The sequence below is a fragment of the Furipterus horrens genome, unplaced genomic scaffold, assembly GCF_987537825.1.
Source record: "Furipterus horrens unplaced genomic scaffold, mFurHor1.1.pri manual_scaffold_10, whole genome shotgun sequence".
NCBI lineage: Eukaryota > Metazoa > Chordata > Mammalia > Chiroptera > Furipteridae > Furipterus > Furipterus horrens.
Genome location: NW_028327180.1, coordinates 5,936,895 through 5,997,842, shown reverse-complemented (window position 1 = coordinate 5,997,842; position 60,948 = coordinate 5,936,895). Strand labels below are relative to the sequence as shown.

General features: G+C 54.1%; 1 protein-coding gene across 5 annotated transcripts; it reads right to left on the bottom strand.

The window, feature by feature from the left end:
• Positions 1 to 215: 215 nt before the first annotated feature.
• JADE1 (jade family PHD finger 1) lies at positions 216 to 51,316 on the bottom strand. 5 transcript variants are annotated; one of them, XM_090288262.1, is made up of 11 exons: positions 51,194 to 51,316; positions 34,682 to 34,759; positions 26,588 to 26,673; positions 23,903 to 24,060; positions 21,947 to 22,134; positions 19,626 to 19,837; positions 16,784 to 16,951; positions 15,696 to 15,812; positions 11,990 to 12,511; positions 6,595 to 6,712; positions 216 to 3,240 (listed from the first exon to the last, which is right to left on the bottom strand). In XM_090288262.1, the coding sequence occupies exons 2-11, from the start codon at positions 34,731 to 34,733 to the stop codon at positions 2,366 to 2,368; spliced, it is 2,496 nt and encodes an 831-aa protein (XP_090144388.1). In that variant the 5' UTR covers positions 34,734 to 34,759; positions 51,194 to 51,316; the 3' UTR covers positions 216 to 2,365. The 5 variants fall into 5 exon arrangements, with proteins under 5 accessions (XP_090144388.1, XP_090144389.1, XP_090144390.1 ...); XM_090288263.1 differs by lacking the exon at positions 51,194 to 51,316 and adding an exon at positions 50,786 to 50,907; XM_090288264.1 differs by lacking the exon at positions 51,194 to 51,316 and adding an exon at positions 49,734 to 49,814.
• Positions 51,317 to 60,948: the final 9,632 nt, after the last annotated feature.

Genomic DNA, 60,948 nt, shown 5'->3' with positions numbered 1-60,948 from the left:
GAAAAGAGCAAATGGTACCCCACTAGGACAGCGGTGGGCTGCTCCGTGATGGCTGCAGACAGCGCCCCCAGCAGGACAGGAAACTAATTTACAAAGCTGTCCTCACCACTGAGAAACCCCATTCTACCATTTGCATTTCAAAGCAGAATCAAAGGGTGTGGGCTTTTTATTTTTGTGTGTTTTGTTTTTGTGTGGGATATTTTTTTTAATTTTTTTTTTTTTGTTTTGTTTTATGTTGTTTTTGTTCTTTTTTGGTTCAGCATAACTTGGAACGTTTGAAAGCTTTTCAACCTAAATGTGGGGGGAAAACAGGTAAGGCATTATTTTTGCACAAAACTAGCATTCCTAATAGTGCAAATGAATCTGGTACCTCCTAAAATGATGAGAGGTCATACGCTTCCTTAGAATTTTGATTTCCTTTCTATGGCTTGACACATTACCACTCCACATACTCCCCTCTTGCCCAGAGCTGTCGCTGTGGTCAGAAGATAACTGTAGATAAGCCCGTCCTTCTGTACTCGGCAAAAGGGTTTTGCTCATATGCAGAGAATCTGACTTTCAAACTAGGCTGTGAGTGAAAGGACAATTGGGATTCATAAGAAACTTCTAACATCTGGAGCAACAGCTTCTCTGGACAAGCAGTCTTTCCAAGTGAGCCCCATAGCTCAAAAATAGTCCATCTAAAAACCTGGGTCATCCTCTCCCCTCCCCTGAATTAGCAACTACAATGTATTCAAAAAAGTTAAGACTTGATTTGAAAATGTCATACACACAATGGGGATGCATCCGATCTACTATTTGATCATCTGATAAAACTTGCATAGCAAGATGGAATTCAGTAAGCCTTTCTTGTTGTGGACAATCCTCTGGAAGACTTGAAAGCTAACTATGGAACTCAAAGCGTTATTCCTTAAGTATCAGAACGTCCCTGCCACATGGAAACACATGTATAAATGAATCAGGAGTCTGAATACTGATATTAACAAACTACAGGGTAATTTAGGGGAAGCTGGGCTTGTTTCCATTGCCCATGATTCTCAATCTCATTGCTATTTCAACTTTCCTTAAGTTTGATGCACAACTACATTGAAATCCAAAGAAAATTAACAGGACCTTAACACTATCTACTGTCTTAATACATAAGCACTGCTGCGAGTGCAGAAACAAACATTGTACTCAAATTCAATGCTAAATTTTTATTGCTGATAACTTACGAGTTATTGCCATTTGCAATTAGAAAGTCCACGTTACGAACTAGAGCCGAGGACGGGCTCCAGAAAACCTATTACACGTAAATCTCTTTCCTGTATAAACTTGGTCAATGGTAAGCGGTTATCGCAGCTTATTGCCTTTCTATTGTTTTTAAAATATAACCTTTTTTTTTTTTCCTTTTTTCCTCATTCTTAAGGAATCCATTCACGTTGGAAGCTGGATGCCCTGACACATGAACTAGTTAGGGGATGGCTCTGGGAAGTATGAGTCGCCAGAGTCTGGAAGTTCATCGCTTGAACTTGAATGACCATTGTTTTGTTGGAAGCCAGATGGCCAAGTATTGCCAATGGCCAGGGAAGTCCCGAGCTGGCCCACAGGCAGGGGTTAGGGGAGAGGAAAGCCAAGAGGACTGGTAAAACCGGGACGCCGCCTGCCCCTCCTCACCCACGGAACTTCCTAATGGCCTCTCTCTCCACCAGCCCTCTAGCCACACCCACGCTGCAGGCAGCGGGACCGTGAGACTTGCACCCTAAACTCAAGTTGCAGCAGCTCTGCCCTGTCCCTTCAGACCTTCCAGGGACAACCTTTTGAAAAATATCTTCTCCTCCCCATCAGGTATATTTACACATAAATTCCCTGGAGTTCCTGAAGTTTCGCAGGGGCTGCCTATATACTCTATGCAACAAAAAGAGCCCGCGGGCCAAAGTATACACATGACTTCAAGATGTACCACAGCCCTAGGAAACTAGTGTCACGGGCTAGTCAGCGGTACGTGAGGGTTTCTCAAGAACCATGTCTGATTCCGTACTTTCAGGTAACCAAGAGTTTGTGCTTTGGGAAGAATACAGAGAGCAATAAAAACTCACAAAGCTTATGCAATCCTTGCCCTCTTTAAACACTGAACTTCATTCATTCCTGTTTTAGTGTTTCATTCGGCTTCCAGTTCAGCGGTGTCTTACGGTGACAGCCCAGCCTTGTATTTCCTCAGCAAGTTGCAAATAACACACACTTCTCACAGCAGTTTATAAAGGACTCTGAGAACAGGAGAATTCAATCTGAACTGCAAGGTAATGCGCCTGTGTGGCTCAGGAGAGCTGGGTTCCCGCCTGGGCCCCGTGCGGGCTGGCAGCCCGGGGACAAGGCCACCGTTTCATCAGGAGGCCAGAATGCTCCTCCGGATGATGTCCGTGCGCCTGCTGATGGTGCTGCCCGCGTGGACGCACTTCTGCTCCGACGCCTCGCTCTCCGAGTCACTCACCTCCACGTCGGGGGCATAGCCGTCACTCTCGTGGTCAGGTCTCAGCTTGCTTTTCGCCCTCTCCTGGGTTGGGCCCCGGCCCAGGCCCAAGTAGGGGTAGTCCGCGTGCTGGTGGCAGGCGGCCTCCGGCGCCTCGGCCTGTGGCTGCCGCTCCCCCTTCTTTGGAATCCGGAACCCCCCCCAGTTTTTCACTGGGCTGGCCGGTGTCGTAGGCACTTTGACTGCAGTCTGGTTATAGCTCACTCTGATCAGCGAACCGTTGCACGTGGGCACCTCCTTCCTCGGGCCGGGGGAGGCGGCGGCCCGCGCACTGTCCAGGTGCCGCTGGGACACGTCTGTGGCCCTGAGGGGCTTGTGGCTCTGTTTCAAAGTTCTTTCCTTGCCGTCTCCCTTACTGAGGTCACAATGGAAACGATGGTCTCGCCTGTTCCCCGGCTCTGGCAGCATTACACCGTTTTTTTGCTGTGCTGATAGGAGACGGGCTTCTGCAAAGGTCTTTTCCAAACTCAGAAAGCCCCCGGGGACGCCCGCGCCCTGCCTTCGCCCGCACAGGGCCGGCTGCTTGAGCAGGGTCTTGCCTTCGCCCCCCGCGCGCCTCTGCAGCGCGTCCCGCTTGTGGGGCTTCTTCAGTGAACGAACCATCTGCTTCCTGAAGAACGCGGAATGCCACTTCAGGTCCTCTATCTGGGGGGCGTCAGGGCCCACAGAGGGGCTGTTGAACAGAAGCATACGTTCCAGCGAGGAGGAGGAGCAGGAAGAAGAAGGCACACCTGTGAACACAGAAGCAGGAGAAGGGAAGGTTACGGCAGAGGCAAACCCAGGAGACAACTGCAGACTCTGCGCCCAGTAACGCAAACCCCCGCCCCACAGCGCAACACGCGGCCGCCCCGCGTGCGAACATCTGAGTTTTATAGGAAAGCGATCACCGGCCTGGAGACTCTGCACTCGATCTGCACACAACTTAATGCGCTGCGTTTTCTAAAACGGCCGAAGTTCACAGGACTTTTCATGAAATAACATCTTTTCAAGGAATGTACTTCCCTTCAACAAAAGAGCTGACCTGCTTTCCAAAAGGGACCCCACGCAGGCGCGGTCAGTGGTCAGGCCCTGCCCCACCACCCACCTGACGCCAGAGCAGCACCTGCCAGCCGCGGCCATCACCCGCCTCTCAGTGAGACCAGGGCAGGGACTGCAGCTTCTCTGTTTTTTCCATCTGTGCCCTCACAGGGCTACAAGGAGGATAAATACATGTAAATATGTGAAATGAGTAAGGGAAGGTGTTTAAAATCATCCCGGACACGTAGTAAATGTTTTAAGAAAATGTTTTCTATTACATGTAAACCGATTTGTGGAATTCAACTCAAGTGTCAACCAACAGGAGGATGAGTTAAATTGGTGTTTTTCAAACATTTTTCATGCGGCCCTGACTAGTGTAGCTCAGTTGGTTGGGCAGCATCCTGAAGAGCGAAAGGTCGCCGGTTCGATCCCCAGTCAGGGCATGTGCTTAAACTGTGGGTTCGGTCCCTGGTCAGGGCATGTACGAGAGGCAACAATTGATGTTTCGCTCCAACTCTTTCCCCTACCCTTCCCCTCTCTCTGAAAATAAATAATTTTTTTTATTTTCATGCAAATCACAGTAAGAGCTAAATTTCACATTACTCAGTGAACGCTCACTTCTCATGAACTCGTATTAGCCTTCATCATCTGACGTGCACTCTGCCGTTTTCTATCTCACTTAATTTTAATGCTGCTGACAAGCTACTAAAATTGTCCCACGACCCGACTAGGAAGTTGCAACCCTCAGCCGGGAAAAAACTGGGTGAATTCCTAACACCTGGAGCTCGACAGACGGACCACGTTTCTGCCCGAGCTTCAGCACCGACGAAGCGCGTGCTCACGCTCCTGTCTGCTGTGGGGTGTGAACCACCAGGAAAAGCAGGTTCCGCCCACGTCCCTGGCCGGAGCCTGGGTGGGAACCTACTGCTGAGCAGACAGGGTCCACGCATGAAAAGGGAACAGAGCTAGTGACTCTGAACATAGAACGGTCACCAAAGGGGAGGGTGCTCTATCACCTGCTGGTTTAGAGATGCCCGTTTCCTCTAGAATCCAACACTAGGTTGGGCTTCACGCCGCTCTTATTCTTTTTCCCCAACAAAGCTAAGAGGGACACGCCTTTTCTGCCTCTTGAGTTCTATCTAGACTTGACTTGGGGTCTGTGTCGCTGAAGAGTCTCCAACTCACGACCCCCTACAGACAGCGTGTCCACAGAGGACACTCACCATTCCGCAGCGGCCCTGCCCGTCCTCAGGGACACAGCAGAGCGTACACCATGGCCGCGGCCCCACTGTGGCTCCCACGGGAACAGGGCGCTGCTCTCAGCCGGCCACCGCTGGCGCGTCCGCATCTCGGAGGGCAGGGCTGCTGAGCGGAGGGCCACCGTCCAGCCGGGACACGGGCCGGCCTCACCGGGTTCGCTCCCAGCCACACACCCAAGGGAAAACCTCCGCAGGGAACGCAGGCAGCTGCCTGCCACGTCCATGAGACACGGCCGGAGAGAAATCACGGCCGCGCTCTCTGCAGAGCACTTTTATAGGTGACCGCTCAGCACCCAACGACTGGGCCAGTCGCAGCAAGCCCCGCCCCTGCTGCCGCCCTCTCGGAGGCGACCGCAAGGGCTCAAATCTGTCCGAGTGATCGCTGAAGAGACGGAAGTTCCCTTCAAAGAATCTAAACCAAAGTGCTTTTACTTATAACACCCTTGGACCAACGTATTTTTTAGTTTTACAGCTAAATTCTAGCTAATGATATAAGCTTGAGACATACAGAAATGATTTCCTCTTGGAGAAAACTCTCTAAAATAATAGTATTAATAAGTTAATGCCATCAAAACTAGGTATTACTTCAAGAATATCATTTAATACTCCTGAGGCTTTTATCCTCTTTGTTCCATTAATGAAGTGCCAGCAAGTCCTCACTTCACGCAGCAGGCTCAGCGCCTTGAAGGGAAACCGATGGACCACAGGCTGATCGGCCTCCACCAGAGTGAGGCTCCAGCAGCATCTCGCCGGTGTTCCGCTGAACGACGCTGAGCGCCGAGACATGCTAGGGGGACCTGCCGTACCCCTGGTCCATAACCCCTCTGCGGTGCCACGTGTCATAGTCATCTACAGCTACAAAAAGCCACGGAAGCAGGAAAGCGAGGCAGCCGAGACCCTGTACAACGCGGGACCTTCAGATGCTGCTGGTGTAACTAAAGGGCGGACGGGCGCAGAGCCGAGCTCACCTGGGACCTCCCTGGCCCAAGAGCCCCTGCGTCTGCCTGACACTCCCCAGACCTCCCTCTCCGAAACCCTGCTGCTCCCTGCTCTCTGGGACTGACGATCACCGATCACCATGTCAGTGCTGCAAGGCAGCTTGGACTCTGGACCAAAAACTCTTCCACGGATCCCAGAGCCCAGGGAGGCTGCATTCGGGTCCAACTCTGTATTTGATCTCCAAGTCATCGCGGTGTTTTTTTTCTTTTTTCTCTTTGCTTAGCCCAGAGCAATGTAAAACAGACGGCACTAAATACATAAATACTCCGTGCTGAATCTCCAAAAAAGATTCAAAATTCTACCTACACCAAAAAAATCCCACTGACAATGTTATCCCCGGGCAGACGCCGCCTCAAGGACACAGTCTTAAGACCCATTAACATATAAGGTGGCTGCAAGGCTAGATAATCCACAAATCTCTTCCGGTACCCCACAGCACCTCCCGCTTGTCCAGTGCTTTGCAAAGCAGAAGTCCCTCTTCCCTTTGAGCCTCACAGCAGTTCCCAGGCCTTAGCTGAGTCACTCAAGTTACATATGAGGAAATGGGGCCACTTGGAAAACTTGAGATGTGCTGTGTTTGGCCTGGAAGCAGAGGACAAAGGATTCGACCCATATTCGAGGCCAAATTCTTAGCCCTTCCCGCTGTATCACAATGTTTACAGGTTTTCTTTAGATAGGAAAGCCTGTGCTTCTTAAGGTTCTTCTGCAGAATAAGTAAAAGGAAATGAAAGAAACTATTCTCCTTCCTCAGCAAAGCGTCAGCTTCCAGACCTGTGCCCTACGGTGGACCTACAAGGGCTGAATGCATACCTGAAACTCTTTCTTGCTCCAAGAGCTTAGTGTAAAGATTGAATATCTGTTCCTGGACTTTGCACACAGATCGCTTAATCTTTTCCCTGCGGGTCACCATGTAAGTGAGGTTCCGAACCTAGAATGTAGAGAATAAAGATTCTAAGTGAGCAATACATTGTTAACAGTACTTTGGTGCTTTTTCTTTTCTTTACCTGAGATAAAATTGTCCTAGGAAAGCCTTGCGTGACATCTAAAATCCAAATGCACTTAACATGTTATCTGATCTCTGATCTCCTTGTGGGCTGCCAACAAGGATTCGGCATAGACCCCTCCCTGTGGTTGTTCGGGGAACGCCTCCAGAACCCCACAAAGGCCCGCCGCCTCCACCACACCCAGCCTTCGCCTCATCCCAGCAAAGGGAAGACCAGTGCTGCCGAGTCCGGACCGGCCGCTGCACCCCTCCAAAGGACGCGGCTCACCACCCCTCAGGATCTTCCTCCCAGGAACGGGAGGGTCAAAGGCTTTAGAGGGGCAAAGCCACCTCTGCTGCACTTTTTCAAGTGTCTTCTGCAGATGGAGCTAGGGGCACACAGGGTCGAGTGCCATCAGAACAGGAGCCCCACCCCCCAAAAAAAACTCGTCCCTGCATAGGGCCCCCAGACCAAAGGGTCACCAAGAATCCAAGTAAACATCCTGGTCAGCTGGACACGAACGGCCTGGAGCTAACGGGCGGCTGGTGATCATACAGAACGTGCCAACCGGGAACGTCCTCACTCTGCTGCGGGTTCGCCGCGTGAACGTCAAGTCCAGCTGCGTCACCGCTGGAAAAGCGGGCGCTGCCCTCACGCTGTGTGAGGAACGGAACGGACCCAGGGCTAACGCAGCAGCTCCACCTCGTACCTGACGTGCGACCCGCGGGCTTCACAGGCAGACGCTGGCTGACCAGGGCTGACTAATCAACACGAATCCCTGCCCCGTCTTTAAAGCCGCCTGGGATGAGTCAGCACAGATGCAAAATGTAAAGGATTCGTCAGCAAACCTCCTTCCAGCCTTCAGTCCTGAACCTACTGGTAAACCCGACTAGAGTCCACGGGCCCCAGAACACACACATCGCAACGCAACACGGCAGGTGCACAACGCCACCTCCCGGCCGGAAAATACGGACAAGCCCCAAATCAGCTCAACTCCCACGTCAACGGCAGGCCCACTCTCCTAAAAATCACACTTCCCTGACGCTTGTCAATCCCCTCCCTGCTGTCTTCCTTGAAATACAAGCCAGGGCAGCTCAGTTGGTTAGAGCGTCATCCCCATACACCAAGGCTGTGGGTTCGGTCCCCGTTCGGGGCACATGCAAGACTCAACCAATGAGTGCATCAATAATTGGAACAACAAATCAATGTTTCTCTCACTCTCTAAAGATCAATAAAAAGTTTTTTTAAAAACAGGTCTGAAGGTCACTGACCCTTTCCTTTGCAGGGACGATGAGAAGCCAGACACACAAGGCCGCACCTTGGCCTCTGCTCAGACACACCCCTCAGGTCTCAGTCCCATCTGAGCCCCAAGGAGTCCAGTGGCTCAGGCAGCCTCATTTGCAAAAGGACAGGAGGCACTGGGAGCTCACTGGCTCCCACACCTACGGCCACGTGGGATTTCCAGCCTGAAGCAGGAGCACCCCACTCACTACTTAGCATCTTCCTAGTACTTCTCTTAATTGAAACAGGATATATATATATATATGTGTCATCTTAAAGACCAGAGGAGTCAATCACTCTCCCTGTCTCTGACTGTGCTTCATCTCACAGCCACAGACACCCAGGCCAGGAAGCAGGTGTCCTTTATAAAAATCCTCACCTGCTGGGGGTGGGGTGGCTAACGGACTATTCCCTTTGGTGAGTACTGTTCCTCTCGGGGCGGGGGTGGGGGGGTTAGGTATGACAGATTCAGAACTTTTGAAAAACAATTTTTACAGTAAGACGAGGAATCAGACCTCTGGAACTAGGGGATGGGAACAAACCCTGGCCTCTAGGATAGACAGGTTCCTCTCCTGCTGGATGGACAACAGAGATACTTACATCTGTTACTTGAAGTTATCCATAGAAATAGAAACTAGGGAAGCCAGAGACCCGAGCCCTGTTGACTATTCAAATTTAATTTTGGTGGCTTCAACCACCTGCCCCAGGAAAGGCTTCCACCCTGGCTGCTCACTGGGAAACCCCCACTTCTATTCCCCATGGTCTCTAATGAGGAACCTCCAACTAGAACCCAAAAGAAGCAAAGGCCAGGGTTCACTTTCAGTTGGACCAAACCAGCGCCTGAATGACCCAGGCCAGGCTGGCCACATTTAAAACAGTGAGCACCCTATTCTCCTCGCAGGACCATGCACTCCAGCAGCCGTGCGTGGAGCTCTGAACGGAGGCTCCACCCGGAAAGCAGGCGATGCCTGGCCCTTCCTGCTCACCACCCACCTAAGTCCTTTCCTGCTCCACCTTCTCCCAGCGGCCAGTGGGGAGGTGCCCCCCGCCAAAACCAGCTCATGCTCTGGCCAGGGGGCTCAGTTGGTTGGAGCATCGTCCGTACAACAAAAGGGTGAGAGTTCAATCCCTGGTCGGAGCGTATATAGGAGGCAGCCATTCAATATTTTTCTCACATTGACGTTTCTCTCTAAAAATCAGTAAACATTTCCTTGGGTGAGAATTAAAAAAAAAAAAAAAAAAACAACTAAGCCCCGACTCCTGGGTGCACCTTCAGACCATGTTCAACCTGAGCCAGACCTTTATCAGGTTTCCCTCCCACACAGAACGCTGGCCTCCAACCCCAAGACTTCTGGAATCAGAAGGGAGGCCCCAAAACTTGGATTTCTATTCAGTTTCCTTAAGGTAACGCTCCTGCTGGTGGGGGACCCCTCTGGGAGAGCCATGGCCCTCCCTCAGGAATCTGAGAATGGTGTCAGGGGTTTTCTGGAATCCCAAACACAGCTTGCCGCACTACAGCTTAGCGTGCCTTTGGCTCAGGGATCCCTGCGGCTCCACCAGATTTTCAGACGGAACCGTTCCCTGGGGCACTGAGCAGGACAGGCCCCAGGACCGGGCCCCTCCGAGCCTGACGTGCAGAGATGGTGTGTCCGTGTGAATATACTACGTCTCAGAGACAGCACTCAGGGGGAAGAGCCCCCCACCCCCACCCCAAGAGATGAGGGCCTGGGAAACGACATCACCGCCCACCAACCAGCAATCATGTCTTCTTAAAGGTGCAGGGTCCCACACCCTCCTGAAATCCATTCCTATCACCTAGCGTTGAGTCAGAATTGGTAGCAGGTGTGCAACGCACCCAGGTGTGTATTGGCAGGAAGAGCCATCGCCGTTAACGCTCACCAGCTATTCACATGAATGCAGGGTGCTCCTCTGCCTCAATGCTGCCCCAGAGAGTGACTGATCCTGTGTCCCTGCTAGGAAGTCCTACCGTGTGAATTAGGCAGGGCTCTAAGCGAAAGACAGAGCATCCGTTTACGATTTGTTCAGTCACCCCTGCCTTGGTGAGCCTTTGGCCTGATGCCGTTTATAACCACCAACAGCTGCGCCGCTCTCTGGGGCACGGCAAGGATTTCACCTTTTAAAGCCTCCACCATCACAGGCCTCATGGCAAATTTTGGAAAACGCATCTTTTCTTATAATAAGCCCACTTTAAACTGACACTAAATACCCTGCAATCTCGTGGGCTCTGGACTGAAGTAAATGTAAGGAATGCCACACACACACACACACACAAATCCTGATTTATTCCCTGTTTCTCATTACAGAATTGATATCATTCTACTTAAAAAGCAACAGTGATGATTCCAAAAAAACGTTTGGAGTTTAATTATATGTGCGTGTTAATCTGGGTAACTTAAGTACAGAGGAGTTAGTATGCCACAAGCATTTTCTACACTTTTATTTCGTGGTGATCGCGAGACAAACGCAGTCCGAACATCGAGACTTCTCGTCCTCCCGCCCGAGGAGTGTCTGACTCCACAGCTCAGGCACCGAGTACAGCAGGTGGCAGGACTCCGGTTTATCCTTCCGAACCTCTCTCTGCCCTCTGAACAAAAGCGCCCCCCACACGTGGTCGGGAGGCGAGGTCTTCTTCCCACTCACCACCGGGGGGCGCGTGGGAGCAGGAGCCTCCCGGCCCTCGGGCCGCGCGCCCGCCTCGCCCGGGGCCCAGCTCGCGCCCTGGCCGTGGAAGGGGCGTCACCAGCGGCGCTCGGCCGGGGGCGCGCAGGTCTGTGAGGTCTGGGTCTCTGGGTTCACTATGCCCCCAAGTCACCCTGCCCTTCGCCTACCCTCTCATTTCCAATCCCCCCCGAGTCGGCTGTCCCAGGGAGTGAGCCGCTCCCCGCTAGCAGGTTAGGCGCTTCGGGGAGATGCGCTCACTCCCCCGCCGTCCGGCGCCCGCTGCCCCGGGCCGGAAGCGGGTCCACTTCCCGTGCGCTAACGAATCTAATCTGGCGGGGAGCTCGAAGACGCACCCCCAAGTAGGGAGCAAGTGAGACACCGCCTCCGGGGAGAGGAGGCCCTGCGGGGGCAGACGGCCCGCCCCTCACACCCCCCGTGGCAGAAAAAGAAGCCCGGGCGGGGACGCCCGGAGGTGGCGGAGCAGGGGAGCAGGGAGCAGCAGCCGCTGGAGGGCGGGCGGGCAGCAGCCCCACGCGGCCCACCGCCGCCCCCTCCAGCGGCGCTGCAGTGTGATCACGTGGTGTGTGCGGAGCAGGCCTAGGACCCCCACACCCACACGGGGACACGCCACAGACACACAAGGACACGGACACACACACACACAGCCAGGGGGCTGGCTCAGCACCTCAACTGCCAGAACCGCTGGACAGACACGCTCCCACACGCCAGCACCCACAGCCGGCCCTGCTCCGTGACAGCACGGGGCGCGCCCCTGGGCCGCCGCCAGGAAACGAGGGGCACAGAGGCAGTGTGCCCACAGCACCTGGGGAGCATCCCCAGGCTGAGCGGACATCCTCCCATCTCTGCCGGCCCTGCCACTCGTCAAATCCATTTTTTCTAATTCTGCTTGTAAGCAATTCGGGGCCCACCCTTCGGTCAGTTTCCTGGGGCTCAGTTCCCTCTAGCTCTAGAATGGGGTGCGGAGACATACCCCCACTGGATCTTGCAGAAGAACAATAAGGATTCACAGGGAAGTATTTAAAAGTAAGTCACAGAGAAGCTCCCCACCCGGTGGCAGTCTTGCCCGTCTGTACAGTGAGTTCCCCAGCCCATAAAGATACTGAACGGACACCACCTCGTGCCGTGGGGCGTACAGGGGTGGCCGTGAGCGCGGGCCAGCGCACCCGGCCGGGGCACGCGCCGGCCTCCATGCCATCCTCTTCGCTAGGTCACTACCAGGTGTCAGTGTCGATCATTACCCTCTCCAGGTCCTGCCGCAGGTGCGTGAACAGCTGCAGCCTCCTAAACAAGACGTCCTGCTCCCGCTTGGCGAGATTGTCCTCCTCGTCCCTCTTTGGAGTGATCAGGGGCTTGTTGCAGTTGACCTTCCTCTTCAGCTTCCAGTACTGGTACAGGAAGTCCACCACCTCCTCGGGCAGCCGCAGCGCACGCGCCACGTCCAGCAGGTTGACGAAGGTGTAGAACTCGTCCTCCAGCTGCTGCAGCTTCTGCTTCCGGACACTCACCCGGTGCGCCTGCTCCCGCTCGGGCTCCAGGCTGGCGAAGGGCTCCAGCGGGTTCCGAGGGGGGCCCTCGGGGGCCCCATTCTCTGGAGCAGCCCCCTCCCCGAGGCTCTCCTCGGCTTTCCTGTGGGAGCTGTGCTTCGGGCAGTAGGACTTGAACTTGACTTCGTCGTTTTCCGCCAAGATGGTCTTCATCTCCAGGCCCCGGTCGAAAGCACAGGTCACGTGGAAGGCCGTGCGGCAGTTCTTCACAGAGCACTGGGGGACAGGCGGGGACAGGAGAGATCGGTTACACAGGACAGTGCAGGGCCCCTCAGCGCCTCGCACCCCGCGTACATGCAGAGCCGCGCGCCAGCATGCGCTGCAACACAGCACCCCGAAGTGAGCCCTGGGGACGGCCCATCCTGCTCTGAGTCAGGGAAGGGAGCTCTTCCGGGGAAAGGCTCATAAACACTTAGCCCAGGACCTGCAGCCCCGTGGCCTTCCAGAGACAGGACTGCCCATGAAGCCCAAGGGGGCCTGGCACTCAAATGGCTCAAAGGGGCGCGTGCTCATGGGCAGTCTACTCGGAAGCACGGGTTTGCTTTCTCTTTACATGCAGGCTCTTTCCTCGTTTATAGGAAAAGGCCGGGCTGATAGAAATCTCCCCAGGGAGAGTGAGGACCGGGTCAGTTCTTCCGGGAACTGGAACCCCCAGGCCCAGCCAGGCAGAGTCCCAGCACTAGCAAGAGGATGAATAAAAACGCCCGAAAAGTACAAAGAACAGGAGATGAGGAGGGCTGAGCCCAGGAAGGACGGTACAGATCTGCACACCCTTAGGAAGCCTTGCCAAACGCTTCCTGGGCAGTGGGGGTGCGCTGAGACCCGCGTGTGCCCCTCTTGGCAGTGCTGGCCGCGCTGGGACTCACTGCCGTGACAGAGCACTGGGAGGGACCGATGCTGCGTGAGGAGGTCGCCCAGAGGCCGGGCGTCATCACTCTGCCCCTTCCCTGAGGAAGCACCTCCTGCTCACAGCCTCAGGCTTGCGATTTAGTGCCTTGAACCCAGGCAGCGGGCCAGCGGCCTGGCAGAGGCACATGATGGACTTCTCCTCTCTGATCTCACCGGGTGAAGCCCTGGAAGAGGTTCCCCACTGTGACAGAAGCCAGTCTCTTTAAAGGCAGCACTCTGTCGGGTGAGTCCACGTGACGGGAGCTGGCCTGGGCCTCGGAGACACGGGACCCGGAGCGCGGGCAGCTGCAAAGCTTCACCACGCCCGCTCAGCAGGGCCTGAGCTCAGCACCCTGAGCAGCGGACGCTGGAGCTGGGGCTTCCCTTCCCATCTCAGCATCGAGAGATGCCTCACTGCCAGTCAGGATTTCTTCATCGCTATCAAGTCTCTTCGCCCCCAAGGACAGAAAGCCCAGCTCCCGTTCCCACGCCCTCAGTACCAACACTTACAAGCACACGGAGGGGAAGCTGCAGTTTTACCGTAACTAACCCCAATTCCAAGAAATGTGGAGTCGGCTGTAGGGGCAGAACACACTCGCACACCTGGCCCCCACCAGGCCAGGGGCTGCCCCTCCCTGAGCACCCAGCCAGGTGGGAAGGAGGGATGGGAGCGGATGCCGAGACACAGCGTGGTCTGTGTTTGGCTTAACCTGCACTTAACCCAGGCGCTCCGGCCTCCAGGAGGAACGGGCTGCGGCGGAATATTTATACAGGGCTTTGTAAAAACGCCAAGTGGCCTTCCTTTGGGGTTTCCGATTCAGGTTGACTCAGCAAACAGATGTTACAGAAACGTAAACCAGAGCCCTTCACAGCTGCAGACATTTCCGAGAGGAATTCTTTAATAAAAATCAGTCCATTCTGGGCAGATATGAAAAATCATCAACCTCCTTTGGCCTCTTCTCCTTCAGATTAATGTTCTGGGAAAAAGGTCAATGGCCAAAAAAAAAAAAAAAAAAAAAAAGGTCACCTTATCCCTCTTCAAAAGAAAAACAAACATCCTGTCCACCCATCTGTAAACAGCAGTTGGGGACCGGGGGCCGTGCGGGGGAGGCGCATGAACGCTACCCTCACAAGAGCTTCAGGTAACCGGGAAGGAAATGACGTCCCTTGTCCTGGGTTTGCCACAGCCCGTTCCTGCAAGCATTGGAACAGGTACGCACACACGCACACACACATGCTAATGCCTTTTTATTTATTCTGAGGCTTTAAGTTTTTTTCTCCTCCATTTTCTCCTAATGCAACTCTCAGGCCAGAGGCTTCTGTCGTGGTTTCGTTTTAAGCAGATGCTGTTTGCATACGAAAATCTGCACTATTTCCAGGGTCCACAGCCAAACCCCACCAGCTGTCTCATGCCTCAGCCCCTGAATATTTGTTACGTTCGGGGTTCCTGAACACCAGTGGAAGTGATAATGAAGGAAAGCAGAACTGCTAGGCGTCTAAAATGAAAAAGTTTAAAGACCACCAGTCAATGGGTTACCTTAGCAAAAGAAATATTTATCAGCCAAATACAAACCGGTTCTGCCAAATGAGGTCACTTCTTTAAAACACGCCACTGGCAGTCTGACCTAGGTCCTGGCGTGCATGTGACGGGGAGACGGAGGCGGGGCCTGGGCCTGAGCCGCTACCCGACCTTTAGGGCCAGGCTAGCCATACGCAGCGTCTGCAGGCCTGGAGGGACCAGCGATCCAGGCCTCTTAAGCCAGGACCTTCTAGAGATGCCAGTAACGTGGGGACCAGAAAGTAACTTCTCAGTTTTAGACGACAGGAAAAAGGACAGCCTGCCATCTATCTTCTCCCCTTACTTCTCTCCCCGAAGTTTCTACACTTGTCTGTGTGCGGACAAAGGAAAAGCAGGCAACATTCACACACACGCACAGTGCCGTGAAGGACTGGGTATCCGGACTGGTCAGCGCAGCGGCTCGCACTGCGGTGTCCCCCTAGCCAGCCGGTGCCCCCTGGAGCCTGCGTACCCGATGCAGAAACATCAGTCTGCCAGGCTCAGGTCACACACCGAAGGCATGACACCCACGCGCCCACCCGGGACACCAGCAGTGCTGGCAGCCTGCGGTGGGCCTGCTGCTCAGCAGGTAAACAGGTACGAGGGCGCTGACCCTCCAGTGTCAGCACTGGTTCTTTCCCGGAGGTGCTGGCCGAGCTGGGAGCAGAGAGGGAAGCAGGCAGACATGCCGGACCGTCCTCACGGCTCAGGCGGAGGAGTCCGAGGTGCCCTGCGGAGGCTGAGCTGGGGTCCTGCTCACACAGGACACAATCCACGCATGACACAGGCCCAGACCACACCGGAGCCATGCCTGGCCACCTCCAAAGGGCAGTGAGACTATCACCCCGCCGCCTGGATTCCTGTCCCACCCCCTAACCCCCGGAGCTCCTACAGCCCCCCACCCTGCTCCCTGCAAGACAGGGAGGGCCGCGAAGCCCTGGGAGCAGGCCGTACCTGGATGGAGGCCCCGAACTTCTCGCTGCAGAGGCTGCACACCAGGGCCCACCGGCTGCTGGGGATGTGAGACACCTTCGTGATGGGCTCCATCTTCTCGGGGCTGCCGATGCTCACCTGGAGGCCCAAGAAACAGCGAGAGAGCGTCCCCTACTTTAAGCGTCAGGACAGCTCGGGGGACAGCTGGGGGCAGCGGCAGGAGAGCCCAGAGCCCAGCATCCCCTCCGTGCATGCAGGGAGTCATGTGACTCAGACAGGGGAGCGTCTGCTTCCCACCTGGTGTCTGGCCAGCCACGTGCTGCACCTCTGGCCCCCAGTGGTGTGACCAGGACGGATGGAGGAGGTCAACAGAGAGTGATTTTACTGTCCCTGAGTAAAGCTATTCTTCTCAAATTCAAAAGATCACTACAGAGCAGAAAACCACCACGGGGTCCAGTGTGCCAAGACCCGAGGCGTGAAGCCGAAGCCACAACCAAACCGTCCCCAGGTCATTCTCCTCAGGAGGAAAATGCCCCAAAAATCACACACCAAAAAAAAAAAAAAAAAAAAAAAAACCACCGAAATTTGAATCGCAAATGATCTTCTCACAGTGAGCCATGCAAATTAAATTAGTCAAGGTCTGGGACTTGAAATAAATTACACCAGACCTGAAATTAAGAAGGTTGCGGCTAAGGGAGAATTTTAATAAAAGTCGCAGAAGTGTGACCTAAAGCAGGGGCTCCTGAACCACGGTGACGGCGCACGCACGGCTCACTGGGCACAGCCCATCCCGGGGAAGGAGGTGTCATGGCCGCGAGGCTGCAGGTCTGCCCCCAGGGACGCGGCCCCAGCAGGAGGGTCGCCTGTGGGGACATCTGGATCGAAGTCTGAACACCGTCCAGCTCACACTGCCCCCAACTATCATCCCCCAAAGGTACGCCGGTGACAAGGTGGCGGCGTGCTGGACGCTCAGGCTAAGGGAGACGCGGGTATCGCTCACCAGGTGTCTTCTTCCGCGTCAGCTACAGCCGGGCCCGTGTGTGAATGCCCCTCCCCGAACCCAGCCGAAAGCCAGGACCCCGACTCCGACGAAGGCCAGGAGCACCTACCTCGGGGATCCACAGAGCACAGCTGACGTGGACCCACTTGGTCCCACTGCGGGTGGGCTTCATGGCTCCTCCTTTCTTGGGACACAGCAAACACTTCGGCTGCACCCCCAGGGCGCACGTGCGGCACAGCCAGCTGCCCTCGGGGACCTTGAGGATCCCGTAGCAGGCCTGAGGGGCCACAACACAGCCCCAGGGAAAAGAGAGAAAGGAAAAAAAAGGCTCATTTTCTCATTATAGTTAGGAATTTTAAGCCACCTGCAAGGACTTTAACAAAACAAGCAGCAAGACAGGCACCGCCACGCCCACACCCCCCCCTTCAGGAAAGAGCGAGGGCCCCACGGCGCAGCCCGTGGGCATGCGGGCGGCTGTGACAACGCCTTGAGGACAGAAAACCCGTCCACACCAGCTCCCTGAACACCAGGCAGCAGACCCTCAGAGCACCCTCAGGGCTGAGGAGGGGAAGCGGGTTCTCCCCGCTCTCACGTGGGTGGGGTTCCAAGCGAGGAAAAACACAAAGCGACCCAGCGTCTCCCCACGCTCCTGGGAACAGCCGCAGCCAAGGAGCACCTTGCTCCCCGGGACGAGCCAACACTCCTGACGGGATCCCTGCGTGACAGGCCCAGACAAAAACGTGGCTTCTGGACAAAGAGAGTGTGGTCTTCTTCACTGACGCTTTAAAGCCTGCTCTGCACAAGATGGCAAAGTGACACAGGGCAGGAAACTGCAGAAATCAAGGCTTCTACAACTGTCGCCACGACGGTTCAAAGAAAGGAAAGGCCAATCTTAAATAGGCCAAGAAACAAAACCACGACGGTACCAGGAGCCCACTCAGAGCCTCCCAAACACGCCAAGTGCAGAGCCCTGTCCTCAGATGACCTGCACGTCAGGAAGCCGGGAGACGGCAGCCCGAGCTCCGGCTCCCCAGACAGGAAAGCGGGCCCTGTGCAATCTGAACCCGGGGCGCCGAGAGGAAACCACAGGCCGGAGCCGAGCGCAGCGCAGGCACAGCGAGCCCGGAGCTCGGGGCGCGGCGGCGGGGCCGTGAATGAGCCGCTGTCAGCCCGGGCTCCCTGGGGGAAGACGTGTTTCATAGAGCCAAGTGGCTCCGTGAAAGCTTCATATCCTAAAAGGTTCCCATCAGTCATTCCAGAGAAAGTCACATCTGAAAAGGCAATTTTATGTTTTACGGGAACAGCAAGTCTAAATAAAATTAAAAGGTTAAATAAAATATGCCTCAAGGTCGAGCCACGAAGAACATCTCAAAAGAAACATGACCCACAAGGAATTTCCAGGGAAGAGACAAGGTGGCTACGGCAGAAGGCACAAGACCGGGCAGCAGGGCGGGGGCCCCGGGACCCCGAGTTCCAGGTCCAGCTGCCACTGACCCACAGCGGGGCACCCTGACCGACAGCAGTTACCTCACTGATCAAACAGGGGGTCTGAGCAGTTTCCAGGCACAGCCCTTTGTTCCAAATACAGTTTTTCTCAGGGGGATAAAGAAAAGTAAAACAGTCACACCATAAAACTGAAATGCCACCCAGGTTCACAGCGCCGGCCACAAAAAGCGGCAAGGGCCGTCACACTGCGCCCAATCTCAACACCGCAAACCACTACAAGGAGTCTCGGTGGTCCCCGAGACCCTTCCTGGACAAGCTGAAAACCCAGGGCTGTGAGACGGGCTCCCTCGTGACTCAAGGGGGAGGCCCTGCCCCTCGCGCCTCTGGCCCGAATGAGCAGGGCAGGGCCACAGCCGGTGAGGTCTGCAGGCCGCAGGGCGGCCGAGGGGCAGACCATGACTGCGCAGAGAAGGGCAATCCACGAACTTGCCAGAGCACACGTGACCCTCCTGCCCGAGGTCGCCCGAGCAACCTCCACACGGTCTAGGGCAGCTTTTACATCTTGGCATGAACAGGAGAAGGCACCTCGGGGCAGCCTCTCCAGCGCTGAGGGTGCCCGTGACCGGCACATCCACAGGAGTCCAGGTCACTTCTCTGCTGCATTAAGAAAGTCAATAAAAGAGGCGAGCAGGCCTGAGACTGTCCCACGCCTTCCAGGTCAGGTCACCCAGCGTCCACCCTCACTGAAGGCTAAGGATGTGCCTTTTCGCGAAGGTGGCCCGCGACCACCAAATCCTACCGGCCTCAATCAGGGAGGACAGGAAGTCCATTTCCAGGAAAGAGAACCCTTTCCTCTTCCTAAGAGCTCAGCTTACATACCAACACCTTAGCCAACGCCATGGGCTAGTCTGTACCCCAAAAAGCATACTATGTATCTGCACACAGGGCCTCTGCAGAGGCAGTTAGTTAGGACGAGGCCGCACTGCAGGGGGCTGGCACCCTTGCCGGGTGTGCAGGCACCCAAAGGAAGCGCACCCCACGACAGAGGCAGGGACTGGGGTGCGCGGCTCAAGTCCAGGAATGCCAACAGGCGTCGGCACACCATCGGGAGCTGGGGACGCCGAGGAAGGAGGCTCGGGCGGCCACCCCTGGCTTCACACTGCTGGTCCCCGGAACGGTAGGACAGATGCTGCTACTGCGGCCCCCCGGAATGTGGTCCTGGGCGATGGCCATCCCGGAGAGGCTAGTCCAGCTGACTAACCCCCTCGGCAAGGGGTTTCCAGAGCTCTGCACACCTCGGCTTGGGTGCCGGAGCAGGGCCGGGGGCTCAGGGGCTCTTTGTAAGTAAACCTGACTTCTGGGGACCAGAATACAACCACATGAAGGAAGAGGGGCCCCTGGAAAGGTTCCGGTCCTCCAGCTGCAAAAGCGGCAGGAAAGACTTCGGACACGGCGAGACACGACTGGGGACAGGAAGGTGTCGTCCCCAGGGGAAGCCCCCATACCTGGTGCACACAGATGTTGCACTTGTCACAGAACACCATCTCGTTGCCGTCCTCGCCGTCGGGCGACTGGCAGACGTCACACACGACGTCCTCGTCGTACTCGATGCCCAGGCCCTCCTCCGTCTCGATGGCGTGGCTCATGTTGTCGTAGCAACGCTGCTCGAACTCCTCCAGGACCCGCTCCATGGTGTGCTCGTCCAGCTCTGGCATCCCTGGGGAGGCCCCGGCCCGGTTAGCGCCCCGCTGTCGGCACCGCCGCCCGGCAGCCTCGGCAGCTTCCGTGTGCATGTAACTCGGTACAACGAACACACCAGGTGATGAGCGTCTGTCCTGAGCGGCCCCCAGCCCCTTCCAAGGAAGGGTGTCTGACTGAAAAGGCAGGATGCGTCCCCACTGCCACAGCCTGTCCCTTACGGTCAGGCACTGGGGACAGCGTGCTGTTGGAAGTGGAGAAGCAGGGACTGGACCACTGGACCACAATGTCACGCCTAGGCGATCACAGAAGGGACTTCTCATCTATGACCCTGGATCGCGGTCTGGCTGGTTTTGAGAAACTGTCCTCACTTGCTACTCCCAATGGCGTTCGGAAACAGATTCCACGGTGAGCGCTGGGCGTCTGCACGCGGCTCTGCGCCCCGCTTCACCCCCTGGACTCGGGCGGGAGGCTCAGTGAATCGGACCCACGAAAGGCCAAGCACAGGGAGCGACCAGAGCGAAGGAGACCGCCCACTGTGGACACAGGGAACGCGCTCCTGGCGGGAATGAGCTCCAGTTCCCGGGGTTCTCGCGTCCTCGCCAGAGCTGGGGCGAGTCTCCTCTTTTCTCCCCACTGTGCACCGGGCCCAGACTCCCTGCAAAGAACATACTCGTGCAGAAAGAAGAAACAGGCTGCAAAGAGGACGCAGCACACGGACCCGGCAAGGAATCACAGAAACGTCATCAGAGCCAGCGACGACTTCCGTGCATGATCATACATTTGCAGCCACCAAGTTTACCCTTCTCGGGCTTTTAAAAAATTGGACCACGTATTAGAGCTGACACTGTGCTAAGCCTGAACACATAAACAAAAGAGCCACCTGTCACCGCGAACCCTGTTCAGTATGAAACGGCCTGTGTGAGGCCAGGCCCCTCCTCTCCCTCCCGCCGGCTTTGAGAACACCACTGGCTTTGAAAATACGATCCTATGCCCTCTAATTAATTGTGACCATTAAAAAGGTCAAAAAAAGCACGTGTTCAATCCACGCTACAGAACCGCGTCGTACTGGGCGCTGCCTTCCTGAGGAGTAAGGCCAGGTGTCCTCACTAAGGCACCAGGAAGGCGCCAGCGTCTCCGGCTGCACCCTCTGCCCGAAGGCCGGGCACCTGGTCCGCCCGGCGCACCTCCCGGCCTCTGCACAGCTGCTACAGGGCAGGACTGCACGGTGTGAGCTGGAAGGCAGCAAGCACCTCCAAGAGCGCTCTGGAGAGCTCAGGACAGCCTCTGTGACACAACCCCCTGGCTGGCTGACGTTCTGGCCACTAATACCGAAAAGAAAGGACCACGAGGAAGACCCTGTTTATCAAAATACCAACTTCCCCGGCTCCAGCCATACTCCTGCTCCTGGCCAGCAGGCTGGTCGCAGCCGGCGGTGCAGCAACAAGCATCTGTGCTCGCTCAGGGAGCGGCACAAAGCCACACCACAGTCTCTGTCCTTTGGGGACCTGAAATCGCCCACAAATACCTCGTAGAGACTTGCTACGTGCCAGGCTGCAGACGAGCGCCGTGCCCCCACTGCCCGGCCCGGGCCCACGGCACAGCGCCCATCAGCCCTCACAGTCTCTCGCATCGAGCCCACACCAGACCTCACCGGCTGGCTCATCACACTTCGGCATCTGAAGTGCGCAGAGGTGACACCTGGGTTCCCCTGGTCTCTGCCCCGGGAGACGGAGTGAGTGAGGCTCCGAGGCTCCGACGTCTACACACAGAGGAGCAGCTCACAGGACAGATCGCAGCAGCCGGAGGACCAGCCAGGCGGGGCCCCACGGGGACAGGAAGGCACCCAGCCCCGGAGCAGGACTCGGTGAGAAGCCACCGCCGAGGCGAAAACGCAGGGCCGTTTCCGGAGAGCGCCGGCAGGCCAGGCTGAGGAACGCGGGAGTCTGACCTGGGCCCTTCTGTGGCCTGGGGACGGTCGCTTCACTTCCCAGGGGCGGGGACCCTGCTCCACAGCGCGCAGGCCCACGTCCGCCTCCCCACGGCCGCCACAGCCAGACAGCTGTCCGCAGCCAGCCCCGGGCGCTGAGACGGACAAGGATAGGCCGCGGGGGGGGCAGGCTCTCACCCATCTCCTTGAACTCCTCGTTGGTCAGCTCCAGCCAGGCGGCGTCCATGTCGTTGAGGTCGTAGCGGCACACGCTGTCGGCCAGCGCGCGGACGTCCACGCAGCCCAGCTCGGGGGGCTCAGAGCCCGAGGAGACGATGTACTTCTTGGGCCTGATGAATAGGAGGGGCTTCTCCTCCGACACAACTCTGGTGAACAAGGGAACAGGGCGGCTGGTGACCTCTGGGCCAGACAAAAGGCCGGCTGTCCCAGGGCCCTGAGGGAGTCTGCACCTCCACCCAAACCCAGGTCGTCACCGGGGTAACAGGCTAAACCCTGACATCCTCGCTAACGAAACGAAGCAGGAGTCCTTAAAGCAGCCGAGATGGACAGAGACAAGCGAAAACCCTGCACGTCTTCAAAATGCAGCCCTTTCTTGCACTTGGCTTCCCAGGGCACCCCCGGGCCTGGCCACCACCCATGACAGCTGCTGCTATGCCTGCTGAGATATCCTTTAAACCACTTTCCACCCACCAGGCCTGCCCAGCACGCTGGAGGCCAAGCACTGGGTCCTCCACGGCACTGCAGGGGCAAGCGCAGGCCCAGCAGACACTGGGGACCAAGTGGGGAACCCGGCCCCCATCTGATTAACATCAGCATGACTGCAGTCCGAGAACCAGAGTCTGAGCCACGTCGGGGACTCTCCCAGCTTACACTCAGGGACAGGGACACGGGTCCCATCTCCTCCTTACCCGGCCCCTCTGTCCCAACCCAACAGCAGGAGGAGGGCCGGCACTGCGCCCCTCTCTAAGGCCACGGCAGCACGTACAACGACCGGGTCGCTCCCGACCTAGGGTGCAGGCCCGCTCGTCCACGCAGCCCCCTGCATCTCTGTCAGCAGTTTGCGTGACCATCAACAAGTGGCCCCAAGGCTGTGTCCCAGTATCACCCTTATCAGTACCAGAGTGACTTTTTTCTACAGGACACCAAGATGGGCCAACTGACCAAGAGCAGGGTTTCAGCTGAAACTTCTATAAACTGTGTTAACACTTATTGCTTTCGTGCTGGGCTCCCAAGTGAAAGGGACACATCAGTGAAAAACTCCCGGCGTGGGGTTGCCAAGTTGGTGCCACGCCCCATACGTGCATTCCACGGCAAACATGTCCCGAGCCCCGTGACAAACCCCCTCTGCAGGCCGGAAGTCTGGCCTCCAGAAGCCACCCCACCGGTCATTTAAACCTACAAATCTATGTGGATATTTGTTGCAGAGATCCCCAAGGGCAATAATCAAACTCAATCAGCTCAAGTGCCTGCAGAGACAGAGTGGGGGTGTGGGGGGGCGGCGGGGGAGGCCCAGAGGGAAGTTCCGTCCACGCCAGGCGATGGCGCGGGGAAGACAGGCCACAGTGAAGAAGCCGGTGCCGGGCCAGGCAGCGGAGCCCATCTCCGTGAAGCTGGACGGAGAGACAAGAGCAAACTGACCACAGCCCACGCTGAGCTGAGCGGCCGAGGGCCCGCCCCTCCAGGGGACAGTGGGTGCAGGGAAATCCAGACAGAGCCTCACGAGAAGCAGGCAAAGCCCACTCACAGGAGAGCTCACCCAGGATGTCCCTCCCCCGCGCCCTGTGCTCCTCCAAAGGGAGTGACCACCTTAGGGCCCAGGGAGCCGCCCAGGCAGAGCTGCTGTGCAGTGTGGACGTAGCTGAGGGTGGAGGAGCGAGTGCAGGAGGAGGGAGTGTGGGGGTGCAAACACCAAGTCCCGCCCAGCCGGTCACCCTCCCAGAGTCCTGCAATGTGCCCCCTCCGAGGAGGGCAGTGCCTTTCCAGGACAGCTGTGCCGTCCATGTTTCTACCGCGTTTCTCTGGCCCCTGGGGACCAGGTGGAAGAGCGGAGGAGACACTGCCCTCCTCGGCCCTGGCGGTCTGGGCACAAAGGCGCGGGGCGGGGAGCAGGCCCTCTCCCTGGGGCACGCCTACCTGGCCACAGGCTGCGGGATGGTCCCGGGGCTCACGGGCACCTGGACGCCCTTCTCCCACTCCTGTCTCCAGGGGTCTGCCAGCACGTAGTACTCGTCCGCGTTCAGCTGGTGGGAGTCATGCAGCTTCATGGCGGTGATCAGGTCTGTCCTGAACACCTGGGAAGGGAGGGACACGGTCACTGCCACTGGGTACTTGCTTTCTCATTCAGAGCTCCGGCAGCTGCAGGGCAGCCATGGCGCTGCCGAGGGACAAGGTCACCGGATCGACAGAGCGCCAGTCTGGCCCGCCACACCCTGGGCTCTCGGGCTCACGCACCCGCCAGGGGCCACAGCAACAGTCGCAGAGCAACTTCATGGGACGCTCACGTCACCAGGGCCCGCGGACACCTGGGGGGAGGGGCTTCACTCAAGAGCGCGCTTTCGGTAGGTATTTAAGAAGCAAAGCTCCGCTAAACCACGGAGAAACTTCAAACCCAAACCAGCCCCAGCAGGCCCCCTCTTCTGCCCTCAGGCAGCCACCACCCAGCCTGGGTCCCCAGGCCGCAGTCCCCAGGCACGCGGCAAGGGGTCTGGGAGGGCGTGCCAGGCAAGCGCAGGCTGGGACAGAGCAGGGACAGGCCGAGGGAGCCCAGCGGAGAGGGGGCCTTCAGCACACACGCGGGAGCACCTCTCCCTGCATAATTTCTACACGCCAGGCGGCATTTGTGCGGGAATAAGGGGGAGAGAAGCAGCAACAAGGTCCCGCCCTCTCTCATCCTGCCAAGAACAGACCCACAGGACTCCAAAGTATGTCTGCCAAGACAGCTCCGCAGTCCTGTGTCACAGGCCCCGACGGGGGCGGGCCCGGGCACTGTCTCCCAGCCGGGGCTCGTCCCCAGCCCACGCCTGTCTCAGGGCAACAGGAGGAAGCTCTAGGCCGGCATCAGCGCCGGCCCAGAGCTGTGTTTGGCACGGAGCGGGCCTGTGTCTGTGACCCTCTCTGTTTACACTGTGTAAACGCGCTCTCCTTAAAGAGGGACAGGGGGTTCTTTCTTGTGCTGCTGAGCACAGTGCACATTGTACGCCCGCAAAGAGGTCCGTGTTTGCTTTTCCTGGTGGCTTTTCAGGCTGGTGAGCACTTTCATAAACTTCCCCGTCACACAGTCTGGGGCAGCGTCTGAGCCTGCTGGTTGACGCTGGCTGTTCCCCAGCATGCCACTCCTCCCTCCCCGAGTCCCAGGAACACTGAGAACCGGGACGTACCTTCCATAAAAGCACAAGTAAGATCGGGTTCCTCACAGCACTGAGTCCCCAAGCAGGTGCCCGGCCAGGCCATGCCCTCCACCCCGAAGGACAAGTCCTTTAAAACAAAGGACTTAAAAACATTCGTCCACATCAAGAATCAAATTTAAAAAAAAAAAAAAAAAAAAATGCATTCCAACTAAGTCTTGTAAGTGAAAAAATCGGTTTTACAAAACAGGAAATTCAAACTGCGGCAACGGGCTGAGAAAGGAAGCCCACCATTCCTTTACGGAAAGCCCTGGGTGGGGACGGCCAAGAACCGAAACAGAGGCCCCCAAATGGATGCAAACCCCCAAGTTCCTGGCAGAGTTCCACACAAGCGTATTAGGTATAAAGGTGTTTGATGTCAGAACTTTTAGGAAAAATCTGGAACAAAACATGGGTCAGGGACCAGGGACAACCGTCCACGCTGCTCTCAGCCCCATTCGCCGCTGGTGCCGAGTCCCAGGGGCACCGTGTGAGCGTCAGAGAGGCGCTGGGGGTCACGGCGGCAGCACAGGGAACTGCAGGGGAGGGGCAGCGCCAGTACCACGGGCCGGTGCTTAGAATGAACACGGGACACAGCGGCCACGTTCCGGGAGCCTTCGCCCTCCGGGAGGCTCCTACACGTCTAAAGGATGCGGACCGCCCCTCGTGAGGGTGCCCCTCTCCCACAGTCCGGCTCGCACCCGGCAACCCCCGTTTCGTGGGAGAACCAGGAGCGCGGCGCGTGAGGCCGCAGGTCAGGCGGTCTGAGAGCTCACCTGCCCAAACCAAGGGACTGAAGCCAACTCTTTCCTGTAACCTGCCCACGTGAAAACTAGAATAAACTAAAATGCCTTTTCTCAGTGATTTAAATCCTCAAAGCCCAGCAATAGTATTCAGAGGAAACAGATCTTAGGTCTGGTAGGAGCCCCTGATGAACAAAAGCCAGCAGAGAAAGGCTCCTAAAAACCAATCCCAAATCGATCAATAGAGAATCAACGGCGGACAGACAGGTGGATAACAAAATGGGGGGTAGGGGAAACATAAGCTGATAAACCAATTGGAAAGAGGGGAAAGGCCTTAAGCATAATCCCCCCCCAAACAGAACTCCCAGAATGACATTGCTGTTGCCAAGTTTAGGGCTAAGCCAGACCCGAGCTGGCAGAGACAGGCCGTGGCCACGCCTGCTGGTGGCCCGGCCGGAGGACACGGTGTTGGGAGCCAGCAAAGAGCGCGGAGGGAAGAAGTACAGAGCGTCATCCACCACGGCCACCGCCTCCGCCGCTCCTCCTCGTGTGCTGTGTGTGGGGCAGCCCGCCTGCTCCTCGCACGAGTCCCAAGGGACACACCTGGGCGGCCTCCCTCGTACAGAGTTGGAAACTGAGGCCCAGAGGCCGCGGGCACGTGCGCATGTGCCCGGCGTGTATCAGGCGCGTACCTCAGAGGGCTTCCGGTCTTCGGGTCGGGAGCAGGAGCCTCTCCTGTGCGGGGTCCGGGAATTCTGAGACCACGTTGTCGACAGGCCTGCGGGCACAGAGGTCCACAGAGGGAATGTCAGACATGCAGAAATCACCGAGTGCTCACGGGAAGCCTTTTACCAAACTCGGCAAGGCTCCCCTCCACGGACAGACGCACAGACATGCAGACAGACAGACAGGGCCCCTCCACGTGGGCCCTGCACGCCCGGGACAGCACCCAGGAGGGCAGAGGCCCTCGGCCACAGGCCTGCGCGTCTGAAGTCAAGAGGGTCAGTTTCCTAGGGCTCCACACAAACTGAAAACCATGCCACTGAGTTTTTGGTAAACTTTCTTAATGCTAAGGTCTTTATGCTAAATCCTAAGGCCAACCTCAAAACTTTAAAAGAACAAGGTTTTGACCTGCACAAGGCACGAACAGTCCCCTAGAGCAGGGGGGCTCGCCCCTGCAGCAGAGATGGGTGCGGCCGCCGGAGAGCCCGCCCCCCCAGCAGCAGACTCCGTCCCACGGCCTCCGTGGTGATTCTCTTCCCTGTGTCCCCACACCTCCGGTGTTTTCTGAGCACCCATGCCCGGGGCCTGCCCAGCTCGAGCAGGCCTGCACCCCACTGCACCCCACCTAAGCCCACCCTCACCCCTCCCCCGCTCCAGGTGCGCGTGCACAGCGGGATCAGACGCCAGCCCACTGCTACCGCGGTCAGCTCAGCGCTACAAAACGGGGCCCAACATTTTCCCCAAGTGTGTCCTTCCCCTTCTGTTCCCACGTGAACAATACCATCACCATTTCTCCCTGAAGTCAGAAATCTGCCATCCGCACTCCACCCACTCGGGACACGCCCAGTCCTAGGGTTCCACGCCCACCAACGTGGACCCCTAGCCTGTCCCCACGGCCACCGCTGCCGTCGCATGCTGTGCAGACCCTGGCAGCGGTCTCCTGTTTGCAGTGTCAGAAATCTGAAATGGCCCCCACAGCCACCTGCACCCCAGCCCCATCCTGACCACGCACCCCCCGCCCCCAAAGCCAGAACCTGAGGGAACTGCCATTCCACTAGTTAAAGCACCTGCCACTCAAACAGGCAGCTCTTACCTCTGCAGATTCCAGAGACAAGGGACACAGAATCAAAGCGCCCATGAGACCGTGGGGACACTAAGACATGCCCGTCATCGCACGGGCATGTGTCTGCCCCACATTTGCTTCTGAAAACAGACATCCAAAGAGGCTACACTTCTGGTATCCGAGGGTGTTATCACCGAGAGAAACACTGGTCCACCCAGAAACAGTCACCCCGCCCCCTTTAACGGCAGTAACGCAGAAGAAGGGAGAAAAGGAGAAGTTATCCCAGTAAACCCACTCTGCAGAGAACAGGGAGGCTGGGGAGAAAGCCGAGTCTGAATGACCACGGACAGGAGAAATGGTCTCAGCCTCACGATAAAAGCCAAAGACCGGAAACTACCCAAACAGGCGCCAGCAGACCGAACGGACCAGGCGTGGTCCATCCATGCAGCAGGACACCAGCCCGCAGACACGCCTCTGACGCAGGCCCCGTGGACAGGCTGGAGCAACGGTGTGAGCGACGGGAGCCAGACAGACGGCACGCAGCGCGTTAGCCCACTCACTCACGGACGACCCCGAAAAGCATGGAAGTGGCCCCGCCGCTGACGGGCACGGTGGGAGGAAAGAATTACCTTGCGTTTTATGATTGTATGGCTGTAAACGTGTCAGAACAACGCAAAGTATACACCTTCAACGTGTGCAGAAGGTAAGTGATGATTTTCTCTCACGCACCAACAACGAAGGAAAAAAACGCTCCGCTTTACTTCCCACGGGCGGTGTGTATAAAGCCTGGCCTCTGCAGCCCACCCAGGTGAGAACGTGGGACAGACGGGACCGCGGACCCTTCCCTGTCCAGCAGCAGGCAGCTGTTGCGGGCCAGCTACTTGCTAATATCAAAAATCCACGTCAAGCGCCGTCAGTACAAGACACAGATGACTGACAACATCCAGGACACCTAACTCAGCGCTGTGCATGCAGCAGAGTCTCAGTAGAACTTTTTAAAAGGGGACAAAAACAGAGTGTCATTGTTCAGGGCAGTTGCGCTCAGCGAGAAGCATCCCTGGAACTCCAGGACTAAAGGCTGCAGGTGACCAGCATCTTCTTGGTTTGCCTATTAGGAGGTAGGATTTTGAGCTCCAGGAAACGAAGCAATGACACAGGGGGGCCGCTGCTCCCTGATCAGGACACACCTACGTCCACACGTTCACACCAAGCGCACAGCAAGAGGCGCGGACAAGCGCCCGACATTCCCGCTCCGTCCTCATCCCGTGGCCGCGCTCTCCCGGATGGACGAGTCTCAGCTGGTCAAGAAGCTCCCAGAACAGGACCCAAGCAAAAATAATTCGCAACCCTTTTTAACCAGAAAAAAAGCTGTTACGCTGGGCAGGGGAAGAATTTATCAAACCAGAAGTGAGAGTATTTTACGCACTACAAGAACTGGGAGACAGAGATGTGGGCACAGAAACACCTGCCCCTCTGCCCCTTGCTAGTTCCGAGAAGCCGTGCGCTAAGGTCGGGCTGGGCTGCGGCTGCGTTGCGGTTCTGTTTTCGGAGCGCCGACATTTAAATGACAGACTGAATTAAGATGTAACAAGTAAAATTTTGCTTCATTGTCTTTCTGTTTCCTGGAGAGGAGCTGGGAACTCTCCCTTTGTAATGATGTTTGTAATTATTTTATTGATCGCCCACAAGATATTAGTATGTAACATTAAGTCCGCTCTAGTGACAAATCTAAGCAACTTGAAAAAATTCTTATGCTGTTTGAGTAACAACAATTCTACATTAAATACTGAAAAGAATGAATAAAAATGTGTCTTGTTTTGTTTCAATATCGCCGCCTCCCACGGGAAAGTCACAAAGGCTCCGAGGTGGCAGCACGGTGAGCGAGCCTGCGCCCTCCCAGACCCGGCTCTCTGGGCCTTTCAGGTAGCTTGAACACGCGCCTTTGAAATATTAAAAATAGCCGTGCTGTGTTGCCCTAGATCTAAAATAATGGAAAACCTCAAGAGCAGACCTGATACGAGTTGCACACACCTCCCACACGTAGTAGCTGGTGCGTGCTGAGCCTCCCAGGCAGGCTGTGCGTTGCGTGAAAGGTTCAGGAATCAGAATGAATGGTGGTCCGGGCGTTCCTCCACCACCAAATGCGACCGAGAAAAGAACCTCGCCACTGGCCGGGCGGCGCAGCTCCTGCGTCTCGGACCCTGCTTCTGGCACTGAACACCGGGTGCTGGTGCCTCCAGCAGTGCTGACCCAGCTTAAACAGAGGAAGGAGCTCAGGACCCACGGGCACCTGACAGTGCAGACGTGGGCGCGTCCCTTCGAGGAAGACCAGCCCTTGGCCAGCAGCGCGGAGCCATGGAGACTCCCCTTGGAAAGTGAGCGGCATCAATGTCGCTCCTGGCTCCTTGCTTTAAAGGGCCTGAGAGAAGGCCCTACGGTTCCCCCTGCTCTTCCATCCCAGCACAGCTCAGCTCCCTGGTCCAACTCACTTCCAGCTTCCAAACGACAGCAGCAGTAACACATACGTTCAAAGAACGGGCCCAGGAGTGTCCTCACCCACCAACACGCGCTTCAGTCACCCGACACTCCCCCTGGGGCCCCAGTGCAAGGGCCACAGAGGTCAGTCTGTGCTCAAGATCCTTCTGTGCCCGTGGCTCCTTCAGCCCAGGAAATGCCCTGCCCAACAATGTCAAGGTCAAGCCACAAGTTGGGTTTGCAAAAGGGCAAAGCCACCTGCTGGGCCTTGAGGAGACATGGTACAGGATACATTCTGCAGTATTCGAGCCTCGAAATCCCCACATTTCAACAATTCCTATGCAACCCCTGGGTGGGTCACCAAAAGCAACTCACGTGGAAAAGGAGCAAATTAAAGGCAGTCAGACGGAAACAGAACCGAGGCCGAGTTAACTTTTATGCAAAAGAGAAACCAGCAAACATGCATGGAGGCACCCAAGCACAGCCAGCCAAACATAAGAAAACCAACACAAGTCATCAAAGGACGCAAGGGAAAGCATGACAGGCGTCAATCCGTAAAGGGGGTCCGAAGTGCAAAGTATGTTTCAACCACTGTCTGTGAGCCGGAGAGCCCAGGAGAGCAGTCCCCACAGAGCCTCCTGCTCGCCCGCCACCGCCCTGCATTCCCGGGCCCAGAATCAGGAGGTCAGAACAGGACTCAGTCCTCTTTCCCGCCTGCTCCATACAACAGGAGGTGGAGCCGGATCAGCTGCAGATATGGGCCAGCGCTGACCCCAGTGTGTACATGGGAGCCCCAGGGGGCCCTGCCTGGATCCAGACCCCCAGCCACTGGGAGGCGGACCCAGCCCTGAGGCAGAGGACACTTGGCAGGAAGAGGAAGCCTGGCCTCGCCGCTTTAGGAAGAGCGGTCATGTATCAGCACACTTCCCTTTTTGTGGGCACCTTTTACAACCACCAGAAAACCAAACCCACCACTCACACTGGGCTCCCTTCTCCTGGCGGAAGCCCCCGATGTTTAAAAAATTTGCCAAATGAACAGTGTTCATTACATACTATTATTTAATTCTCGTCTTACTTTTATAGGGAAAAAAACGTAAGGATACTGATCAGAGCTGTTAATTGGCCTGAGTTAACGAATACTCGGTAATTCCTGCCAAAAGCAAGAACACTTGATGTCTTAATTAGCCTCTGCAGCTTTATTACCGATAAAATAAAATCTCCTTTAGGTTTTGGAAATACTGAAAATAGCTGGTGGATCCCGTTTGCACATTTGTAGAAACCCCCAAGGATCGAGGAGGGTCCTGGGGAGGGAAGCAGGAAATGGGGGCCCGTTTCCCAGGCCACATCGGGGCACCATGTGGAACTTGGGGAGACTGGCTGGGCCACCCGTCCCAGGAGCCCAGCAATTAGAGCTGCAGCCTCCAGACACCCCAGCATCGCTCCATCAGGTGCAGGGCAGGCCCCCAGGGCCCCAGAGAATGGCTGCAGCACCTCCGCTGCGGCCGGATGAGGCTGCACGAGCACCCAAGTGCCCGTCCGTCCCCCACGGTAAATGCCACAGTGGTGTTGCCGGGCCCGGCCAGAAAACAAGACAGAAGAGAAGGCCCCAGCCCCAGAGCCGGCAGGCGGGGCTGGGGCTGGGGCTGGGGCTGCTGATGCGCCCCCCCACGACGCCTGCAGCTCCCTCCTCCCCTTGGACACGGCTCTGCACTGGGCTGGGAGCGGCTGCCAACATTCTATCAGGGCTGCAGGCTGGAGCGGCTGGGGAGCGGCCACTGCAGACCCAGCCCTTCTTGCCAGCGGGGCTTTTCCAGGTGCCCAGACCAGCGGAGGGCGGGCCCGGTTCCGGGCACCTGCCTGCAGGGGCAGAAGGCACCCCACGCAGACCCCCACGGGGCCACCACCGAAGAGGCCTGCAGTGCACTGACCTCAACAAGGTGGGAGGGGCGTGCTCCACGGCAGGATGGGGCGTGTTTACGAGGCCAGGCACCGCGAGGTTCCCACCCCTGCCGCCGTCCAGCGTGCCGGCCCAATGACATGAGGCCTGGACTGACAACGTGGCCACGAAGTGTCTCCTTGGGCTTCACACTGAGCCAGTGGCATGGCCAAGGGCGGCCTGCCCACCATCTGCTGTGGCCACCGGCCAGTCTAGGCCAGGCCCAGGGAGAACCCAGCTCTGTAGTTAATCCCCAGGCCCCTATAAACACTGACCAGCATCCTCCCCGCCCCCCCCATGGGCATGAGCGTGTTAGGGGGAGAAGGACAATGGCCCATCACCGTAAAGGTGACTCAGGATGGACACACTGTTAGTGGGGACTTTGGGAGCTCTCTTCCTCCTTCGTTTTTAACCCAGTTTGGGCGAGATGGTTAAGATGAAGCATTTGGTCTACAAACAGCTGTTACGGGCTGAATTGCGTCCCCCCAAATTCCTATGTTGAAGCCACACAGACCCCCAGTGCCTCATAATGTGACGTATTTGGAGACAGGGCCTTTAAAAGGTGATTAAGTTTAATGAGGTCTCATGGGGCCCTGACCCAAGGTCACTGGTGTCCTCAGGGGAACGCGGGGCCCCCAGGCACAGGAAGCTGGGCGAGGACACCGCAAGAAGGCAGCCGTCAGCAAGCCGAGGAGCGGCCCTGAGCAGAGGGCAAACCTATGCACCCCTTGGCCTTGAACTTCCAGCCTCCAGAACTGCGACACTGCAAGTGTACACTGGTTAAGCCCCAGCATGTGGGACCTGTTATGACAGCAGAGCTGACTGGCACGGGGCCTCGGGGCCACAAGAAGGACCGGAAGGGGCCCCGGGCCAAAACCACACTGTCCAAGGTGGCAGTCACGCGCCCCATGCGGCGCTTTAAGTTTAAACTTTAAGTAATTAAAATTAAATAACCTTTAAAAATTCAATCCCCCGGTTACACTCGATGAGAACATTTCCGCCCTGCTGGGCAGCTGGAGTCCAGCGGGGGGGCCGCGGCCAGGAGAACCTCTGCCAGCCTGGCTCTCCAGGAAGGAGGGGGCAGCGAGCAGGCGCACGGGGACGCTCACCAGGGGCTCCCGGCCTGTCACTGGGCCCTGTCGGCACGCGGGGGTCACTCCTCTGACTGACTCTGCACCCCACGCGAGGCCGCTCCTAATTGCTCTAGGACGCGACTGTGTACTCAGGCAGCAGGCACTTGCTGAGCACTTGTAGGTCCTCAGGACGCTCTGAGAGGCACCGCGAGGGGCAGGAAAAATGGTTTTGCCTCAAGGAGTAAAATGCCTGAGCAACCACTAGAGTGAACAGGTCACGGGGGCAGAGAGGCGACAAGCGCTAAGGAGCTCAGCAGCCGCGGTGAAGGCGCAGACGCTCCACAGCTCTCCCTGAAATTAAGGGAACCCCCTCTCCTGCGTCTCTCTTTCCCGCCCTCCCCCACCGGCTCCTGCCTGTGCCAAGCAGCCCCACACCCCACTGTCTGCCCCAGAGGTGCCCACCCCTCGGCTGCTTCCCTGACCCATGCCCTCACACACGCCCCCACTTCTACTTCCCACTGCTCCGTGCCTGGACCAAGCCTCCGACCAAGACCCTGTGTCCGAGTTCCGTTTTCAGGCGTCGGGCCCCTCCCTCCCGTGTTCCCTGTGGCTGTCTGCATGGCCAGCCGTGGCAGCAACACCTGCCTTTCAAATTTGCTGAAAACCTGGAGACGAGAAAAGTACACCAGCCCGGTCTGCCTAAAAGCTAGTCCGCCCTTCAGGAAGGGCCTGCCCAGCGTCCCTCTCCGCCCAAGGCTCCCGGCCTCTGCTCCTGCGCGTCCGCGCCTGCACCCACCCGTGGGCACGGGCCGCAAGCACGGCCCCCTCGCTGCCCCGAGACGCTCTGCCGCGGTGGGGCTTTTATCTGTATCTCACACGGAGTCCCTGGAAAGCGGGCCCGATACCTCTGTCGGCCCACAGAACAGCAGACGCCCTTTCTAGGTCTCCCGAGTTCCGCTGTCCTGTAAAGCGCCAGCTAACGGGGCGCAGCTCAGGCACTGCTGGGCACAGAACGTCCCTGTTATCTGAGGGGGCTCTCCGAGGAGTCTGCTGGATCCTCGCATGCGGACGCCGTGTGCCGTGTATTTTGATGGCCTGGAAGCCAACAGACTTCCGGTTCTCAGCTGCCCCATGACAGCACGAGGGGGCCAAGAGCCGTGTCAACCACGGCCGGGGAGAGCCGCAGTGACGAGCGCCGAGGGGACCCGGGCTCCGCATCCCCCTCACACCAGGCGGCCCCCGATCTCCGTCCGCATCGGGGGTGAACTGGTTAGTAATTAACTGGCTTCGATTAGGCTCCCTTCTCATTGAGAGCGGCTGTGACTCAGGGAACAGCCAGGATGCCCGAGGCGGCCCGCAGGACCACACTCAGGGAGACGCGTCCCTCCTGGCCCTGCGTTCCGCGGCCTGCCTGGTAGGCGGGGGGCCTCCGCCACTTCCAGCGCTGCATTGGAAAGTCACGTTTCTGCCTGACCCAGACCCTGGCAGGTTCCAAGAACAACAAAGCGGGACTTACTGCCATTGTCATCAGAATCCTCGCTGCTGCTGGGAAGGCGACCTCGTTTCATGATCTCCCCGGGAAACAGCCGGCAGCCTGCAAGGCAAGGAGACAGCGCTTAACCCTCGGTGATAACACACAGCCATCCAGCGGGGCTTCCGATGGCAGCCGGGATTTACAGCAGACAAAAGCAAAAAATCGGCCTCGAGGAGCTCCGGGTGGTACACGGTGAGAAGCCCCGAGACACACAATGAGGTGCAGTCATTACCAGAACAGGTTCAGGCACGAGGGGGAGGGGCAGGAGTCCCCGTATCCGGAGGTCTCCCGGAGGTGCCAGGTGCCTCTCCCATCCCTGTACCATCAGCAGGACAAACCATGCGAGGAAGGACCGGAGCACCCTCTCCAGACAGGTTCCTATTCTATGAAGGGGGCGAGCGGCTGGATGTGGGAATATTCACACTGCACTGCGTGTGATTACGCTTCTTGGGCAAATGTCACCGCAACGGTCCTAAATGCCAAGTAACCTGGATTCTAGGAACAAGGCCCATGGGTGGTGGCCCTGCAAAGGCCTCCGCAGCCACCTCCAAGCCCCAGCAGTTCACGGCTGGGCTGGAGGGGACCCGACAGCACAGGATTCTGACGCACACGCTCCCCTTCACACGTCCCAGTTCTCACCCGAGTTCCCTCCACTTCAGCCCAGCTCCTCCCAGGACGCCACGAGTCCAACCGAACGACAAGCTAAGAATTCCGTTGTGCAGACCCCGGTCACCCTGCCGGCTCCTGCGAGGCAGCTGGTGGCCGCGGGCGCCCACCCAGGAAGAGGGGGGCCGCGCTGAGGAAGAGGGCAGTGGATGGAGACTGAACGGCCAGCCAGGGCACTCAGACAGGTGGACTCGCAGGCGTCTTCGCACAGGGCAGCTGGCCAAACCAACCCAAGACAGCCTTCCCGAACCTCAGGCCCTGATCTCCGGGACGTAGCCTCAGGGCCCCGATCTTACTGCGGACCAACGATTAGAAGGGAGCGAGGAGGGCTTTTTCTAGTCAGAAGTACGCACCCAGTGCCTCGGAGGGGGGACCCCAACCCCACCACCGGGAACCCCAGCATCAGTCTCCTGTGCCCGAGCGTGGGCAGGGGGCAGTGTGGAGAGCCAGGCGCTGGAACAAGACACAGCTACACACGCAACGCTCCACTCTAAATGGCCTTGGTAAAGCCCCCGCCGGCGTGTCTCAGTGGGTCGGGTGTCATTCCACAAATGGGAAGGTCACCGGTTCAATTCCCGGTCAGGGCACAGGCCTGGGTTGCAGGTTCGGTCCCTGGTTGGGGTTCATATGAGAGGCAACCAATAGATGTTTCTCTCCCCCATTCATGTTTCTCTCCCTTTCTCCCGCCTTTCCCCTCTCTCTAAAATTGAAAACAAAAATAAAATTTAGATCAATGGACCAGTAAAACAAGCCGAAAACACATCATACAACACAATCTGTTCCCACCTACAAAACAGACCTATGTGGTTCACTGGATTATCCAGGCTCCTAATCTCTCATTCCAATATTTTATATTTTCTTCCTGAGACACTCACCCAGTTAAGGTGTGTGACTATTTGTTTGCCAATCGATTCTTTAAAAAAAAAAACAACAAACATTAACAGAATTCACAGAGTCAGAACATGAGTCCTAATCTGGGGTATGAGCTACATAAGGCCTAGCATTCCACCTGCAGGGCAGGGTCGCAGCCTAATGCCCCACCCTGCAGAGCCCCACTCACCCATAACTAGCACCCAGCTTCCTACAACCGCAGTGAGAACAGCCACGGCCCCCACGGCCCGGGGCCCACCGCACCCCCCGCCGCTGCGCACACCCACCGCGCACAGCAACTCCCCTCCGGCCTTCCAGAGGGGGTGACCCTGCTCCCGTGTGGACCCAACAGGAGCAGGTGCAAGGGCACACGGGAGCAAGAGGAGCCCTCGTTCCTCAGTCCAGGGCTGCAGCCCCCAGAGCCTAGGCTACAGCGAGTTACAGAAACCACCACAAAGTGCTACCCGAAGAGGAGTTCCTGTGAAACAGCACAGGAGCCAGCGGTTCCCACCCCCTGCGCCACGGGAGCCGTGCGGGGAGGGCGAGAGGCTGAGCAAGTCCCTCCCACGCTCCCACCTCCAAACAGGAAAACAAACGCGTGACTCGTCCTCGTGGATTCGCACAACTTACGTTTACCTTCAGGGAAGAGCCCGGGAAATGGGGAGTCCTTCTGCCTCAAGCTGCCCTCCTCTTGGCTCTCCAACCCAATCCCGGAGAAACGTTTACTTAGCTCTCACTCACTAAGACACGCAAGCGCTGGCCAACATGGAGTGATGATAAGGAGCGGAAGTCATGTTTTCCTTCTGATGAACTTCATCTGCAACCCCCCGGATGATCCGAGGGACGGCGTCGAGGACACGGTACAGCGCGTCTCCGGGGGAGCCAGCACAGCTGTGCGCTCGGCCAGGTCGCCCCTCTGTGGCTCTAATGGACCTGGCACCAGGCTGCTGTATCTCACCTGGGGCTACTACTTATCAGGAAATCAAAGTGCACGTTACCGCCTTTAGGCAGCACAACACGGAGGGTGGCTGCTGCGAACACCTGTGCAGCAAACAGCCGAGCGAGAAAGCAGAGGGCCCTCCGCACCCTCTGGCTGGCTCTCGCGCAAGCGTGATCAGCAACTAAAAGGGCTCCTCTACCCACCCCAGAGGTCGCAGCAAGAAGACTGGTCCCGCAAACACGTGGGCACTTAACCCACGAGGAGGTGCTGGAGGGACGTGACCCTCCCTGGCCTTGTGGGGCTTCTGGTCTGGTCAGGGCTGCAGGCACGTCCACAGGAACTCGGCGTGGTCAGCGCCGGACAGCGGTCCGCCCAGGCTCTGCGGGAAGGATGCCGAGCAGAGCCCGGAAGCGCAGAGGCAAGGTCGCCAGAAGAGGAAGCACACCACTTCGGGCAAAGCGCTATGATACTTAACCGCCTAGCTTGTCACTCTGAGCAGCCTCTGCACACAGAGCCCCACCGTCTGCTCCTTTCTTCACCAAGGCACAACTGTCAAGGCTGTCTGTTCACGTGACCCCTTGAGTCCCTCCTGCCCCAAAGGCTTATCACCCACCACCCGCACCTACGCTGCTTAAAGCACTGACTTCCCTTCCCCGCGTCTACAATTTCTTACCCTTTCCGATCACTCCAACGTGGAGGCGACTTCATGGAGCTGTTCCCTAAGCCAGTCTCTCTCTGTGTCACACAATGCACACGGGTGCAGCCAGGACACCCGGCCCTTCAGCTCTGCCCAAGCACCTCTCCCAAGCAGGCCCGCCTACCTGGGCTGGGTCAGGCCTCTGCCCTCTCCTCTCACCTGCCCGGGTTAGGCAGGGAGGCGCCCAGACAGCGGGCAGGGGCCGCGGGCAGGTGTGGCACCACCGCCTCAGGAAGCAGGCTTGTCCCCACAAGTCCGCGTTTCTGTAGTCTGCCCATCACGTCGCTTCCTTCTCCTCTGCAGCACAGCTCAAGTCTAGTGGGTCAGCTGGTGCATCGATCCAGTTAAACTTGTACGGAGGCGGATGCCAGAGATGCAGGGAACAGACCTGATGGTCCACAGGGAGAACAGCCGGCACATCCCTAGGCCAGGAACTTCCCTGTGGCCACCACTATCAAGGCCACAGGATTACAGTTCACGGGTTACGGTGGGGCACGGGATGTGTACCTGAGACAGCGAGGTACCTGAAAACCTAGAGATTTAAATTTCCTTGGCCTGCAATTGGGGGGAAACCCGGCATTCACTCAGTTAGGCGCAGCCGTTAGCTGAAGGAACCCATCCCCAAGGTGGTTCAGGAATCTGGAAGCGAGCAAGGTCAGTGACCGGGTGTGGTCCCACAGAGGCATGAACGGTATGTGATTCTAACTCAGAAAAGAATGAGAAATGACCGCAGGGACCAGGAGCCCCGGGCTTTCACAAAAGAGTAAGATGATTAAGAATTTGAGGATGTTTATCCAATGCTATTCCTGGGAAAGAGGGACCCATTTGAGGAAAGCAAACTGTCCAGTTATGAAAATGACTCTCTGCGGTGGAACGGGGACCATTTATCAGGCCACAGAATCTGCAGCTGTAATAAGAGTTATACCCTAGTGATTTTAATTATCTTATGGCTCATACACAGCAAGGCTGGTTTCTTCCTCAAAATATCAATTTTATCCACTGTTTCCATTCTTTTTTATTTTCCAAGAAGGTACTCCATTAAAGACCTCCACATACTCCTCTACGCCTCTCCTAATGCAGCGCCATGTGCTAAAACACCCTTGGGACGGATGACTGAATTCCTGCACATGAACTGTGTCCAGGGCCCACCTGGCTTTACAGAATGTGAGGTTTCCACTTTAATATCTAATCGACCTTTAACTGGAGTAACTTCTATTACATTGTTTTTAAATTTATTGGTGTCCTTCCATTGTTTGTGAAAGTTAATCTAATACTTAAATTTATTGAGTTGGCCAAAAAGTCCGTTTAGTTTTTTCCATAAAAGACACATTTTTTTCATTTCCACCAATACCTTTATTGATCTGGATATCCTGAGTATATTGACTGTCTCCCACTATTGGCTTCTAGTGGGTAGAGGCCAGAGGTGCTGCTAAACATCTTCTAATGCATAAGACAGCCCCACAGCAAAGAATTATCTGGCCAAAATGTCAATAGTACAGAAACTTTGCAAACCACTTGCCATGTTCCCTCAGTCACAGCACCTTCTCCATATACTACATAAATCTTTTTTTGCGTTTCAGCTGCATTTTTACCTTTCTTGAAATAATAAAGCACAATACGCCACAAATGTTATGTATCTTTTTCCATCTTCAATATTAAAATGACTGCACAAAAATTCACCAACTTTGATAAGCTTTTTTTAAATGCACGCTGATATGACAGCTGTCACAATACAATCTAACAAAATTGTTTCGAATGAAGTTAAAGATAACTATGCACTACTAGAGCCATCCTATGGAAAAAACAAAGCCAACTTCTTGGCCAACCCAATAGTTTATTAAAAAATGTTAAAGAACGTATTTTCGGGCATGGAGGGATTTCCCTTATATAAAAAATATTTTGGGATGAACTACTCCTGTTTGCTAAATTCACACAATTTGAATATTATTTTTAAACACTATGGTAATTTGACTCCTAAGTTATTGATCATAGACTACCCACCCTAATGAAAAGATTTACATTCTCTTAATAAAGTCACCTTCTTGTCCCCTGCAGCTTATAAAGTACCCAATGTTGCAAAGTCCCCAAATAGGATGACCCCTACACTTCACAGCAGTAATTTCCTGGCCCTCAGTGAATGTGAAGGAAATCCAGCTGGTTTCTTACCTCAGGCCTTTTATTTTATTATTTTTTTTAATTTTAGAGTGAGGAAGGAAGAAAGAGAAACACACACACACACACGGATTTGTTGTTCCACTTATCTGTGCATTCGTTGGTTGGTTCTTTATGTTCCCTGACCAGGGATCAAACCAGCAACCTTCACGTACCTGGTCGATGATCTCACCAATTGAGTTACCTGGCCAGGACCTTACCTCAGTTTTTAAAACAAACATTAATTGCCTAGATAGGAAGTTTTCACATGGGCAACATTAATTCATATGCTCCTGGAGAGTCTAAAAATACTAACATGACTACAACTCAGACCCAGAGTTCTCACTTCAAGCAAAGGGTTATATCTGGTCAGAGTCATAGATTTAACTGACAAACAGCTTAGATCATAAGATTTCAAGGTTTAACCTTGTCTAAAACATTTCAACCCCCACTCCCCAAAAAAAGGAATTTTAAAAATCATGTCCTTGGTCTTGGCTGGTGTGGCTCAGAGGACTGAGTGCTGGTCTGCGAACCCAAGGGTCACCAGTTCAGTTCCCAGTCAGGGCGCAGGCCTGGGTCACGAGCCAGGTCCCCAGTTGGGGGCGTGTGAGAGGCAACCACACAGTGATGTTTCTCTCCCTCTCCTTCTCCCTCCCTCCCCTTCTCTCTAAAAATAAATAAATAAAATCTAAAAAAAAAAACATGTCCTTTATGTCGTCATACATCAAGATTTCTTTAAAGAAAACGCTGCCCAAGCTATATTGTAACCCTTTGCAAAGGTATCACACTTGAAAATATTCAGCTGAAAAGTTTATATACTAGCAATAAATAACCACCTCTTTGAAAAAAGAAAGATTATAAGAAATGACCAGAAAATCATAACTACAATATTTACTCTTATCAGCATTACTAACAAAGTCTAAGTGTTATAACATACTAGTCCATTGTAAATTCTTTCTTTTTAAACAAGACCATTTTCTTTTTTTTTTTTTAAGATTATATTTATTTTTAGAGAGAAGGGGAGTGAGGAAGAGAGGGAGAGAAACATCATGTGGGAGAGATAACATGGTCACCTCTCACACGTGCCCACCCCGGGACCTGCCCACAACCCAGGCAGGTGCCCCGACGGGGAATCAAGGTGGCGACTCTTTGGTCCTCAGGCCAGCACCCAATCCTCTGAGCCACACCAGCCAGGGCTCACTGTAAATTCTTTATAAATTATTTTTAAATTCAGACTTTAAAAGTCAATAAAAGTCTTTTCCAAGATTTTAAGTAATTTATAAATTTGAGTGGTTTTAAATTTATCACAAGCGGCAACGGATTGCCCATTTATACATAATCCAATCCCTGTTTATGGGCCTGAAAACAATCCCTTACACACGGCCCAGGTCTCTCCAGCAGCCACAACATTCTGATCATTTGTATTTGGAATGTTACTTTTTTCACTTCCCTTCATGAGGAAGTTAAGTACATGACTTCACACCCAAACAATAAAGGCAGTCACCATGGCCTCTAATTCATCTGCTCAGAATGCCTTTCCGCTGGACTCATGCGCTCAGGTACAGAAAGACTCCTAAGACATATAAAGAAAAAAACACAGGCAAACTGCAGGGGAAAGGAACCTGAAATATAACATATAAAAGGAGGAGGGAAGAGAATGCAGATACCAATTGCTTGCATAATCATGAAAAATTACTGGAAGATCGTAAAGGCTAATAGCACCTAATCTCCGAGCAATATGACCAAAACGTTCCAGATAGAATGGGTTGGGAACTTCTACTTCTCTTTAAGACCTTCATAAAATTTTCATTTTTTGCCATGATCCTGGACTACACTTATAAATAGTCAAGATTTAAAATCCGAAACCTTTTTCCCCTGCTCCTCACCATATAGAGGACCCTAGGGGTACAACTTCTGGCCTGGCACAAAGCACCAGCCATCAATAAAGGGGGGTATTCTGCCTCCTTCCTGAGATGGGTATCAAAGGCTTCTCTTGCTTCAAAAGAATGCCTGATGGAACAGTGCAGAAGGAAAAAACTGAAAAGGTAATAGGGTAATGCTGTCAAATGCTATTCTCTCCCATGCATTATTAGTTCAAAAGCAAAACTGTTCAAAACAGAAGAATAGCTAGTAGGAAGTCACTAAAAATGCATGCAATACAAACAGAAAAACGAACCCAGACAGGAAATCTAGGGTATAAACTATCTTTAAAGAATAAACCGTGAATTTCTTACCCATTTAGAGAGGTACTGTTTGGTGGTGACGGAAGGAGAGTTGACTTGGGGCGGTGAGCGCACGACACAATATGCAGAAGATGTATCATAAAACTGTACACCTAAAACCTATAATTTTATTAACCAATAACACCACAATAAATCCAATTTAAAAAATAGTAGTACTATGTCAGGGAAAAATAATAAAAAAGTTATGTTCCAGAAACGGCTACCAAACATGCTATTTCCTCCACCCATGTGAAGTCACGCTTTTCCACGATCACAGACCTGACTTCGGAATCCTCCTTAACACACACAGTACACTTCCCCTCGGTCAGCATTCATGGAAAACAGAAGTCCTATGCTTCTTTGCACACTTTTTGGACCACTTACCAGGAAAAAGGTAAGACCCATCTCTTCAGAATATATGAAAATAAAAGTCTTTTCCCTGAAATCAGAAGTCTGTGTGCCGTGCTGCGTTGGGGGAATCTCTGAATCAAGTTCTAATTTACATTACATGCACATGCAGCAAAAAGTTCACTGAAAAATAGCACTTAAAAAACCAAGTGTGAAAGGGAGATGGTTTCTGAATGAACCAAGTTAAGGGCAAGGATGGGAAAGGCGTCTCCAACCCTATTCCACCCTGGAAGCGTAAGACAATAAATAAATGCAAAGTGTCTACAGGGGAATTTTAAAAGATTTTAAAATGCGCAAACCAGATGTTTCCATACAGGATACACAAAGCCGCTTCTGCAGAAACCAGACGCAACCAGCTAATGACAATTGCACTGCGCACAGACTGAAATGCAGCTGTTTTGAGGAACTCTGTTCCTTGATTATAGCTGGTTGTCAGAAACTATCAGTTACCACTAACCATGTTAAGTAACCAAAAAACTTTAAGTACTTTAAAAAAAAAAAAAATTGAGGCTTCCGACGTATGTACTGGAAGACCTGGATGGCGCACTGTACAAAAACTGCACTCACACACCACCTGAGTGCCGTGGGCAAAGAAACACTTCATCACCGAGCGCAAGTCTTGCTGTTATGGCCACAAGATGGTCTCAACCCCAGCAGCAAGGTCTGGGAAACAGTCTCTGGGTTTAAAGCTGAAGAGTCTCACCCCCCCCCCCCCCCACGGACTGTATCTATAGGAAACCCTCCCCGAAGAAGCCCACAAAGTCCTAATCGCGGCACTGAAGATCATTTCAGAGATAAGTTTCCGAATTTTAAAGTCCAGTGTGCTGAACTCTGGAGAGGTGAAGCAGCAGTGAAGACGCACAGGTAGGGCCTGGTAAAGCCAGTCCCGGAACCAAAGACCAGTTTTCCCAAGGTGGGTGGGCTTCCCCCTCCAGGAAGCCTACTAGGATTTAGAAAGAAGTTAACCTAGAAGATCAAGGCCATGCCCTGATAACTAATGTAATCGGTGAACAACAGTCTGTTAACCCGGGAAGGGAAACGGGAACCGGCAAGCGGACGTAAGACGGTTGCCAAGGCCCTGCTGCCCGCGGAGCCCACGGAAGGTGCGGCCGGAGGAGCGTGCGCCGCGCGTCCCTGAACACGGCCAGGGCTGGTCCCCGTGGCGCACACGCCCCGCTGCGGGAGGGCGGCCTCCGCGTGGAGGGAACCTGTGTATCACGCACAGCCCCGCACCCAGGGCTTCTCGGCCCGGCCCCCCGAGAGGCGCCACCACGCGGGTGTGCCGCCTTCCTCGCGTTACACACCCTTCTCCGCAAAGGGGGTCCTGGGGCCACAGCGTGGGGGGCCAGTCCGCAGGCCGACTCGCCAACTCCCTCGCTCCGTAGCAAACGAACGTCTGATGTCAACGTATTTCTGGTTCCTGCCGGAAGGGAGGCCGGAAGGGAGACGAGCCCCAGCAGAAACCAGCCCGGGCGCCACTGTAAAGCAGAGGCCCTGCCCCTGAGCTCAGAACGGCTTCCACGTACTGAGACGTTTGGGGTGGGGGCAGAGGGGCCGAAGTCCGTTTCATGACACAGAACTCCAGTCTCAATGTACAAATAAAGTTTTATTGGAACAGATCCATGTTCATCCCTTCACCTCTGGCCCCTGAGGGCCTCTGTACTTACCATGGCAACAGAGACCATTAGGCCCACAAAGTCCCAAAGACTGACATATACTCGCTGGCCCTTTACACGGAGTGTACTGATTCCTGTTCTAAAATTGGCAGGCTGGCAGTATGATGTTTACCAACCGGCACTGCACGGGAAACGGGACGCAGTGGCCAGGTCCCGGGCCACCGACGCAAACCTTAGTGCTTATTAAGAATGGGACATACCTTGCCCTTAGGAAGTCCTTAACTGGAACAGGCAGAAATTACAAGGGGCAGTGAGGGGCCGGGGGAAAGGCCATGCCTAGGAAACCTGGAGTTTTTCTCAGAGAAAACCTCTGAGGCTCCAACCTTTGGCCAGTGTACACTAAGTTATAAAAAACCTTCTAACAAGCCTCTTATCTGATTTTCAAGCCAATAACCAATAGGCAGAAAAATGAGTGTTCTAGACAGGCATTTTAAATATAATTCATGGTTAATGGTGATCTAAAAGGATCACACAGAAATCATTAAAAAAAAAAAAAAGAAAGTCACCAAAATTTAAACAACACTAAGCTGGAATCCAAAGAGGCACTTAAAAGAATCAAGTGAGTCACTGAAATGACAAGTAGATTTCAGTGCCACTCGCTTTGACAGGGGGAGAGTCCACAGGTTTTAATCTGACTGTTAAAAAGTTACAGGCCACCAGTCCTCAGCCCACACTTCGTAAGTGCGTCATTGTATTTCAACACTGAAATAGCTGATGTTCGTGAAAATGACCACGAGCAAGCAAGAAAAATTTTAGATCACGTTTAGTGCACTTTGCGCTGAACAAAAGCAAACCATGCAGCTCCAACTCCAGCCACTTGTTAACCTCCCGATTCCTGCTCCCTGCCCTGGAGGAGTCAGGAGTCAAGATAACAAAATTATTCTTCCGTTTGGACCCTCACCGCTGAAATCTTCACTTATAATAAGCATTTAAGAAGTTTCTTAGAAGCTGTTGAAGTTTCAAGTTAATAGGCTCTCCTGTGCAGATATTAAATGATCAATATCAATATATTGTTGCCAAATAGGGAGTGCTTTCAAAACAAGAGAACACTGGGCTTTAATTCCTTCAACAAGTAAGCCCCACAGAACCTCGGGTGCTAAAAACAAACTTATTCCAACTGTCCTCAATCTCCCTATTCTGTCTTGACTCCACCTGCAGATCCAAAACCAAACAGTAAATGCTGGCCCGGCTGTAGTGTAGCCCGAAGTGTGGTCCTTGAACGTCTATTAAGTGCACATCATGTACCGTTGGTCCAAGGTCAGTTGACAGAGGACGCAAAATGGAAACAGTCGGTCCCTGAGCCTGCGGCCTAGCTTTCCAGTCCAAGTTTGGCAACCTTATTTTCTGCTGCTTTCAAGTGAGGAAAGACATCCTTAGTCATCATTCAAGATCTAGACAAGGCCACAGCAACATGGCCAGAGTCAGGATCAGTGACCTCTTGGGTGAGATTTTCTCTCAGCTCCAAGTTATGAGACTCCAGCTAAACATACGAACACGATGCCCCCCCTTCACTGGGAGAAGGCCCTCCGGGGCCACTCTTCAATTTAGTAGAAATGCAGAGAAGCATCTGCCATCAGAGCCCAATAAGGAAAACAACCAAATCTACACCTTCCCAATCACAGACCAACAGTTTGTATTAAATACACCACATAAATGACAACAGACTTTCCATTAAGTCTCAGCTATCACATACTAAAACAATAAACATATTAGTTGTTCAAATTTTAAATACACGATGACCACATAAATTGCAGCAAATCTTGAAAAGAGAGAAAATAGTCTGAACACTAAAACTTTCAAACAAGCAAAAAAAAAAAAACTTGCTTGAATTGAAAATAACTTTCCCAACGAAAGTTTCTGATACAATGTAAGAAACAAACAACCCCAAGCAAAACCACCCTTTATTTTTAAAAATGTTAAGGTATTGTTGAATATGGTACCAATGTTCCAACTTACAGGCTCGGACAGGGAGTGGAGGAAAAAAGCTTAACACTGATATAACTCAGTGTTTGAACAATCAGGCCAAACTTTTTAATAGTGCGGATCCAAATAAAAAGCAAGGTGTGTTGGCTGAGATGCCACAGCTTCCTCCAGCGGACATCTATGTTATTAATCTTGCGGGAAAGCCGAGTCTGTGATGCCAATTCCGACAGACCACTGACCGTGCCAGCGTGACAGGTGCCCGTGATACTGAAGGAGGGAAGAGCGGCACCAACAGGGAGGAAGGAACAGAACTGTCCCTCCATCACCTCCTCCTCAGCTCAGGCAGGGCAAAGCCTAGAAGCACGGGGCACAATCAGTGTTTGATAACTTGATGTTGCTGTTCCAACCACCTCAGTAGTGAAACTCTTTTTCCAACAAGCCTGTGGATCAATGCATCTGGCAAATTTCTTTAGAGCAGTCCTTTTCAAACAGAATCTCCAAATCTTAAGACTTCCAAATTACAACTTGTTTTCCAACTTAAATTAAAAAATCCTATCATGATCAATGCTTCAAAGACTTGCGTTCTCTGCGGTAGAGGTTCTGTCAAAGAGTTACTACAGATTAAAATCTACTTATTAAATAACCAGATGCAATACAGGACCCTCAGCTAGACCATGTTATAGACAAAGGTGCTGTTATATTTGGGGGCCAACCAAGAAAATCTAGGTCCCAGTGACAGATGAGGAAAACTTACAAAGCTAGCTGACAGGGAGGGGAAAAAAATAAAATAAAAAACTCCGTACAAAACTGTATATACAGTATTATTTCATTTCGATTAAAACACGTACACATATGCATAGATAATTATCTGGAAAGTGACACATGATGATCTCTGGGTGGTAGGAATTATTAGATTTGCTTCTCTATATTTTCTCAGTTTCAACAATGTACACATCACACCACTTCTGCAATAATACTTTAGGCCACCAAGGGCTCCTTAAAGTCAAAAGTCAGTATTTATGAAGTGCCTACTAGAGGTGAGACACACAGAAATCTGCTTTTATTCTCACCAAGTCCGCCAAGTTTTTTTAGTTAATCCTCCTGAAGCCCCTGGGTTAAGCAACCGTCGTTTTTAAATATAACATTTCCTTAAATGTCAAAGAGTTTTTCTCTCTGTTCTGTCAGGCACACCAATAATTTTGCACTGTTTTCCCTTTACAGCTTCTCTTTCAGCTTTGATAACTAATATAAAACTAAAACACTCCTTTGTAGGCTCAAAACCTGTGCAGAAGAAGAACTAATATGGTGGCGGGAAGGGGATCCTTTTAAATGAACATCTAGCCAGCTTTTACAAAGTTAAAATCTCTGTGGCAACGCACCCAATTTTTCTTACTAGAAAGCAGTGTATGATGATCTTGAGACGGAATCAAGGTCAAGTTCTACTTCCATGTCAGGCAACACCCTTTATCTCTGGCTAGTATAAAGACGGAGTTACGGGCGAATCTAACATAGCTGAACACTGTATTTGTCCTCGACGTGGAGCTGAAAATGACATATAACACACACATTATTAAAAATTTAAGTAAGAAAACAAATCAGAAAGCTGTCTGATTTGAAGGCGACCTGACTTGAGACTGCAATATTTGGGGTACAAGGGCAAGAACAACTCTGGGCTGCAGTTACTGCATAGAAAGAGTTTCCCACAAGAATATTCCACATGTCTCCAACACGGGCTGCCCACTCTGCAGCGACAAACTATGGCACCCAAAATGTTAAATATGGTCACACCGAAAGCTTCCTTTCTTCACCAAAAGTGGTCAACTACAGATTAGCTGTGATTTGATCAAAATGCAACTTACTATCGTAATCTCTGACCATTGGTGGACCACCACCTAAATCAGCTTTCAGGGAAGTCATTGTCTCTGAATCTTAAAACTAGTTCATTAACTTTGAAAGATATTAGCCTTGAGCTACAAGTAACTAGAGAGCTACCCTTTCACAGCGCGTTTTCTAAAAAGGAAAAATAGATCATCTCATAAAAACCTTTGGGAAAGAAGCCCCCAAGCATCCCCATTAATGGAAACCTCGGGTTCTCTGCCACTTCCCTGAAAACATAGCTGTCTCAAGCCATTCAACTGCAGGCATCACTTTACAAAAAGAAATTCTCCATTCCCTCTCGGCCGGGCAGACGGAGGGCGGCAGACCCCCTCCCCGCCGAGGCGCGGGTCTGCGCAGGCCTCCCCGGGACTAGAAAGCCACGGCGGCTTTTAAACGGTCTCCGGGCGACGGCGCATTCCTAACGGGTTTCGAACGCACGTTTAAATCGCCCGCTTTTTTGTTCGCTCGCCGCCTTCCCGGGGCCCCGGGACTGCGGCCGCCCCCGCGCGCCCGGGAGGGAAACTGGGAGAAGAGAGCTGGGCGGAGGGCCCTGGGGTGCGGGTGGGAGCCGGGGCGGGAGGGGGGACCGGCGGGGACGGCTGGGGGCGACGCGGGGCGGCAGTGCGGCCGCGCCCTGCACGCGGAGCTCACCGTGCTGCGCCCGCCCGCCCGCCAGGGTGCGCGCAGGGCCGCGGCGCCCCTCCTCCCGCCCGCCCTCGCCGTCCCCCTCCCGAGGCAACAGAAACAACAGCGCGGGAGGAGGGAAAGTAACTCCCGGCACCTTCGCCGGAATCAGCCCGGGCGCTGTGATGACACCTTCTCGTGGCGCAACCGAGCGCCGCTCGCTCCGCAGCGGCGTCCGTGCCACCGCCCCCCCATCCGAAAGCGCCCGCCCCCCCACCTTGCCACCGCCGCCGCGCCCGCCCCGCCGCCGCCAGCTGCACCAATCCGCTCGGCCCCAGTGGCAAATCAAACGCTCCCTCGCGTCCAGAAGCCACTTGCGCCGCTGGAAACGGCCGCGCCGGCCCCCACCCCCCCGCCGGGCTCCTCCCCGGCAGCACCTCCGGGCTGGGGCGGGCGCTCGCCGAGAATGCCTGCGAGGTGGGAGCGGCGGCGAGCGGCCCCGCGCGGGCTCGGCTCCCGCCCCCAGACAGTTCTGGAAACTGTGGATCACCTCTGTCACAGGAAGCCATCCGGCGGGGAAGGCGGCGCGGAACCAACAAACAAACGCCTGCGGCCGCCCGCCGGAATCGGCGCGGGGACAGCCACAGGCTTCGGGCCGTTCCCTGGGCGGGGGCGCGGCGGTCGCCCCCGCGGCGCGGGCTTTGTGCCGGGCGTGCCCGCCCCTGGAGCCCCTCAGCCCGGTCCCCACAGGGCTGCCGGGACCGTTAGATGAGGCTCCGACCGCGGCCGAGAAAGCGGCGCCTCGGCCGCCGCCCGCCCCCATTTCCACGCGGAACCGCCTCTCCTCCAACGCCGGAGGCGGGCTCCAAAAGTTGGCCCCAGGGCCACCCAGCACCTGCCCACGTGCCGTGAAGGCTCTCTCCCGGGTCTCCCCCGTGCCCTTCCCCCCGCCGCCCGCGGCCGCCAGGTCACCTATTACCGGTGGGAGGGGAGAGACTGCTATTTAAACGCCCGCGGAAGTTGAGGCACCCCCTCTGGCGGGTGCCGTGCACCTGCCTCCCGCCGCCGCGCTCCGCCACTTTGAGCAGCAGCCGCGTCCCCGGCCCCGCCTCCTGCCCGCAGGCGGGCGGGGGGAGCGGGGAGGAGGTGGAAGGGATCGAATTTCTCCAGCAAATGGGACCGTTCCGACAGGATTCGGTTCCCCGGTCAACATTCCACATTCCATCTCTCCCGCATTTGCAAGCCAGCGCCAACAACCCGGAAAGCCTGCTGGCTGCGGAACAACAGCCCCCAACTCGCACACACACTCCCTGGCACCGGACACGTGCACTGAAGGGCTGTGCAACTTGCAGTCCCGGGGTACACACTGCACGTTCATTTAAGGCTGCGAAGAGCGAGCGACCCCACCCCCACAATTTGCAGATGGTGCCAAAGGTTGCAATTTGCAGTCCGTTTTAAGTTCATGGTTAATCCGTACTTTGCTCTACCAATGCAACTCCTGCCTCATTTCACCGACGGAGGTTTTTACACTCTACTGGCGGTCTCGCTGTCAGTAAGAGGTCTGGTCGCTGGAGACCCAATTTGGGAGAATCTAATTGCCAAGATGTCCCTCCAACCCCTGCTCACACTGCCCTTGAATTGATGCAATGAATATTTTGGACGGGTGGTGACGCGGTGACAAGAGCCGGGGCTGCGGCCGCCCTACACAATGTTACCTATACACACACACACACACCTATATTTAGACAAATAGAGTCGTCCCCCTCCCTCTACGGTCACACACACTCGGGATCCATATATGTATGCGAACCTGTGTTCTGCCATTGCCATCTGTCTACCAAGTTGCTACTATGCTCTCCACTTGCATGCAGCCTAATGCACTTCGGGCCGCCGAAACTCGGCTTCCGCTCCTGAACGCGTTTAATTGATGCTTCACCTGAAAACCGCATGTTTTTTTAGCAAATCCTAACGAAGAGAAAGCTCTAAGTCTTCGGCCCCCCAAAATTGAAAAATAATCATAATAAAACTTACTGATCCAACATAAATCAATTCTCAGGCTCCAAAAATCATCCTCTCCACCTCCTCCTCCTCGGGCCCCCGCCCCGGCAATGCCCAAGTTACTGGTGGGATAGTAAGGCTGCGCTCGGCGGCTGCCGGCCCTCCCTCCTCGCTACATATCGAGAACCCAATCTTTTGGCGCCATATTAATGACGTACTATATTATTTCCACTAGGCAGCGACCTTCGGCATTAAATTACTCCCGAGAACTCCCGAGCAAAGCAACAAAACCATCAAATATGGCTGAGCCTCTCGGCTCGTCCTGCAGCCGCCGCCGCCACCGCCGCCGCCGCGGGATCGGGACGCGCACACTGACCCACGCGCGGACACGCGCGGACACACGCACGGCGCGCCCCCCGCCCCCCCGCGGCCCGCGCGTACCTGCTGCGGAGGGGTTCGGCCGAGGCGCTGGGCTCCGCGCCGCATGAGTCCGGGCCGCGGCTGGCGGGCAGGCCGGGAGCCGGGCGGGCCCCTGCGTCCGCCGGCGCGCACACACCCGGCACTCGCGCAGGGAGGCACTCTCGGACGGGCGTTTGGCTTGTTATGGAGGAAGGACTGTGTGAATCAAACTCATTTCTGGGTCACTGCTGCCACAGGGGGGAGCACTTTAATCCCTTGCCAAAACGAGAGGGTGGGGACAGGAGGGCGGAGGGATCGCGCCGGGAGCCCACGGCGCGGGGGGCTCCGTCCCTCGTTAACTCTTCGCGGCCCTCGCCGGGGCCAGCTCGGCCTGCGTGCGCGGGGGTGGGCCGTGCACGTCTTTGAGAATCTCTTCCTTCATCTCCCCTGAGAGCCTCCAGTCTGAGGTGTCTCCTGGCGGGGCGGTGGGCTTTTACGTTATCCCCTGCGCACTGTCCCAGTTCCAACTCTTGTCTGACGTCACTGCCCCCAAACATGGATGCTTTCAAATTAGTTTAAAATTGTGTAAATAAAAGCGTGGCTATTAGGGCGTATACTTTGGGTGAAAGGATTTATTTTTAGCCTGAATGTCAAAATAAATAGCTCTTCTGTAGTAGCAGGTTTAGGGAGCTGCGAATTAGAAGAACATGTTAAAAATGGAGAATCCAATCTTGGAGCGGGAACACATCTTTACCTAAATCAGTATCAAACCGATAACTGCAAATGAGCATTAATTCATTCGAAGACAGTGATTATTTATAAAATGACAACACCTTTCTGTTAGGCAGTATCACACAGCTGGACGTTGCCTTCCAAATGTAAGAACTGAGCCTAATGCTAAAACTGGAGTTGCAGACTAATACCACAAAATTAGTCGTCAGAGATTCATGGGGAGTGGGGGGTGGGTATTATGTGTACAAATGAGCACTTACTGATTTTCCACAGAATACGAACTTGCTTTTTCATGAGAAGGCTAACATATTTCTTTCAAGGACCCCACCGAGGAAATAAGGGTGTATATTATACTTAGCTTGAAAAAGAAACACCTCAGTGCAGATTAAAACTCCCATTCAGTAAATAGGAGCAGTGATCACTAATGACAACATTCGGTATCTATGGAACCCAAAGGCATTGGATGAATTCTGAATATGTCAGGTCTGACTTCACAGCCACACACACCAACCCACCCACCCACATTCAGAACATAAGACCTGATAGACATGGCAAAACGAAAGTAATGGGACCTTTCCACCATTTTTCAGAAAACAACATAAGCCAAAGGAAATCTTAAGTAGACAAGGACTGCGTGCTCCTTTAGTCCTGTTCAGACAGATCACAGATGTAAAGCACTCTGCTCCCATTATTACTATTGTTAGTATTGCATTGCAGTTATTGTTATTTTCATTGGTTCACCTTACACATACTCTACCATACAAGTAAATGACACAGATTCATGGCCAGACAGACCCTGCATTGGACCTGGCTCTACCCATTATCAGCGTTTCTGTGGGGTAAATTACAGAGCTCCGAATCTCAATCTCTTCATGAGTAATGAAATGAGGTCAACAGTCCCTGCCTAAAGGGTGATTAGAAGGAATGAGATAACCCCAGCAGGAGGAGGTTATCAATTTCCTCGGCCATCCCTCCTCTATTCTTTCCTTGGTCTTCTCTCCATGGAAAATTGCAACTTCTAAATTCCAGCCAGACTTCACTCATTCCCCCTAGAAAAAATTAAGTCACACTTGCCACTTGCTATTGTACTTGTTTTTTTCTACCCCCACTCCTAATACATCAGGCAACAAAATCAAAGTTGTGAATAAATAAATGAGAATAATAAAGAGGCGCAATGGCAAACAGATGCCCCGTGCAGATACACCAGTCAAGACTGACGGTCCCAGGAACATCCTTTCAATTGTGCCAATTCTTCAGAAGTGATGGCGGGGGCAGTGGCATGGGCTCGCTGTAAATAGCCCTGGACCAGAAGTCAGGAGACGCCAATCAACTCACACTAAGACCCTGGACAAATCTCTTTGGGCCTTCGCTTCCCCACTGAAATGATACACAAGAGAAAATCTAACTTCTAACTTCTGAATGCTCTTACCTAATGTAGAAAGTAATTATTTGAAGAAATGGAGGACAACTTGATCGAGAAGGAACACGTAAAAAAACAAACAAACAAAAAAAAAACTGTCATTAATGATTAGCTGTTGATATTTGTTAAAGGACAGGCATCTTTTGCCATTGGGCCACCAAGGAAACTTTATACAACCTATCTCTAAAATGGGAAAGGCAGAGACATGGTTTGCCTTTTGGCAGCACAGATAATATATTCCAGAGTAAGAAGTACTGAGCAGACAATAAGGAAACAGAGTATCTGGTTCCACTCTGTTGCTTACTGTCTGTCTCCTACCAAACAACCGAGGATCGCCATTTCCTGGTCTCTCCGCTGGCTCTGCTGATTCACACTTTATCATCAGAGATGAAAGGATACTCGAGAAAATGGCTACGAAGGAGTCATTGTAGTTGAAATATTAAGCTTCCAGTCTTTTCTGATCTGGCCAGTGTTCTCGGTGATAATTCCAATTCTGTATACCCCTTCCATTTTGCTGTGATCATACAGTTTAATTACTTTCTTCCATAACAATGGATTTTTTATGGAATAAAAACTTGGATATTCATATTTCTGGGTGTGAAACCATACATAGTTATACCTATAAATGTTTAGCTGGTCATTTCCTTTGTGTCTACTCTGCAGGTAAAGAATTATAAAGCCTTGACAAGAAATTCAGAATTGGTTATATCTGAAGTGAAGTGAATTCATATGCTAAAGTACTATCTACCTCATTCCTTTAGAGAAATGAGCAAGAAATTCTTACTGACAAATACCATTGCCAGTTGGTATACATCATGTCGCACAGAGAGAATTTTTCCTTTGTACAAGTGTTCTCCTGGGTAAAATGGGTTGTGTTCTAAAAGTTTACTTGTACCTGGATTGGAACTTTGAATTTGTGCCCCAAATAAACCTTGTTATGAAGAGGGCTTAGGTTGTCAAGTAATTAAAAATAAAAAGCAGTAATTTTAATAACTAAGTGACAGAAAAGAATAACTCACTTTTTGGAATGACGTTATTTGGGTGGGAGGGGACCTACTTCAAGGAGGGGTACGTGGGCGTACTCTCAATAAGAAGAGTAACGTGGAGAACCAGGTCCAGCCCATGCCTGCATCCCATGAGAAGAAACAGAAAGTCCCAGGTAAGAGATTAGGACCAGACCTCCCTGTCTGACCAGTCGGTGAGGTCATGGGTCCTGAACAGCCAGGTGGGTGGTTCCAACATTCAGTCGGAAGGAGTGATTGGCAGGCCAGTAACCAAGGCGCTTTCCCGTTGATGACATTAGGTCAGTACCAACTAAATTTTTTCCTACTTGAGGTTCTTCTTTCTTTTTTGTCCCCCTTCTTTGTCTCCTTTTCATTTGGGCTGTTTTAATTTTGTTGGCTTTCATACTTTTAGCCCAAGTGAAGGGAGCAAAGAGAAACAGGTCTGACACGGGGCAGGAGAGGAGATCGTTCACTCCGACCAGATGGGTGTGTCGCCGCATCTGCCATTCAAGGTTCAAAACAGGAAAAGATTTTCTCTGACCCTGAAGAGCAAACATGATAATGGAGAGAGTTTTGAAAATGTAGAACGGCGAAGGAAGGTCATAAAGCTCGCCTGGTACAAATCTTGCCATATATGTTTAGTCTTCTTTGTAGGCATTTTTAATAAAGTCACAATGATGTCCCACATTCCATCTTACAACCTTTCTTTTCACTTATGACTTCCACTGTTTTCATTTCGGTCGTGTACTTTTTTGAAGAAAAGAAAAAATTTTTTAACATTCAGGCCTCTGGCCGCCCGCCTGCACCCTGTCCCTTGCGGGCCACCTCGCACTCACACGCACGCACAGCTACTCCGGACCTGTCAGCGCTCGCAAGCTTCTGTCATCTTTAATATCCCATCGAAGTCTCTCATTTAATGACCTCGGAGACTTCCAAGGCTTATGCTTCTCCAGCGACCTTCCTATTTACCTGAACAATCTCTCCAATCTACCCCTTCCATCTTTTCTTAGGAGACACAGAGCGGTGGGGACTCCAATGTGATCTCCAGCAGCTGCGCCCGAGCACTTGTGGGAGAGGGATCGTCTCCCGCCCCGGCCCCGACCTGCTGAATCAGAAAGGGAGCCGCCACGCGGGTTTTAGCCAGCCCTGCAGGTAATTCGGATCCACACTCACGTCTGAGAACCCCTCCTGGAGACCCTGCGGAGGCACGGGGCCAGGCGCCAGACAAGGTGGCAAGGACACCTATTCCCTGCCCGCAGGCCAGTCAAAATATAAACAAGTGATGACCGTGAACCACAGGGTTTGGAGGAAGTGAACACACGGGCTCTCATGCTGTGTGTGTGCAGTGGGAGGGGGCGGGTCTAGAAGAATAAGTCAGAATAAGTGACCCTAACTGAACCCTGAAGGGCCATAGGTATCAGCCAGGTGAGCAAGGGAGCAGGGGAACCAAGTGCTGGTTGTGGGTTTTGGCTTCGTATTTTACAAAAATTCCGGCTTCTGTGTGGAGAACGGAGGGGCTGGGGTGAGACGCAGGTAGGGAGGCTCGGTGAGCGGCTTCTGCAGTGAGCCGGTGAGAGGTAGGGCCTTGGACTATGGTCACCGAGTGTGGATGGAGACAGCGGGCACACCAGCCTGCGACGGTGGCGGGGCTGACTCAGCCCCAGCCCTTCAGGTGTCTCAACGCCTGCTCCGGGAATGGGTGGGGGCCCCCCACCCTCGGCCCATCAGGGGTGTCTCTGGGACACCTCAGGACGGCTCCCCCTAAGTAGAGGCCATCATATGGGGACAGCAGCATCTAGGGGACCAAACGAAGGTCCTGCTGGGCAGTAACAAGACAACAGTGTCTTTTGGACCCCATCTTGCTTGAGCCTGCCCAGTTCCTCTGTCAGTCAGCAACTTGTGCTTAGTCCTGCAAGTAGAAATGCTAATCATTAAAGGAATCTAACCTGGAGCTCAGGAATGACTGAGACAACCTTCCTGCTGGAAACTACCTCCCCAAGGAGGCAAGAAAGGTTTGTAAAAAATAATGATTGTTTATCAAGAGATGTACAGGAACCTCTGACTGGGACCATGGAAACTGGTTTGTTGACCAATAGCAAAGGAGTTTCCCCATCCCCCGTGGACCTCGGCTGAGGTCCAGATGTCTGTGGTCACCGGTCACCTCCTGACCTCAGACCCCTCCCATCCCTGCTTCTCCTAACGGACAGAAGCCTGGATTCTGTGCTTTCTCAGCATGGTTCTTTGGGACGCTGGCTAGCCCGCCGTCTTCCTGGCACTCTGGCTGTCTGGATAAAGTTGCCTTCTTTGCCCCAGCTCCTTGCAACTTGACTTATTGCATGGTGAGCACTTTGAGCTTTCATGCCAAGCCCTGAGGACACCTGCAGAGCAGAGGCTCAGGCCCCAGGGCCCAGGAGCCGGTCAGGGAGGACTTGGAACCGCAGGGTCCTACTCAACCAGGTCTCCCAGGCCTGGATCCGTCCTGGAGCCCTCCTCCTTCCTTCCTCTCCCCCCCCACCCCCCCCTTATCCCTCCACAGGAAAGCTCCATTTTCCTCTTCTCCTCCACAAAACACCTTAATAGCCCATTATAACCTGAGCCCACATCATTAGCAAATGAAAACCTGACTTACACTCTGTGCTTGGGAGGGCTGGGTGCTGGGGGTGGGGTGGGGTGGGGGCGGGGTGGGGACAAGATGGAGGTCCCCCCACCCCCACCCCCGCCATGGTTTAGTTCCAGCGCAAATGAACGAAAGAAAAGGAGGGGAAAGCAAGCAGTCTCTGTGCTAGAATTGCTTGATAGTTCATTTTTCCCTGTCCTGAGGCACATTTTGTGGCCAAGACTCCACGGCCTGGGTGTCAGAGGTGAGGAAGAAGGTGGGCTGAAAGGTGGCTCCAGGCCTCTGGCTTAGAGGACCCAGTGGGTTCCTGAGTGGATTCCTTCGCTGACTCAATAGGCATTCATCGGGCTCTGAGCAAGGGAAGCCCAGGCCACCCCCCTCCCTCCGCAGCAGAGGAGCAGAAATGATGAAGTGGAGACGTTGGTGAGTTCGGCTGAGGAGACGCCCAGCTGAAGATGCCCAGAAGGCAGATGGGAAAGCCTGGGTTACAGCTCCGAGGTGAACTGAGGCCTGGGAGTGGCTGAGATCAAGGGAAGTGTCTACAAAGTAGGAAACAGCCTCGGCTGGGAACCAAGGGTCTGTATTTAAAGGATGGGCAGAGAAAGCTGCCAAACTTCAATGGTTTCATTGAGGACAGTCCAGAATCATCGAAACAGTTTAGCTTTCTTCATGCCCAAATCAGGACTTCTGAGCACCGCCGCAGGAAATCACAGCCTTACTGGCTCCACGCGGTCTTCATCCTCCGCCACCTTGGGGTGCCCTGACTGTCACCACTGGCACCAGTCAGCTCGGCCTCCCATTCAGCTCAGGGTCTTTCTCCGAGTTCCCCTGTGGCCCTCAGTCTGCCCTCCCAGCAGAGCGCCTAGCCCCCGCGTCCCAGGAATGACAGGCCCTTGCACAGGAGCAGCTTTGACCTCCCGCCACCAAACCTGGGACCCTCCTCCCCGCGGGCTCCCCTGACCCCTTCCCTCCTGTCGCCATGGCTGAGAGGTGACCTTCCGCCCGGGCTCAGACTCCCCTGAGCCTGCCCCACATTCGCGGGTCTCTCACTCAGAATTAGCCCTTCTTTCAGGTGGTTGCCTTCTGCTTCTCGGGCTCCTGAGTCCTTCCCAAACCCGTTGAAGTGCGCTTAGGGCTCCCACCGAAAAGAAAAGGGACGCTCTCACCCTCTCCGCCTCTCCCTTCCTCTTTGAGGCCCCACTTGAAACCTGCCCGAAGCTCCCAGTCGTCCCAGAGGAGCTGCTCTGGCCACCCTCACGGCTGAGGTTCTCAGTGCTGGATCCGGTGGCGTTCTGCCACTCTTGGCGTCCTTCACCACCCACCGGCGGGTGACTGCGGCGGTCCACGCAGCCCTGCTCCCGCCTGGCCCCAGGGCCCCCACAGCCTCTGCCTCCCCTCCTTCCACTCTGGCCTGGGTGCCCTCTCTCGCAGGTTGGTCTTTCTCTTCCGATAAAGCAAGGCCTCAAACAAACTGCTTCTGAGCACCTGAGGGGAAGCTTTTGGGGGAAAAAAATCAACTGAAGGAGTCATTTTGGTTGAGGCACTTTATCAGAAAAAAAAAAGAATGGTTCACCAACCACGCTTAGAATGGAATTTAAAAAACAAACATCTGGTTAAAGATGATTAGGCTAGTCAGTCTGCTGGACAGGTAACCCCAGCTTCCCAGAAGGAGCTCTCAGCCTTAGAAGGCCTGTCAGGAAACCGTCCCCACACTTTATCAGGCATGCTAATTGCTTCCCAGAAGGAGGTGTGAATTACATCACACACAGAAACTGTCCCAGACCAGGTGGGAGCCCACTTTCTCACCTCCAGCCCCCAGCCCCTTACACGCGGGTCGTCCTCAGCCCGCTTCTCTTCTCCTTCCTCGTGCGTCTCTTGGTGACCACATCTACTCTCATTACGGGCCCCGACACCTGTCCGTCTGCGCAGCCAGGGTCACACCTGACCTGCAGGCTTCCCTAATGCCCACTGGGCTGCCCACAGGCTGCTCAGACTCAGTGTCCCACACGGGGCTCAGTCTCCCTCCCACTTGGTGCCCACAGGTCACCTGTCCCACATCTCAGTGAGCGGTGGCACCAGACACAATTGCCAGTCCAGCAACCAAAACACTGTCCTGGACACGTGCTTTTCCTCGACACCTTCTCTGACGCTGCCACCAGCCTGACCCCATCGGTCACCAGGTCATTCCTTCATCAGTCTCATCCCCCAAGCCCCACAGCCGCCACCATGGTCACAGCCACCCAGCTACGGCCTCGCTGGTCTGCTTGCCCCCGTCCTGTGTCCCTCGAGCTCATTCCCCACTCAGCAGCCACTCTCACCTCTAGAGCAAACATATGATCATGCCATTCACACGTAAAGCCTGTAATTGCTCTTTTTTGCCTGTTCACTCTGAGGGATAGAGTGTCACCAGCCTAACCCATGGGGACCTTCACGCTCCCTGTCCTACTTTTTCTAGCTCTGCTTCCAAACCGCCCCCAACACAGGGCTTTTCACATTTTCTCATGGGTGTATCCCTTCCGAACCTTTGAAAGGGCATCACCCTCAGCCTAGACCGCTCTTCGCCATCGGCACCCCTGTTCTGGCTCTCACGCACTTCGGTTCTACCAGACAGCCTTATCCGACCCCTCACCGCACCCTCCTCTGAGCAGTACGGGCACCCACCTGTCACTGCTCCCCTGCCTCCTGAGTGTTTGTACCCCTCACCTGAACTTGTGATAAGGACTGTCACCTGTGCTCGCCACCGCGTTGCTGGTACTGGACCTAACACTGGCACCCAGATAATACATGTTTGAATGCGATGGATGAATGACCATTATAGTCATGTAATTAAATAGTCTCCAAAACACTACTTAAAACATAGGTTATAACTTTCATTTTTCTTTTCTACGTTAAAAGTAATACCTGTTATGTTCTAGAGAAGCCAAAATCAAAATTAAAGTCACCCAAAAAACTATTACTCAGAGACAATCACCACTAAAATTTGGGTGCACATTTTTTTCTGTTTTTTATATACTTATGTGTGTCTCGCTCTATACATACTTATTTTTTAATGGGCTCATACTTTGATTCTATTTTGTGACAACTTTTAAATTTAATTTATCCACACAGTTGGGCTTTTAGGTTATTCCTGTGTTTTTCATTATGATAAAGAATTTTTTAGTGAATATCCTTATAGCTATATAATCTATGGTTAGGAATATAGAAATTTATTGACAGGATAATATTCCACCATATAAATGCACTTTGCATGATTCCTGATTTTTTATTGTCTACATTTTTGTTTTTCTAAATCCTACTTGTACAAGTGAGGCTGTGAGAAATGTCCCCGTATGCAGAATTTTATTCAAGTCTCTGACCATTCTTGGGATAGAATCTGAAAAAGGTAAAGCACTTGGTCAAGGGGTTTAAGGCTCTGGATCCCTTCTGCCAAGGTGAGCTTTACAAAACAGGCTGCAATTGAGGACTCCCCCCCGCCCCCCGCCCCGCCCAGCAGCATACTGGGGCCTTGTGGGGTCTTCGCCACCTGCCCCCGAGACTGCATGGAGGGCTAGGACATGCCTTCAGGAGCTGAGCAGTTGGGGGTACATGCCACACCTCTGAAACAATAAAGGCAGCGTGCCCACACATAGGAACACCACGGTGGTGTGGAGACAGGGGATTCTAGCAAGCCCAGCAGAGGCAAAGAGGAGGAAATGGGCAGCAGGAAAGTAGACTCTTGAGGTGAGGAAGCCGACGGAGGGGTGGCGGAGGAGGAACCAAGATTCACTGACTGTTTTCCATGTGTGTGCCAGGCACCGAGCTAAGCAGCGTACGTGTAACATTTTATTTACTCCTAACTACACTCCTGAGAAACAGGTATTACTATTATTTTTCTTCAGATGTGAATGCTGTGAAAAATGAGTGTTCAGAGGGATGAAGTAACCTGTAAAGATCCCAGCACTTCTGAGAGGTGGCACTGGGATTTGAACCAAGAGTCTGGCTCCAGCACTCACGCTTGTAAGTACATCGTTCAGCTGACTCATTA

What these genes read in the sequence shown, in the direction of transcription:
- JADE1 (XM_090288262.1), bottom strand. Translation starts at nt 34,733, where the DNA reads ATGAAACGAGGTCGCCTTCCCAGCAGCAGCGAGGATTCTGATGACAAT. An exon ending in ATCCCGCAGCCTGTGGCCAG is followed by an intron (nt 22,135 to 23,902) that starts GTAGGCGTGCCC and finishes CTTGTTCACCAG; the next exon opens with AGTTGTGTCGGAGGAGAAGC. An exon ending in GTGCTCTGTGGATCCCCGAG is followed by an intron (nt 15,813 to 16,783) that starts GTAGGTGCTCCT and finishes TTGGGCCTCCAG; the next exon opens with GTGAGCATCGGCAGCCCCGA.